The 72,089-nt window shown below is 36.2% G+C and overlaps 2 protein-coding genes and 1 pseudogene across 5 annotated transcripts; all 3 read right to left on the bottom strand.

Annotated features, from left to right (window-relative positions):
- Positions 1-11,891: 11,891 nt before the first annotated feature.
- On the bottom strand, positions 11,892-12,694 carry LOC135154448 (uncharacterized; annotated as a pseudogene).
- A 20,452-nt stretch (positions 12,695-33,146) lies between these two features.
- On the bottom strand, positions 33,147-36,912 carry LOC135154579 (uncharacterized). 2 transcript variants are annotated; one of them, XM_064101303.1, is made up of 2 exons: positions 35,673-35,770; positions 33,147-35,388 (listed from the first exon to the last, which is right to left on the bottom strand). In XM_064101303.1, exon 2 carries the CDS (start codon positions 35,359-35,361, stop codon positions 33,703-33,705), a length of 1,659 nt encoding a protein of 552 aa, XP_063957373.1. In that variant the 5' UTR covers positions 35,362-35,388; positions 35,673-35,770; the 3' UTR covers positions 33,147-33,702. The 2 variants fall into 2 exon arrangements, with proteins under 2 accessions (XP_063957373.1, XP_063957374.1); XM_064101304.1 differs by lacking the exon at positions 35,673-35,770 and adding an exon at positions 35,996-36,912 and having other exon boundaries at positions 33,252-35,388.
- Positions 36,913-41,156: 4,244 nt separating this feature from the next.
- LOC129262754 (peptide chain release factor 1-like, mitochondrial) lies at positions 41,157-64,390 on the bottom strand. Of its 3 annotated transcripts, none has more exons than XM_064101302.1 (9): positions 64,339-64,390; positions 54,689-54,845; positions 52,601-53,238; positions 51,215-51,350; positions 50,053-50,135; positions 48,287-48,470; positions 47,411-47,574; positions 45,851-45,968; positions 41,157-41,959 (listed from the first exon to the last, which is right to left on the bottom strand). In XM_064101302.1, the coding sequence occupies exons 3-9, from the start codon at positions 53,186-53,188 to the stop codon at positions 41,598-41,600; spliced, it is 1,635 nt and encodes a 544-aa protein (XP_063957372.1). In that variant the 5' UTR covers positions 53,189-53,238; positions 54,689-54,845; positions 64,339-64,390; the 3' UTR covers positions 41,157-41,597. The 3 variants fall into 3 exon arrangements, with proteins under 3 accessions (XP_063957372.1, XP_063957370.1, XP_063957371.1); XM_064101300.1 differs by lacking the exon at positions 54,689-54,845 and adding an exon at positions 58,875-58,939 and having other exon boundaries at positions 64,339-64,383; XM_064101301.1 differs by lacking the exon at positions 54,689-54,845 and adding an exon at positions 57,415-57,443 and having other exon boundaries at positions 64,339-64,383.
- Positions 64,391-72,089: the final 7,699 nt, after the last annotated feature.

Raw genomic sequence — 72,089 nt, 5'->3', positions numbered from 1 at the left:
TACGTGACGCGATGATCAAAAAAATTTCCGATTGTTAAATTCTGAATTTTTAGCATTTTGTTTAAATACTAGCAAAATAGCTTTCTTACTAACCTTCTCATACGAGCGAGAAGAAAGAGAGCTGTGATCTTTTTTTTTTTTCCACTTTTGAACTGGGATGGGTAAACAGACATCTAAACATTATTGAAGCGAGCAAAAAACGAAGCTGAAAATTGACATCCTGACCTAAAATTTGGAAAGTTTAGAAGCATTTTTTGTAATCAAGAACCATTGTTGTAGTGCCTTGATGCTCGACCTTGGCCTTCAAGCGCCTTAAGGCCAACTTGTTCAATGCCTTGGCATTGGACTTTCAAGCCTTGGCCTTGAGGATTTTGAGCCATGAAATTTCAAGGCATTTTCAAAGCTTTTTTTTATTTGTACTTTCTATAGACTTTTCTGCATGAAACTTAAATGTTGTATTATTGTGTATGTAAAGCCCCTTTCACAATTGACGTACGACCTGTTTACGACCACCTGCAACAGTTTTTTCTTGTTGTTGCACGATCGATCCCTTGGTGTCTTGCGAGCACTCGCAGTCGTTGTAGACGATCGCACAAACTCGAGGTGGTCGGAGGTGATCGTGACTGGTCGCATCTGAACTTTGAACATGTTCAAAATCCAAACGCGATCAAATACGATTGATTCACTCGCAACAGGTCGTACCATCGGTCGGGCGATCATCGTGTGAGTGTTGTTCAACGTTGTACGACTTGGTGCGAGAGGTGGCACAACTAAGTATAGTCGCATTTAGTCGACTGGAGGTCGTACAACACTTGCACATGTGCTGGAGACCTACAGAGACCAGTCTTGCGACTGGGTGCGATAATATGAGACTGTTGCAAGACCGATCGAAATTACGGCTTACTACATTCCACTACCGTTGCATTCGCATGTATGCGACCGTTCAGCCCCTTTCACAATTGACGTCCGACCAGTTTACGACCGCCTGCAACAGTTTTTTCTTGTTGTTGCACGATCGATCTCTTGGTGTCTTGCGAGCACTCGCAGTCGTTGTAGACGGTCGCACGAACTCGAGGTGGTCGTGGCTGGTCACATCTGAACTTTGAACATGTTCAAAATCCGAACGCGATCAAATACGATCGATTCACTCGCATCAGGCCGTACCCGGGGTCGTACCATCGGTCGGGCGATCATCGTGCAAGTGTTGTTCAACGTTGTACGACTTGGTGCGAGAGGTGGCACAACTAAGTAGTCGCATTTACTTGACTGGAGGTCGTGCAACACTTGCACATGTGCAAGCGACCTACATGTACAGAGACCTGTCTTGCGACTGGTTGCGATAATAATATGGGCCATAAGACTGTTGCAAGACCGATCGCAACGGCTTACAACATTGCACTACCATTTCATTCGTATGTATGCGACCGTTCCACTCGCAATCCCTCGTGCAACACTCGCATGTGATCGCACGAGCACAATAAGACCATATGCGACTTACTCGTGCAATGGGGTTTACTGGTTGTTTTTGTTGTACGACAGCTGTTGCAACTGTGAAAGCCTCTGTGCGATCTTATGAGATGACTAGCGATTGATGCCTGTTGCAGCCTGTCGCACGACCAAAAGGTCGCAAATGGTCGTACGTCAATTGTGAAAGGGGCTTTAGATAACGTTGATGGTGAATATTACCATAATAATAGTACCATTAGGGCCACCTACTTTATTATTATTATTATAATTGTCACCATTTATGATAATAATTTTGATTATGATAACGAAAAATCAAAGTCACCATAACTATAATAAGAATGATAATAATGTTGTACATGATAATAACATTTAATAACTGACCATGACTTTGACAATAATGGTTTTATACTATTAATACTGATATCAAGGATTGTAATCTACAGAGTGTTTTAGCATGGACCCTACTACGGTCCATGGTTTCAGCGATGCATTTTTAATGCGTATTCTTGTCTGAATCAGTTGTCTGTTCAATATGACAGCATATTGAAGGACTGATATCCTCCGCATACCATAAAAGCTACTAAACAAAACTATTGAAATATCTCTGATATTCCGTTCTGAGCCATCCAATATAATTCAATTGTTTTGTACTATTATGATAATACAGAAAAGAATTATTACAAATGCAGATTAGATTCATAATTTCCCTTCATTTTTATCCAGAAGGAATATTTTTAGTCTGAATGATATTAGAACAAAAATGGTAAATTTGATCACAGTTTCGGTAGCTTTTGTCAAATTTAAAAGCCTTGTGTCAATGCCGTGATGAACCAACAAAAAAATGAGGGTGCCAAACATTGTGTATTGAATACAATTTCCAAAAGATAAAAAGGTCATTTAACGGAGTGAAGAAAACAAACAAAAAAGAATACACGTTTAGCTTATTTTGTTTAGATTGAGACAAATATGTGTATAGATAATGATAATTAACACCTCTTCTTTTCCTTTCTTACTTTTTCAAAATTTTATCTTGGTGCTTGAACTTTTGGGGTAGGCCTAGCCCCAGAGCTCTCTCTTTTACATGATATTGAAAAGTTATACAAGAAAGAGAGAGAGAGGGGGAGGGAGAGAGAGAGAGAGGAAAAAGAGCCTGAGGTGTCACAGTTAGATGGTTGCATGGGCAAAATATGTTTGTAACATCATTTTACAATTAACATGTTGGTAGACAATACATCTCTTCTTATTGTGTATATTTTGCTTTGAGTGTAGTGTCTGAGATTAAAAAGACAGAAACAACGTTTACTTGTTTTAGTGAATACGGATTGATAGTGAACTTTATTCTTCTATGGTTCCAAAGAATAACAACGACAAATTTGAAGAAGCTAAAACTTCCAAACATGTTTCTTTGTAATTTCCTGATCACGTGCATAACCATAGGTTTTAATCCGGGTGCGGGGTGCTATATTATCATAGAATGTCATACATCAGCGAGAACGAAAATTATGTCTTGCACCTCATTCGTTTACCACCTGCAAGAGTCACCCTCATTATCTCTACTGACAAATGTTCGAGTCCTAATAAAATCGTCCTTCTCCCCTTATCATACTTATATTATTAAGTTTCTCACCTCTAGCATTTCTAGTGTAAATGTAGTAGCCTACAACAAGATTATGTTTAGATTCGATTTTCTATTGACTAGGAAATTTCTCGTATCCTTAGTGTTAATATAGTAGGCCTATAAATTCATATGAACTGATTTAGGATTATGCAGTATTAGCTTACATGTTCCCAGTTTATCAATACGGAATAATGAAAACAAAATACGGATTAGGGTATTCCTAATTATCAAAACTTACCGATAATTTCAAGTTCACACCCTCTATCTCTGTTCACTGTGTGGATGAATGCAAACAAAATCTACAAGTTCTGAACGTGCAGGTTTACATCCCGTATCAGTCCCTAGAATGAACAACTTTCACTTTCAACTTGAACGTTTATTTGCATATTTCCGTCGATCACTTCCGATGTATATACACAATACTGAATATAGGAACACAAAGGTGTTATAACAGGAAACATTAAAACATAACACAATATGATTAACAACATTATTTTTAACGATGAATTATAATGAGTATATTTTTACATGGTGATTCTCATCATGTTGGTATAGTATGCAAATATCAAATGTTCATTAGGGCGATAGTTCAAAATATTACATGGTCGTTTGGCCAGAAAAGGGGGCAATATTGTCGATTGATATTATCAATTTTGTTTTCCTTCTTTTTTTCTTTTGTTTTTTACATTTTCTACTAGAGTATCTGGTATTTCTCTGTTATGCAATCGATATACATGTATAATATCCTATTGCCCTTCAAAAAAGGGCAATGGGAAACAAAATGAAATTCCTCTCCAATCACATATATTAGGTATCTCGTAAAAAAATGAGAGTCAGTGGTACTAATCGTCGAATCATGAAACTGATTTCACTCAGTTCAAATGCTGCTCCATTTTTTACAATACTGTTTACTATATGATTTCTGCTGTATGATTTTTAATAACCAAGCTTAATTTATTAAGATTTAAATATCAAACATCAGACTTCGTCCATTAACTCCCCATATTTTAAAATCTGTGTAAATTAAAGGAATCCATTGGCTTCAATGAACAACGTAATATTATTGTTTCATGTGGGCTGACGTGATTTAGAAAGGAAGCTTAAAGGGGTACCCCAGGCTTGGATATAATATGATTTGAACAGAAAAGGTAAAATTAGACAAATAAAATACTGACAATGTCATTAAAACCGGATAAGGAATGAAAGACTTGTGATATTTTAAGCACGTGCATTATTCTGATGAGAAAGTTCTCTGCATGTCTTCATGAATATGCAATGAACAAGTTGACGATGTCTATCCGCAATTAGTCTGCTGGGCAAACCCTTCACTCGAGTTAGGCAAAGGGTCTGAATGTGCAGCCTACTTATGCCTTGTGTACTGAAGGCTCTCTTGGAACAGCAAATTTTGTATGTGCTGGTCTTTGCGTGGAGGCACACTTGTTGATCAAAGTTCCAATCTGGGTCTGTGCCTGCAGGCTAATCCGCACTTATTCTTTTTTTATTTTATTTTATGGAAAATTATATTTAGTCAAATTTCGTCCACCAAGAACGGAAAACATGAATTGACTACTGATTAAATGTGTAATATATTTATCATGCAAACATGTCTTTAGATAGTAGAGGAATATGATTTAATCTAATAACTTAATAAAATATGAAGCGGGGGTACTGGGGTGAATGCACAAGCACCCCTCATGATTTTTCAGAGGGTGTTGTGTATGCTTTCACATAGGAAGCACTCCATTGCCATCAAATTGACAAGAAAAACAAATGATTGAAATAGAGAAACATTTGGCAGCAGTAACTTTTATTTATTTATTTATTTTTTTTTTTTTATTTTTTTTTATTTTTTTTTTTTTTATTTATTTATTTATTTATTTATTTATTTATTTGTTTATTTATTTATTTATTTATTTATTATTTTTTTTATTTTTTATTTTTTTTTTTATTATTATTATTTTTTTTTGCTTCTCTTTTTAGTTACTGAAATCCCTTCGGGCATCATCTAGTTAACAATTTTTTTTAACGAATCCCCCAGCACCTGCTATTTGAAAAGTCCTTTCTATGGCACTGGACGTGATATCACCAGCCCATTAAAATACACTAACAGCAGTATTTTGTAATCATATTTTAATGAAAATTTTCAGCATTTTGGTAAGTGAGTATCACTCTATATTATTTTCAGCCTGTGACGGGTAGCTTTGAGCATCTTGATACATGATCACAACACCATGTTTTTACCCTGCTTTTTGCGTTGGCCTTTCTATCTCAACACGAAACCTCCAGCTTATTTGGCATATCTAAGGGATCGGTGCCTCACCAAAAAAAAACCCGACATGATTCCTCCAACGATTTTAATGGAAGACGACATTCTCAGTTTGAAAATATTTCATTTGATCTTCCTTTTGCATAAAAATTTTGACCTGACATGCATGTTTGTAAAGTAACAGTGTATGCTTGCCAATTGGGCAATGGGGGGGGGGGGTATTCCTCAATCTCATCGAATTTATTTCATGAGCTATTTAGTTGCATATTTGCTCTGTGCAAGGAAAAAAGTGAGGAGTGAGGGAGTGCGTCTTTAGCGTATTGACATTACGGAAATCAATCGTTTCATTTCAGCTTCATTGTAGACTGCTAGGACTTCTGATTTCAACTGATTTTATTAATGCCAGAAATCACATCTTCATCAAGTGTTTCAATGTGTGTGTAATGTAGACATGAAAGAGCGCCATCTTTTGACGTAAAATGGATAGACATGAAGGTGGATTCCCGATCGATGATACCCGACTTCAGATCACTGTCACTTTATGGAAGCCATTACTGGGTTGTTTCTAAAGAAGAAGAAATTCACTTTCAATGGGTGATTCAATAAGCAACGTGCGTTGCTCTGTCAGTGCATACATTATTTTGTGTTAGATATACTTGACCCCCCCCCCCCAGCCCCTAGTTAAACAATTACCATATTAAAGCATCTAAACCATATTAGGGAACCAGCAGACATTATAAAGCTCTGCTTTTTATGCAGGTTCCTTCACATTTCACTTTCATTAATTGACATTGCCATAATCTTCTTTATTCTTTATAATTTTATAATTAAATGTATTTCTTGTGTTGTGTTATTATATTTTGATATATTGTTTTGGTGAAGCGTTGAACATAATTTCAATATGACAGTGGCGTAGTTCTTTGAATTTTTAGAAGTAGCACAATGGTCACATTTAAAGGGATGGTCCAGGCTGGATATATTTAAATCTCAATAAAAAGAATAAAATTCAAAAAGCAATATGCTAACAATTTGATCAAAATCGGGAAAAAATAACGAAGTTATTTGAATTTTTAAGATTTGCATTATCATTCCGGTGAAACAGTTCTACTGTTCTAGGCATGTCTTTATGAATATTCATGAGGTAGGCTGATGAAGTCATATCCCCGCCAGTTCTGTTGTATTGTATTATATGAAATTCGATTTATTAAACTTTTTTTACCAAGAGCTAAAACAATTGGATGGCAACTGATCAAGTGCATTAGTTATTTATTGCTGCAACCTATTTTATCGTAATAGAGACACATCATTTGCACATGTATGAAGAAATGAAACGTGTATGATTTCATGTAATAACATAAGAACAAGAAAAGTGGGGATGTGACGTCATCAGCCCACCTAATGAATAATCATGACCATATGCAAATAACTGTTTTCACAAAATATTTAAAATTAGACAAATTAAAATTCAATAACTTCCATATTTGTTATCCGATTTTAATGAAATTTTCAGCATTTGGCTTTGTGGATTTTACTCTATTTAGTTATTATGAACATTTTCAGCCTGGACCATCCCTTTAATATAATTTAATATTATTTAATCGTACAAAATTTCCCAGTGAAGCAAAAAAGTAGCGTTCTGATTGTCCCCCCCCCCCCCCTCTTTCTCTCTCTCTAACTCTTTTCTATGATTTTTTTAAATCTCTTAAATTCATTCGTTCTTGGCAAGCCCCTCAGTTATGTTTCCTTTTACTTAATTTCAACGAAGCCAGATCTATCTATACGGAATTCAAATTCATCCTTTCTTCAATTTTGTTATGAATTTTTATGATTGACATGGTTTGTGATGTATTTCACTGTGTAATGTAATGTTTCTTTGTTTCCTATATAAGAAAGGAAAATACAAATACAAACTCAAATACAAATTCACCCCGTCCCCTTCCCCCCATCTCTCTCTATCATTCCTTGCCTCTCGGTAGTTCTTCTTCTCCTTCTCTCTTTCTCATTCCATCTGTATTCACCTTGTCTCTCCATTTCTCCTTCTCACTCCTCCACTTCTCTCTCTCTCGCTCTTTCTCAGTCTTTATTCTCACTGTCTCTCCATTCTTTTCTCTCCCCTTCTTCTATCTTTCTCTCCCCCCCCCCCCTTCCCCTCCCTCTCATCTTTTCTTTCCCTTTCCTTTCCGTCTCTTTATCCTTTTATTTTCATATATATATTTTTCTCTATATTTTTTCCATCTTTACTTCCCTCGTCTCTCCATTTTTTTAATCTCTCACTCCCCTCCACTTTCCCACCCCTCTCTTTTCCCTTTATCTTCTCATCCCCCCCCCCCCCCCCTTCGTCTGTTACCATCAGTCCTACATGCCCAATAAAATCATTTGTAAATCACAAATATGAACTGCATATAGAGTCGGTTTTTTTACATTTAATTTCGTTTATGCTGACAAAATTATTTGATTATAACTTTACATGATTGTTTGTGCATTAAAATCACCCTCCCCATCACCATGATAATGACCTAAAAAAAACTGCAAAGATTTCGATCAGTTTAAAAATATTAAGCATTTATTCAGATCGGTTGATACTTGGTTTTTAGATAAATAATGTGCATACAACTGATTGGGGATTGGTAAGCTTTTCTCGAAATGTAGTAGATAACCCATAGTGAAGATATAGTTAGATCGGTTGATAATTGGTGTTTTGATCAGTAATTTGTATACAACTATGTCATGTATATATTGCATTGGCAAACCTTTCTCGAAATGTACTAAATACATTAACCCACAGTAAAGAAAGATATTTCCTAACTATTTTCACATGACTATTTTCAGCTCTCAAGTATTTAAGATTAATTTCGTCTTGATTTAAGTCTATACAACAAGCATTGGCTTTTTTTCCTATTCAACAATGTTAGTAATTCACAACAAAGTATAATGAAAATATATTATATCAAAAGCAAACGTATACTTTCTACTCATCCTTCAATATACACTTGAAAATAATAGATATCATGATATACATTATATCATAATAATGTTCATTATGCATGTTATGTACAATAGTTTTCCAAGTTTTATGAAGCGAATTATAATCAGCTGTATATATTAAACATCATATATTGAGCAAAGTCGGTATTTTGTTTGACATTTATTTTCATTTATGCTGACAAAATTTCTTGATTATATAGTACGTGATTATTTGTGTATTAAGAACACCCTCTTCATAACTATGATAATAACTTCAAAATACACCATGTATTTTTGATCAATTTAAAATCTTAGATATTCTTCCGATCGGTTGATAATTAGATCAGCAATTTGTATATCACTATACAGTGCGTCCCACAAAAAACGAAACCGACATTTAGCGATGATTTATCATAACTTAATCATAAATACAATAGACAAATGACCTATCAATGTAAATCTAGGATCTCCTCTTTCATCTGATATTACTGAGATTATGTTTTATTTACACATGAGTGAGCAAAAACAATATGAAGAAAGGATACCAAAAACTCATTTGGCGGGGGGTATCTGAATTTTAAAACGAGAATCACATGCCTAAAAAGTTCAATATCTGCTCTTTTATTTGATACCTTAATCACAAAAAATGGTCAAGAAGTAAAAAAGTTATGTTCCCTCGAACCAATGCTTGTATTTCCATAATTTCATTAAATAAACGTGTTTTCACCGGTTTCCCACAGAAGCTATCGCATAGTTAACAAAAGAATTAATGCATGGCTGATAGTCAACAAAACGGAGTGTCGAGTGATTTTGAACGCTAGCCTGTAAAACCTCTTCATTTTATGAAATTATTGAAATTCAAACCTTATTTCAAATAACCAGAACTTTGTTATTTCTTGACCATTTTCTGTAATTGAGGTATCAAATTAAAGAGCAGATATTGAACTTTTTCAAAATGCGGTTTTCTTTTTTGAGATCCAGATACAGCCCGCCAAATGACTTTTTAGTATCCCCTCTTCAAATTGTTTTTACTCACTCATGCATGAATAAAAAATAATGTAAGTAATTGCAGATAAAAGAGAAGATTCTAAGCTTTACAATGATAGGTCATTTGTCTATTTTATTTGTGATTAAGTTATGATAAATCATCGATAAATTTCGGTTTCGTTTTTTGTGGGACGCACTGTATATTGCATTGGCAAACATTTCTCGAAATTTACTAAATACATTAATACAGAAAGATATTTCCGAACTATTTTCACTTGACTATTTTCAGCTCTCAAGTAGGTAAGAATAATTTCGTCTCGATTTAAGTAATATACATCAACAAACGGTTTTTTTTTCTATTCAATAGTGTTAGTAATTCACAACAAATTATAATGAAAATATATTATTTTAAAAACAAAAAGTATAGTTTCTACTCATCTTGCAATATACACTTGAAATAATAGATACTAACATCATCACATTATACATGTTATATCATAATATAAATGTTCATTATGTACATTAGTTTTCCTAGTTGTATGAAGAAAATTGTAATTAGCTGTATAAGATCAAACAACAAATGTTGAGCAAATAAATAAAAAGTTTGGATTGTCAAGCGTTTCATTTGACATTACCCATAGTAACAGCGCTTCTCAGCCAATCAAAAACAAGAAAAATCGTTAGATCTGACATATCACCGGAAGAAAATGTAGACATATAGCACTATATCCCGTTCCATTTTTAGGAACGAACTTTCAATAACCTATACTATATAGACAATAACGGGCAATTGAATTGATAGTTGAAATAAAGCATAAACCCTAGCTAAACTTAACCTGTACAAAGTTGATTATTGTAAGAATAAATTCGGTTGGATTTTTTTCTTTTGAAAAATGATATACTCCTACCTTAAAACAACACACCCTAGACAATAACGATTTATATACAACTTATTGCAGCAACATGGATATTCGTGTCGTATTACACAGTACAAGGGGGTAATTTAGGGGTTAAAAGAGAGATGGGGGGGGGGGTAGATGTATAAGAATAACCACACAATTTGAATCAATTATGATCAGAAGAATACAACCATTTTCATCTTAAGAATATTCACTTTAGCTAATGCCTCTGGAATAGACTTCCAGTTTACACACTAAACACAATTTAAAATAGAAACGAAATAAACAAATGGATTGAATCGAGTTAAATATTATATTAACATGAAACCACGAACAAAAGCTACATTATGGGCAGATATTTGACAAATTATCTTATTCTGTCTGTTAAACAAAAATAGATTCCTGTTTTATTTATTTACAGCATGGTACGCTAGCCTATCATGTGTTTTTTTTTTTTGACATATGATCTTTATAATGAAATTAATTTGACATAATTTCATGATGTTGATAAACATAACTGAACGTAGTAAGTGCGAACACATCATTACAGAACGTCGACACAAATAACTATTTAAAAAAATATTTCACTTCCATATCATTGTTACTTAAGATTTCCTAGTCAGGTAGCCAATGTGTAAGATGATATTATTCGTGTAGGGAAACAATTAATCAGTAATCTATGTTGAAAATATTAAGCGATATGAGGATAAAGTAAAAGTTGTACAAGCGAAGAGAAATGAACTGATTGAAATAAGTAATATGATGCAATACTTTCAGGAATATGATGAATATACCGTGTGCTAAATATTTTTGAGAAAAATCTCACCTATTTTGTTATACATGACTAGAGAATATTTAATTGGCGAAAAAAAGAATTATACGGGAAACATTATCCCTTTCCCTTTATATTGTCATATGAATGTAGACTAAACAAGAACCCTATTAAACACCATTATTTACGAGATTTTATCTTATTTTAATCTAACGTCATGAGGGGGGGATTGTGTACATTACGAAACTTCAATTAATTTCATACCATTTTGACCCCTTCCCGCTTTTTTTTTTTTTTACCACAGAATAAAAAAAAATGAAATCAACCAGGGTACCATTTCATAAAACCTGGCTATGATAACAACTCCAGTTTGAATATCAAATTTCATTGGATGAGCCAATCAGGAAGCAGAATCGTTATTGTTGTCATGGTAATTGACATTTTAGCAAGAGTTGTTCTCATAGCCAACACTTTTATGAAATAGGGTCCTGATTAATTGATTCGAATCAAATACCTTAAAAGCTATGAGCAATTTTAATCGAGGAATAACCCGATCACTATTAGGAGAATAACATCGAATGAAATTGAACGAAATGTCGTTTGGTAAAATAAATGATCGGGTTCACTTCACAGAAATTAGTTATTAACACGTTCAAAACTGAATTCAGCCAATCTAAAAGACTTTCTACAATAACAATCTGGTTCAAGTAGGCAATTCGTGAACACATTTTGCATTTATTTTGTTCAGGTTTCGAGTAAACTATTCATTTGGATCTGAGTGCATTCATTACAGACCTTAATGTAGACGGAGTGGACATTAGCGACAGTTTTCTATTTGATATGGATTGATACAACATTATACACACCATGGCCATGTGTATATGAATGTAGTACATATAGAGATAGAAGGACGTAAATTGAAATGGAAGTAAAAGTGAAAACAAATCTCTGGTCTATATTTCTCTTACAAATCCGATATGATTCCTTTGATAGTCTAGATGATTTACAAGATTAATGTCTTCTTGTAGAGAAGAAGTTTGTCTCCATCACACCCTACGAAGTTACCAGAAGGAGAAACAAGACAAGGGCTTATGAAGTTAGCGCGACCTGATTCCTCGTATTCCACGATCCTCCTTGCCTGGATGATACCATCACGTGACACCTGATCAACTGCGTAGGTCTTACGTGCTCTATCCCAGTACGCGATGTAGAGTGTGTCTGTCAGTTTGTCAACGCGACACTGTGGGTCGTACCACTCATCACAGTGTATGACAGCCTTCTCTTCTCCTGATCGTGAGATGACAGTGAATTCATTACCACCTGTCTTCACAACGATATCACCTGATGACAAGGCTTGTATATCACCCCTCACCTCCTTACCCTGTATCGTAATAGTGTTTACTATCTTATCATCAGCAGGATTGATGACGTAGATATTAGACTGATTGAACTGACCAGCGATGATCATCCCATCCCTGTCAACATCAACATACACACAATAACTGCCTCCATTCATTGGTATGCTGATGTCTCTAATCACCTTCCATTGCCTGTCATAGAGAGTGATGCATCCATCCAACCTGTCACCCGTGCAATCATCTCTCTCCTTACCACATACTATTACGTTACTGTCTATGGGCGCACATGATGTAATAAACACACATCTCCATCAATGACTTTCTCTGTGTGTTGAGTGTTGATGTTTGTAACATACATGTCATTGTTATCTTCGTCTCGCACACATATCTCATCATCACTGACTAAACCACGCACATACGGGTAATTAACAACCGATGGAATGTGGATTGATTTGACAAGTTCCCATTTACCGATATACCCATCAATTCTACCATAGTATTCTCCACCTACTTCCCTCTCTACAAACTTCACTCTCTCAACTTCACTCTTTATTCGGTCAAGGCAGTCGCTAACATCTTGATGAACATTCAAACTTAAATTTTCATCAATAGATGCAAGTACTTGAGGAGCTTCATTCACCAATGTTTTATCATGTTGGTTTATACGTGTGATGGTGAATTCAATATTCTTTATTGCATCCTGAATCTTATTATTAACATCGCTTATCTTCTCGGAAACTTTTTTGCTGATTTCATCTTTGTCTGATATACATGATGATAGTTTGGCTTCATTGTCTTTGATTATTTTTCGTTCCCGTTCTAGCTCGACCTTTTTAGCTTCTATCCTTTTTTGTCGCTTTTTATTTATGTCTGTTATTTGCTTATCTGCGTCCTTGTTTATCTCATTAATGCATTCTATATTTTCTCTTTCTTTAACTTTTAACTTTAGTAATGTTTTGTCCAATGTCTCCTGGATATCATCATGGATCGTTTGAAAATGCTTACTTGATGAATTTGAAACGGCTCTAATTTTCGATTCAACTACCTTGTGTCTTTGCTTTGTTTCCTCTAACATGGCCCGTTTCTCATTCAGCTTCTTCCTCGTCCCATCTAGCTCACGTTGTTTCTGTTCGTCGTCTTTGGTGGTGCTCGGGCGACCAGAAGACATTTTGACATAGCGTCGCTCTCTTGTTACATCTCTTTCAGGTTGAGACACATAGCAACCTATATCGTAAATAATAGTTTAAAATACATCAATTATGGATGTTTGGTAAAAGCCTATGTTTGTTAATAATAATGATGATTTTACCCATACTGCGCTGCACCCAACCCAGGTTAGGTAATTGGGTACCAGCAGAAGGTAATTTTTCAAAAAGCTGCGAGCACCTAAATCGGTAGTCTAGCTTAAAGGTCAAGTCCACTCCAGAATAATGTGAGTTTGAATAAATAGAGAAAATTAAGACAAGCGTAACGCTAAAAAAACATTTTGTTAGTTATTTGTATTGAGGTGTTTGCACCCACTACGTTCAGTAATGTTTATCGACATCATTAAAGGTCAAGTCCACCCCAGAAAGAAGCTGATTTAAATAAATAAGAAACAATCAAACCTGCATAATGCTGAAAACATCATCAAATTCAAATGTAGAATAAGAAAGTTATTACATTTTAAATTTTTGCTTACTTTCACAAAACAGTGATATGCACAAATCAGTGACATGCTAATGAGATGGTCGATGGTGTCCCTCAGTCACTATTTATTTTATATTCTATTGTTTAAATTATACAATATTTCATTTTTTACAGATTTGACGATAAGGACCAACTTGACTGAACCATATAGTATTAAACAATACTAATTCCAAATTTTCATGGAGGAATTAATTGCTGTTCCACCGGACAAGGAGGAGAAAATTAAAATATTTCATACAATAAAATACAAAAGAAATATTGAGTGGATGACATCATTAGTCTCCTCATTTGCATACCAACGAGGATGTGTATATAACTGTTTGGTGAAATTAAGGGAAACTTTAAAATGTCATATTACTTTCTTATTTTACATTCGATTTTGATGAAATTTTCGATATTTTGCTTGTTTGAATTTTCTCTTTTTATTTAAATCAACTTTTTGTTGGGGTGGACTTGTCCTTTAATTAGCCGACTACAGAAGTTCCTTGAACACCTAACATGCCTAACAAAGATGATAATTATGTGCAATATACAGTGCGTCCTAGAAAAAAAGGAAACCATGAAAAGATACGCTCCGCATCTTTCATTTGAAGCTCATCTCAACGTTCATAGTGCTCGCATGACTGAGTTAGAACAAAGTGGTGCTAGCAAATTTCATTTTGCATGAGCAACTTACGAATTTGAGAGACTCTTTCTGGCTTTTACTGCTATGTATTTTGGAAAATAAGTTCAAAACTTGTATATTCATTTTCATCTTTCATAATTATGAGACCTTGTGCATGAAATATGATTGACGCATTGTCGAAAAAAAAGTTCCATGAAGGACACACACCACTAATGGGATCAGGCAATTTAGGGAATTCCCTTTAGACCCGTAATGGTTGGGAAAAAATCCCGGGGGGGGGGGGGCACTTACATTGACGAGTGGATACCATGCGCGACCAAAAAAACACGTAAAAAGGATGTCCTTTTCACGATAGGGCACGTTACGTACGTAACGTGATAAGGGTGTCAAAAACACAAAAAATAATTTTAAAAGGGTGTCTATTTCGCTAGGAAAATTACGTGTTTAGGGTCGATTTGCGGGAATGATAAAACAAAATTAAAATGTTTTATAAAGGATGTCCATTTTGCCCCAACACTTCGTGTTTAGAGTCCGATTTGCGCGAGGTGTAGAAGGTGGGGTCGTACTAAACCAAATAAGGTAAAGCCGACGACCGAAGGACCCGTAACAATAAAACATTCCTGTACTTGTTTAGGGGTTCATTTCAGGGAATATTTGCCAAGACTATCGTTTTGTTTCCAATACTTGTTAAGGGTAGGGTTTCACACGCCAATACTTGTTAAGGGGTGCATTTTCAGAATATGGAAATTACGTGTTTAGGGTGCTTTTCGAGACCCCATGGTCGCGCATGGTATCCACTCGTGAATGGAAGTGGCCCCCCCGGGGAAAAAATATTCAAATGAAATAAACAATGCCTATCTGAACATTTTTTTTTTCACATGGGCATATAGAGAGGGATTACTACGGGATCTGTTCAGTCCAATGGGAGAGCAGTGATTTGTCAATGCTGGATTTTATGGGACCTTAATTAGTTGCCCAAGAAACCCTGTGAGCACTGTGACTGCAACCAAGTTTGCATGTAGTCTTGGTTTGAGCCCCTGTAGCGCGAAAACATGCTGAAAAACACATTTTCCTATCTTTGGCGTTTGAAGGATATTGGAAGAACAATCTAAATGATGTCCTTATTAAGACTTATTTTTTGGCGATTTTTTCAAATCTCATTTTTAACACATGAGTCTATGGGGAAATAGTTAGTGGTGTGTGTCCTGAAGACATGCGATGCTTGATTTCTCCCTATTGATCATAGGAAAACGAGTATTTCCAACAAGCGACAGAAAACGGGCTACCAGTGAATATTATTGCTGGCTTGAAAGTAATGTTTGAATTCTATTTGTAAAACTTGTAAAAATATGCTTCATATGACAAGACCAGGTAGGGGCGGTGGAATATTGGATAGGGCGGGGTTACTCATTTAAAGGAAAACACGAAAATGATTTCTCCCCTTCAATTGTAAAAAAGGTGATGTACGCGTACCCTTTTCTGCTGCGCCCCTCCCCGTTCAAACATATTCTGCCGCCCATGTGATATGGGCTCCCCTCCCCCGCTTCCGCGGCCACTGAATAAAGGGGTTTCCTTCACCGACCTATTTTTAAGATTGTTTCCTTTTTTGTTGGGGGAAAAGAAAGTGCTTGTTTTTTCAACGATCCATTGAATAGTAAGAAATCAAGCATGTTTCAATGCAACATTTTTTCTTGACTATGGCTTGCGTCATTCATATTTTTAACGCATAAGGTCTTGTATGAAAGAGGGGGAAAAAATTCATACTCAAGGTATAAAATTTGTTTTCCGAATAGATAGCAGTAAAAACCAGCAAAACTCACTCAAAAAACATAACTTTACGTGCGAATGGAAATTTGGTAGCACGACGTTTCATTGTTCTAACTCAGTCATGCGTGCATTAGGAACGTTTAGACGGGTCTCAAATGAAAAAAAAAAAAGTATATTTTTTCCATTCATGTACACTTTATGAAGTAAATTTATGATCATGATATAGGAGAACAAATCACTGAGCTATAACATTTTCCCTTTTTCTAGTATGCACTATATCATTCCTATATCCTAAATCCTATTTATTTATTATCATCATGTTGGTGATGATTTGAGGAGGGCGGGGTCGAATTCTTTTACATCGCTGTGTATTTTGCTACGGATGGTTGAGTGTAGTGCATAGATGTAGACTATTTAGAGTAAAACTACCCATATATAACCACAATGTGCCAAATAATATACCTTTGGTAGGGACAATAAATCTGTCAATCACCTGTGACATTCTCCTTTTCTTCTCTCTCCATCCGGATGTTCGTATTAATACTTTTCCTTAGTCTTTCTTCAAGGTCGCGATCATCAATACTCGCTCCTGTCAAAGCCTTCAGTTTAGGAGTAAGAGAAGATTCTGGAACGTCACAACGGATAGGAATAACCCGGCCTTCTAATCCTTTTCCTGTCGTTCTTGGAAGCGACTGAATCGCCATCTCTATTGTCATAAGCTGTTGAAGGTTGTCTGTTTTACAGTCATCTTTCGTGATCAAACATACCATGTGGGAGCATTTCAAGAGAGCATTTTCGATGCTTTGCGTCACTAGTTCACCCAACTTATGATCAAAACAAGATGTCATTTTCCATCTATTGGAATGAATACAATCTTTCATTTTACGAAAATAGTCTGTATCTTTAGACGATGCCCAGAGATAAATGTCGTAGAATTCATGTCGAGAGAGGGCGGTGTTCGTTGAAGGGTCATCACCGTTCGGTTTCCTGCGCACTCCAGTAAGATCCATGGTGTCTAAAATACAAAAAATACGTCACATTTATACAGTTCTATATACAGATCCGAATGAATGATTACCTATTATAAGATATATGATAAAACATTTTCGTCTTCTTCAACAGTTTAATTACATCTAATCATCCAATTATATTACATCAATATCAACTGTATATTCATTTGAATTTACAATCTCAATTAATTTCGAGAATTTTTTTTTATTAATATTGTGAAAAATTAACAAATAATGACAACTCGAATCTCGAAAATAATCTGTGCATATTTACTTGAACACTGGACATTAAACATCCATAAATTCTTTAACATTTCTCTTTCATGTCGCCTCTTTGGAACTGCCGGGGGCCACTTCCATTGACGAGTGGATACCATGCGCGACCATGGGGTCCCGAAAAGCACCCTAAACAAGCTGAGTATTTTTCATATTCTGAAAATGCACCCCTTAACAAGTATTGGCATGTGAAACCCTCCCTTTAACAAGTAGTGGAAGCAAAACGATACCCTTGCCAAGTATTCCCTGAATTGAAACCCTAAACAACGAGTACAGCGATATGTTGGACATCGGTTTTACCTACATCATTTGGTTTAGTTATTAGTACGACCCCACCTTCCACGTCTCAAGCCAATCGAACTCTAAACACGTAGTGTTGACTGTCGGGTCAAAAAGTACATCGTTTAAATTTTTTGTCTTTTTACCGCCGCAAATTTGACACTAAACACGTAGCTTTCCTAGCGAATTTGATACCTTTTTTCATTATTCAAGTGTTTTTGACACCCTTATTACATTACGTACCTGATGTGCCCTATCTTGAAAAGGATATCCTTTTTACGTGTTTGTTGTCTTGGTCGTGCATGGTATCCACTCATCAATGTAAATGGACATCTTGGTTGCTTCTATCAAAGTAAACAATAATGATCGGCTAGAGTGTTTGATGAGTGAAATTTGATTCCAGCATGAAGTAATATGTAGTACTAGTGTCGAAATGATGTAGTAAATGATATCAGAAGAGAATAAATGAATTGTATTACAATATGTAACGTCGCCCCCCCCCCCTCCTTCCATGAATGTCCATTGTTCTGATTACCCGTCCCCCACCCCGGGAGTTATTACTTGTGAGTGAGAATATAATGGTTCGGTAATTGTACGTCTACAGAACACGGGGGCGGATCCAGCCTTCGCCAATAGGGGGGGGGGGGCGGAATTTTTTCAGCCATATTTCCCACGGTCGGCCTTTCGAACATGATTTTTGTTTGTTTCTTTGAAAGGTGTAGTCCTAGTAGTTACTTCTTAGCTTTATTCTTATAAATAAACATAATTGTATAATATCATAATCCTTATTTATCAAATGTGAGCGCGGAGCGCCAGCAAATTTTTTTGAAATGTTATATTTTTTTTCTTAAAATTTGAACATTCTAGGCAATGTTTGGTATCCTGAAAAAGATGTGTTTGTAACTACATAATTATAACGAACGCGAAGCACGAGCAGAAATTTTTGATACACGATTTGAACTGATCGAAAAGGCAGGCCTACCTACTGCTTATAGTTAGCCATGAAGACGTTACATTACAAGCCCTTTTTGTAACTTAAACATAATAGATATATAACCAAACAACTGATGCGAGCGCGAAGCGCGAGCAGTAAATTTCGAGATTTAGACCTAGAAACGAGACACTCTATTCATGTTTTGGAAATCATGAACAGGGTGAGTAATTGGGGATCTTCCTTAAATCAATAATGCGAGCGCGAAGCGTGAGCTGACAATTTTTGACATTTCTACATAAACAATGGGTAATGTTACTCAATATTTGTAAGGGTGAACAGTACAGCTATATAAAAAAAAAAATCGATGCGATCGCGAAGCGCGATCGGAAAAATTCGAGATTTAGACCTAAAAACGGGACACTCTATTCATGTTTTGCAAATCATGAAAATTATGAGTCATAGGGGATCTTTCCTACATTAGTAATGCGATCACAAAGCGCGAGCAGATGCGCGTTCGTGTTTCAGATTTAATTCTAGAATCAAGGCATTCTAAATACATCTTTTATCATGAAAATCAAAGGGAGTGCGAAGAGCGAGCTTAAAATATTTGATATTTCTATCTAAAAAGGTATCAATTTCAGCTCTATATTTCAAGCACTTTGGAAGAAAATTGTGAGGTGGTTGTGGATCGCACTTAAGAAAGAGCTGATATTTTGCATAACGAAGGAAAGAGTTTTGTTCCAAAAGGAGCTAAATCCACTTTGGGTATTTTTCTGTAAATCAAGGTTTTTAATTCACATTTCCCTCAGCCACTGTTGTTTTATTTTGGTAGTACTATCATGTTATATGAATTAAATCATGATTTAAAAATCTAGCATTCAGTATTGATTCTTAAAGTTTTATTGAAATCTAATTTTTCATGGATTTACATCTTTTAGGAACAAAACCTTGGTAAAATGTAATTTTTTGCAAATTTTAAATATTGGAAATTGATCACAAAACACATAAATATGGCTTGGAGAATGGATTTCACATCATTTATTATGTTTACCCGTTGGAAATTAAAAAATAAAAAATATGACATTTTGTCCTCTTTTCTAAGGACGGCAACTTTTTCGATATCTAATTCCAAAATGAGCTAAATCCAAAATTGCCATAAAAATTGAAAAATCTGTTATTTTCAGCAAAATTTGCACTGATAGTGTAAACTTCTATCCACAACATTTACTGTACCTACAAAATTGAATGCATAACTTTATTTAAAATATGAAAAATAACCAATTTTAAATTACCACATAATGGATTTAGCCCCTTTTTGGAATCAAGCTCTTCAAATAAGAAAAGGGAAAACCTGGCAAATCGGAGACATTTTCTGTTACTCGATCGAAATTTAAAATCAATAAATATATCGCAACGCCTTGAGCAGGGACCTGGGAACGATTTTTTCAGTGGGGGTGCTGAAATCTCTCCTCAAAAGTGGGGGGACAGACACCATTGAGTTTTCCATAATTACACACATACACCCTCACACACACACACACACACACATATATATACATATATATGACAGTCACTTCTTAGCTTTCTTCTTGTAAAAAAAACATGAATATATAATTAGATAATTCGAGCGCGAAGCGCGAGCTATTTTTTGTGGAAATTTCATGTATTTTGTCCTGAAAATCGAACATTTTGAGCAATGTTTGTGGTCCAAGATGTGTATGTAACAAATAATAATTGTGAGCAGATATTTTTATATACGCTCTGGTCTGATCGAAAGGGACGTGTTATAAGGACTGTTTGCAGTTACCCATGAAGACGATACATATATCAACAATCAAATAATGCGAGCGCGAAGCGCGAGCTGAAAAATTTGACATTCCGACCTAAATACTGGACATTCTAAGCACGTTTTGTAATTATGTACATGATAGGTATATAACTATACAATTGATGCGAGCGCAAAGCGCGAGCGGAAACAAAATTGAGATTTCAGACCAAAAAAACCCCGAGAGATTCTAAGCACTTTTCTAATCATGATGAGGATAGGTATAAAACTACACAATTGCTGCGAGCGCGAAGCGCGGGCGGAAATAAAGATGAGATTTCAAACCTAAAAACGAGACATCTTTGAACTTTTCTAATCATGAACAGGAGGTATATAACTATACAATTGATGCGAGCGCAAAGCGCGAGCGGAAACAAAATTTAGATTTCAGACCTGAAAACGGGACATTCTATTCATGTTTTGTAAATCAAGAAAATGATGGGTAATTGGATATATTCTTAAATTTAAAAAAAATAATGTGAGCGCGAAGCGCGAGCAGAAAATTTTTGATATTCTGATCTGAAACTCCACACTGAATGTAAAATGGTTTGAACAGATAAAGAAACCTCAGACGAACATAATAATAAAGATTTGATCAAAATCAGACAAGGAATCTCACAGTTATTGCATTTCAAAGATTAGTATTATTCCAGTGAAACAGTTTTAGACATGTCTTCATTAATATTCAATGAGCAAAATGATGATGTCATATCCCCACTTGTTCTATTGTATTTCATTATGTAAAATTAGGTTTATTATCAATATTTTCCTTTCAAGAACCAAAACAGTTGAATTGACAACTGATTTAGTCCATTAGATATTCTTTGCTGCAACTTATTTCATTATAAGGGAGACATATCATTCACTCTGGTATGAAAAAAATGAAACAATTTTGATTCCATGTAGTAATACAAGAAACAGGATAATGGGGATGTGACAGCATCAGTCCACCTATTAAATATTCATGACGACATGCATATCACCATTTTCATAAAATATTGCCAAACTTTAGAATTAAATAATTTAACTAATAGTTATCAGATTTTGATAAAATTTATTTATTTTGATAAAATGTATTTGATATAAATATTTTCAGCCCGGAGTACCCCCCCCCCCCAATCAATCTGCATATCTGAATAAACATGCGTGCGCGTGTTAAGAGTTAGACCTAGTATCTGGGCATTCTAAACACATTTTTTATTATAAAAATCAATAATGCGAGCGCGAAGCGCGAGCAGAAAATATTTGATATTCCGATCAGATAGAGGGTGAATTTAAACACTATTTCAAGTAATATGTCGAAAAATTCTAAAGGGGGGGGGGTATATTTTACAAAACGTCGTTCATTTTCATTACATTTCTGTCATTTATCATACCTACCACTAGATTTCCAGGAGGTGCGCTGCTAATTGAAAATAACACACGCAGCACCCCCAAATTTTGGGGGTGCTTCACCCCAGCACCCCCGCTTCCCAGCCCCCAGAGGCATGGGGCAGGGCGAAAAAGACTGTGAAATTTGATTTCTATTGTTTGACTTGTAATTTTTGTGTACAAAACACGGGCGGTCGGGCGCGCGCACACTTGATTCGACATAAAACCTGGAAGTTTAAGTCCAACCACACCCATGTCCCTCCCTGCTATCGAAGAGTGTTTATGGTTACCACGTATTGTGCGCGACCACGTCTGTATCGGAGTGCTGCCCCGCTGGAGTTTGATTGAGTCGCGTTATAGGAGGGATGTTATTGGAATATGTGAAAGACTATGGAAATGATTTGCGATTGTCGGATGTGATAATTATGTACATTATAACATATTTTAAAAAATACAGGGGGAACCTGATTTCGTGGGGGTGCTGCCTATGGAAATTAATACACGCAGCACCCCTAGGATAATTTCTGGGGGTGCTTCAGCACCCCCAGCACCCCCGCTTCCCAGGTCCCTGGCCTTGAGCACATAATCAATGTGGATTTGGCGCTTTAGAAATACTCTCTATTATTATTATTATTATTATTATTATTATTATTATTATTATTATTATTATTATTATTATTATTATTATTCCTGTAAACAGGATCAAGTCCGTTTTTTTTTCTTGAATAACTTTGCTCTAACAAAAAGCACCAAGTAATTTCAAGTGCAACTAGGAACTTTACACTACTAATGTCCGAGAGTCTTTCTTATCAATCTGGTTGTACCCAAGATAGCTGCCTTCTGAATGTCGTACATCCGAAGGTGAGGAGAGATCTTGGTTATGCAGGCTTCCATTCCCTTCTTCACCATTCCTGAGTGACCAATGATGACTGGTGTGACCTCTGCTTTCACGTTCCACATCCTCTCGATCTCAATCCTTAGGTCTTGATACTTGAGCCGTTTGTCTCTTTCCTTTACAGCAATGTTGATATCATGGGGAACAGAGACCTCAATGATATTTACTACGTTGTTGTCTCTGACGATGATGTCCGGCTTGTTGCAGTTGATGGTTCTATCCGTTAGTATGCCACAGTTCCAATATATGGTGCTGTTATTGATCGTGGTGATCGTTTGTGGCTGATGTTCCCAAGCGTGATCACAAGTCATTTTACCGCGATCCTTCAGTAGTTGCCAATGGATAAGTTTGGCAATATTGTCATGTCTTGTGATGTACTCAGTTCCAGCAAGAGTCGAACATGCTGATACCAAATGCATGATTGTTTCGGTTATTATTATTATTATTATTATTATTATTATTATTATTATTATTATTATTATTATTATTATTATTATTATTATTATTATTATTATTATTATTATTATTATTATGTTCATTCCCACTACTTTCTACATGTTCTATTGGGTTAGTGCTAAAAATATTCAAGCCCACGCTTTGCGCTCACAGTGTATGTTTAATGAAATATTGCTGTCATATTTGCGCTTACATGATGTGCTTAAAATAACATTATGTCAGGCCCACTTTCCCCAAATATGAGAAATAGAATAGCCCGTTTATGATTATCATCATTACAGTATTTATTTATTATTATTATTATTTTTTTGTTGTTATTTTTTTTATTATCATTATTATTATTATTATTATTATTATTATTATTATTATTATTATTATTATTATTATTATTATTATTATTATTACTACTATCATAGTCATCATTATTATTGTCATTATGCTTGCTGTTATCATTAGAGAAGAAAAGAAAGAAAATCTCCAGCCTATAAAAGCAGATAACAACAACATCAATAAATTACCACACTGATAATACCAAAAATACCATTGTAAGCATTAAAAAAATCTTTGAAAAAAGCAAAGGAGAGCGCCTCTGGCAGTCTCGCCTGATTTCAATATAGCAGCAGTGCTGATTTAGAAATTTACAAAAAAAAAACAACAACAATCAAATAATAATATAATGTTACGTTCACTGGCCATATTTGACATTTGACCTTGATCCTTTGACCTAAGACTTATAAAAGATGATTAGTGATACTGAACTAGATTCATAAACTTTTAAAGTTATGATGGCAATTCAACAGTTACCCCTTACACAGTCAAAATTCATTGACCCTAAATGACCTTTGACCCATGTCATGTAGCCTGGAACTCGCAGGGGATGTTTAGTGATACTTGATTTCCCTTATGTCAAAATAACATGAACTACATATGTCCATATACTTTTTAAGTTATTATGACATTTCAAAACCTTAGCGACTCTCCGGCCGCCGCGGCGCCGTCAAAAAGCGGCGTCTTAAGCCTCGCTCTGCTATGCAGGCGAGGCAAAATGGCCTTGAAACTTTTCCCTAGACTAAATTACATTTTCCTCTTTATTATTTTCTTACTTAAAGGAAAAAGTTCATCTGCAAGATTAACTTGACATGCTTTCTTCAGTCTTCAAATTATCTCTCTATTTAGCAATTTCTTGACCTTAACGCCGATTCCGGAGCATTTGAAGAGTTCCATACCAAGTAATTTTTATGTTTTGTGATTTAGTTGATGTGTAACATCCAAACTTTTTTCCCCAAACTGTGTATGACTCTTTTAGCACACTCTAAAAACACTGAGTAAAATTCTACCCAATATTGAGTAAAAAGGAAACATGCATGTTTGCTGGGTATTTTTTTCACCCCCTATTGGGCTATTTCAATCTTTTTAACCAACCAGCATGCATGTTCCCAATTAACCCAATATTGTGTAAACCTTTTTTAGAGTGCAACTTAGATCAAGAGTTCATCGAAATCCTCCATGTCCTCAGCTCAATCTGGGAATCCTGGGGAAGAAACAAATTAAAACCAACCAGTGAAAACCAATCGAGACTGACCAGAGTTAAGCATGGCCGTACATGCATGGCTTAGATTGTTGAAGCATTACAAGCATTACAAAGTATAGTTTGGGGGATGGAGGGGGGGGGGGGTTCGCGACCCCCTGATGCCCCCTCTAAATTCTTCAGCAAGAAATTTACCCGCACTGTGCTGCACTCGATCGACCAAGGTGAAGTTAATGGTACTGACAATGAAATAAAAAAAAATCCTGGTTTCTGTAGTGGTAGTGAGTAGATTGCCGGTCTAAGGTCGAAATGATATAAGAGGGGGCACTAGGGTTCCGTGGACCCCCCCCCACCTACACGCATCCTCGTTTGCCAAAAGCAAAACTATACTTTGTAATACTTCAATATTCTAAGTTCCTAGATCTAGTTGACGCCCCCCCCCCCCACCCCGTTATTCTTATTACATACACATTAGCACATTAAAGAAATCGAAACATTTCAACTCACTTTCAACTCTTGTTCTCTGACAGATCGGAATATCCTATATTTTCAGCTTGCGCTTCGCGCTCGCATTCATACTTATGATAGAAAATGGACTTAAAATGCCAAGATTCTAAGTCTAAAGCTAGAGCACGCGCAAGCATGTATACTGAAATACGCAGCTTGTTTTTTGATCTTCAAAACGGGCTTAAAATATCAAGTTTCAGATCAGAATATCAGAAATTTTCTTCGTGCTAGGATTATGTGTGTAGGAAGATACCCAATTGCCCAGTTTTCGCGCTCGCAAAAATTATTAAGTAACATACGCATTTTGTTTAAGATAAGAAACATTGCCCACTATGTTCAGGAGAAAATACATGAAATAAAAAAATGTAGCTCGAGCTTCGCGCGTGCACTATATAAATAGGGCTTATGGGGTCATAATGTATGTTGTTTAAAAAAAAATGAATAAGCAAAAGTGACTGTTAGGACTACCCATTCAAAGAAACAAACAAATATCGATATTGTGCGGCTGATCATTAAAATATTGTTGAAAAAAAAATCGGGCCCCACTATGAGCAAAAGCTTAATCCGCACCTGAATTATGGTGTAATGAAACCAGTTTGTAAGAACGCGCCCAAGCAAGGTCTGTATACAGGGATTTACTGTTGCCTAGATGTTAGCATACTGCCATGACAACTTTGCATATTTGTCCAAAAAAATGAGTTGCAAAGACGATTAAGAGTTGCATTTCAGTAATATATTGAGTAAAATAGCTGACATTCTGGGTCAATTATTGAATTGAATATAGGCCTAGACCCGTAATAAGAGTGGCAACCAATGGCATTCCTCGGAGCTCACCCGTTCCCTCCCTGGTTGCCATCCAAACTATGTAGGCCTGCATCATGTGCATTGTAATGTTTCAATTGTTCCTAGAAATTAAAAGAAGAGCCAAAAGATACATGTATAAGTGGCATCTCTCCTGACTTGACACCCATCCACCCTCAGTCTCATGTATTAGCAGATTCAATAAATCGAAAAAGAACTCACTTGAAAATTCTTGTTCTCTGAAGGCGAGTGTCGCTGAACGATCTGTGATTTTTTTTAACTACTCAAACGGGTATAGACAATCACGGTATATGCACTGACAAGGTAATATGATTATGTATGTTTGCATTATCATTCATGGTAAATTATTAGCTATGCAATATCTTTATAGTGTTATCTATTATATGACGATTTCGATAATTAGCGACGATGTCATCCAAATATATGATAAGCTGTACTGTATAGGTCGTTTTAAAGGTTGATTTCAATGTTGTAATATGGTACTCCAGAGGGAGTAGAGAAAGTTAATCTAGAGTAAAAAGAAAAATGAAATAATAGAAAGAGATTTTATTTATTTCAAATTTTTATGCAGAGTAGCCTGTTCAGCTTTATACAAACAAATATGCAAAATTACACAATATATACAATATATACAATTAAATCTCACCGAGACGCGATTGGATTGCAGACAAAGATAGAGCGATTGAGATAGGGTAGATTGCGAAGAGAGAATGAGAAATTTAAGCAAAAACGAAAATAGAAGAGGGATAGAAAGATGAATGAAATGGCGCATTGTGCATGTTGTGCTAGGAATGATCATTTGCTTATCTTTAGAAAATAATATTTGCAAGTTCGCGTTAATTCCAAGAGCGGTACTTTGTTGTTGTTGTTATTGTTTTATAATTGTGTTCTTTCTTAGGCATATTATTTTCTGCTTTATTTATGTTCATTGCTTAGTTCCCTTGTTCGTATTAATTTAATAAAAATGAAGAAGTCTGCTCCAGAGGTATTAGCAGTAGACTATCATGACTATTCGCGCACCAACGAGGAACAATTTAAAACGATCATCATTGAGCAAGGGATACATTTATGTGGTGTTTTATTATTTCTGAACATTGACTGGGTTACTTGGAAATATTGTTACGTGCAATTATACAGTATAGTAACTTAATATTTACAAGATCAGTTTTATCACCATGATGACTGCTGTGCATGGTTTGTTTGTTCATAGTGAAACGTTGGACTCATTTATGAAGATTCAACAAGATAGTAGATATAATATCTATTCACAAATATCTATTCACATTGATTTCATGTGTACGTGCATCTTTCCACAACAAACGAAAGAGAGGAAGATATTAAAAGAAAAATAATTTTAGATGGTGAGCAGTGGCGTTGTGAGAAAAAAAAATCATTAGCGGATTTGCATATCACAACGGATGGGGAAGTCATTTTTATGTCGTGTGCGAACTAAACGAACTAGCGAAAATCTATAGCTTATTAAATGGAACTTTAATTCAGCGATAGATCTTTGACATGATTCCGAAAAATATTATATCCCACTTTTCCCCATTTATTTTACATTCCTTTCTTCTGTTTCTTTTCCCCATTACCTTTTTTATTTCGTTCTCTTTATTTGGTAGGGGGCAGTGCCCCCCCCCCCCCCTGGCGATAGACTGGGCGCTTGTGGCGGGAAGTAAGATTTTAAACAGGTCAGGTAGTGAAATGGTAGAAATAAACCTTTAGATAAATAATACTAAGAGGGAGAGACCAAGGGGAGTCGATTAATGTATATTGCTGTACACATGCGTGACCCCCCCCCCCAAAAAAAAAAAAAAACAACGCGGTTAAAGGGGTGTTTTTTCCAGTTTTGGACGCGGGCCGCGTTTGTACTTATTTAATGTATCCAAACGCCGATTTCAGAAAAAGGGTAGTTTTGAAAGACGGTCAATGGTTAATTGCGGGGTCAAACGTATATATATTTAAGTTGTTTTTTTTACTCAAGCGTTTCCCCGAGGCTTCTTCTGGCGACAACTTGTTTAGGGTCGTGTAAATGAAGCCCGCGAAAAAAAACTTTTTGAGATGTTATTTTGCACACAGATAAAACTCTTTTAGGGAGCGTTTGGAAATAATTTTGTCACGCAAGTGTACAGCCATACATTTGACTGCCCAGCAACTCCCTCCCCACACTTCCTTTGTGGGAATGAGAGAGAGCGGGCGCAAGGGGGATATTGAGAGTATAAATGAAATAATTTTGGGGGTTATTTTGTTTTCTTTTTCATCATTATGCTCTAATCATCTGCTAATCCTTGAAGCTTGTTTAAATGAAATTCCAGATTTGTTTCTTTTTTTCAATCTTTTAAAATATTCATCATAATGTTATCGGATAACCGTAAAGAGATTTATTTGATTGGTAATTGGCATTAACCTTAATGAATCTTTTTTTCAGCTTTCATGATCAAATTGTGTCTAACACTTCGCTTTCTCCTATAGAATTATAATACAGATACAAAAAGTATGTAAATTTTTAGATTATTTGAAATTAAGGTTAACTTTTCCTTTTAGTTCAATGAAGACTGTCAATGGCATCTGACTTCAATTGAAGTAATATCCTTAACCATATCTTCATCTAGTGCTTCAATGTGCGTGATATGGAGGATTTAGAGAGTGCCATCTGTCGACGTAGAATGACTGAACGTGAAAGGGTTTTCCCAAATATTTACCATATCAATTTAGTAAAAAGAAAAGGCGTCATTTCATGCCTAACATCTGTTTTACCAATCAGAAATACAACATGTCATAGTGTTAAAGGGGAAGTTCACCCTGACAAAATGTTTATTGTAAAAATAGCAGAAAAAATAATAAAAAATATTGCCGAAGGTTTGAGAAAAATTCATCAAATAATTCAAAAGTTATTAAAATTTCAATTATTTGATCTGTGACGTCATATGCGAGCAGCATTCCTACATAGCGAATGGTAAAAAATCAATGAAATGTCATTTTCTCAGAAAATTGAAAATGGTTTTCACTGTACCTTTTGTATATCAATAGACAAATCATTTCACACCCGATCATGAATAGAAAACAAAATTAAGTCATCAGGAACCATACAAAATGTGAAATTCATGCTTTTCATATTACATAACACATGGGGCAGCTGCTCGTTTATGACGTCACAAATCTAAAACTATGAACTCTAATAACTTTCTTAATCTTTAACGGATTTTCCTCAAACCTTCACCAATTTTACAACAAAGTTTTTTTCAGGGTGAACTTCCCCTTTAACAATCCCTGGGAACACCAAAAGCCAATTTACTTCCCTCCTCCCCCCCCCCCCCTCCCTCTTGATTGCTTTCGCTTCCTCCCCTTCACTATCCTCTCTTCTCCCTCCTTTTCAAAATCGTATGTAAAATAAGAAAGTTATGATATTTTAAAGTTTCGCTTGGTTTCACAATTAACAGTTATATGCACATCCTGGTCGCTATGCAAATGAGGAAAACTGACGACATCATTTACTCACAATTCCCTTTGTATTTTATTATATGAAATATGAAATATTCAATTTTTTTCCTATTGTTAACTGAAACTACAATAATTCCTCCGTGAACATACGCTTTTAGCATTATCACTGAATGGTTCAGTCAAATTGGTCCAGATTGTGAAATTTGTAAATAATGAAATATTATATAATTAAATGAATAAAAGACAAAATAAATAGTGAGTGAGGGACAATCATCGACTGTCTCATTTGCATGTCAATGAGTTGTGCATATCACTTTTTTTGAAAAAGAAGCGAAACTTTAAAATGTCATAACTTATTTTACATCCGATGTTGATGAAATTTTCAGCGTTATGATACATGTAGTTTGATTTCTCTCTATTTATTCAATTAAACATTTTCTTGTGGAGGACTTGACTTGTCAATACAAATACAAATTTCATCCCAACTCCAGCTCTCTCTACCTTTATTGTCTTTTATCGCCCTTGTCTCTCCATATTTCTTTCACTCCTCTTCTTTCTCCCCCTCTCTCTTTCATTTCTTCCGTTCATTATTCCCCTTGTCTCTACATCTCTTTCTCACTCCTCCGCTTTTCTCTCCCTCTCTTTCCAAGTATTTATTTGCATTGTCTACCCATTTTTGTCTACCCCCTTCTCTCCCTTCTCTCCCCCCCCACCCTCTCTCTCTCTCACTCCCCACTTTTTTCCCCACTCCCTCCCCCTTCTTCTGTTAACATCGTTCTATATCATTTCCAACTGTTACTATTTGCCCTACATAATTATGTAGATTAAAAAATGTACTGCATATGAAGCCTTTTTTTTTGTTTTACATTAATTTTTAATTCATTAACGCTGACAAAAATACTTGATTATAAAATTACTTGATTATTTGTGCATTAAAACACACTCCTCATTACCATGATTATGACCTAAAAATACACACTGCAAAGATTCCAATCAATGTAAAATATTTCATTCAGAACGGTTTATAATAGTTGTTGAGATCAGGAATGTGCATACTACTGGTTATGGTTTGGCAAACCTTTCTCGAAATGTACTACGTGTAAATACCGCAGCCCATAGTAAATATATTTCTTTTCTTATTTCTACACGACTATTATAGCTCTCAAGTAGATGAGAATAATTTCGTCTTGATTAAAGTCTACACATCCCAAAACATTGGCCTTTTTAACTATTCAACAGTGCCAGTAATTCACAACAAGTATAATGAACATATTTTATTTTATAACAAAAAACTAAACGTATACTCCCCACTCATCTCACTATATACACATGATAAACTTGCAAATAACAGATCATGATCAGAGTAAATCATCACATTGTATCATAATAGAAATGTTCATTATGTACATTCATTTTCCTAGTTTATAAAGCGAATTGTAATCAGGTGTATAAGAGCAATAATACTGAGCAAATCAATCAAAGCTGGGATTTTCAGGTGTTTCGACGGATAGTTAACATAGTAACAACGCTTCTCAGCCAATCAAAATCAATAAAAGTCGTAAGATCTGGCTAATTTACAGGAGAAATTCATTTATAGAACTCTGTCCCGCTCTCTCTTTGGGAGCGATTTTTAAAATAAGCAATGATATAGACAATAACAAGCTATTGCATTGATACTTTAGATAAAACATAAACCCTATATACCTAAACTCAAGTGTACAAAGTTGATTATTGTATAAATTTGGTAGGAATCTTTTGTATAAATGACACATTTCTACATTAACACAACACACCTTAGACAATACCGATTTATATACAACGCACTGGAGCAACATATGCCATATACAGTACAAACTGTTTACAAACTAAACGCAGTATTAAATGAAAATGAAATAAAGAATATAAATGAATTTAATATAATACCGCCTCCTTAATATGAAACCACGAACATAAGCTATGATATGTACAGTTATTTGTCATATTATCTAACTCTGTCTGTTACACAACAAATACATGCATATCCCTTTTTTTATTTATTTACAGCATGGCACGTTCGACTACCAGATGTTTATATGTCCATGGGATCTTTATGATGAAATTAATTTGACATTAATTAACGATGTCGATAAACGTTACTGAACGTAAAGGGCGTCAACACATTATTACAGTCGTTAACAAAAAAACAACTAAAAAATCTTTCAACAATCCAAAGACTTCCTACTTGAGATTCCATAGCCAGGTAGTAAGTGTAATATGAAATAATAGGTTAAACACATGGTAAAATATATCTTAATTAATCTTTGTTGAAAATATTAAAAGGTGTACAGACTTTTGAAAGTAAATGAACTATTTGAAATAAGCGATATGATGTAATACTTTCATGAATATGATAAATATGGAGCGTGCTGAATCATTTTGAGATTGGCGTCACCGGTTTCTACAAAATGAGAATATTCAATTGGTGTAAAGAGAATTATGGGGGGAAACATATTCATATCTGTCTATCTTCATCATATCCATTGTGATATGTATGTTGACTGAGCAAGGATTCCATTACACAAAATGAGTTTTTCTCTTATTTTCTGTTAACATTCATGAGAGGTATTACGTACACTAAAAAACTATAATGATAATAATAATAGTCCGCTTTTATATAGCTCTTAATACATTTGAACGACGTGTCATTCCCGCTCATAAATTCATGCATCCTCGATTCCCTAATAAAATAAATGCTCAGCGCCAGCTGAAATATGATTCATAACTGAATATTTCATTTGATACTACTAATAATGATAACAATCCGCTTTTATATAACGCTTAATTCATCGAAAAGGTGTGTCTGAGCAATTTACAGATATACTACTACCCCGGTCATCGCATTCAATCAGTCATTCCCGCACACAATGTGAGCACATCATCCACACCCTGGGGAGTATTCCAGTCAGTTGCCGGTGAGGCGCACACATTACTGGACAAGCTGCAATGACTTTCACATCCTAAGTATGGGTACCCATTTATCACCTGGGTCGAGAGTGCATGGCAAAGTGTGGATTAACACCTTGCCAAAGGACGCCAGGCCTCGTTGGGATTCGATCACACGACCCTTTGTTTACAAGGTGATAGTCAGAAACACTATACCACGGTTCCTACACTTTCTTGTACTTCACAGCACTTTTCCCCTCTCCTTTTAATACAATCTTATATTACTTCACCTTTTTTGCAACAGAATATAAAACGAAATCAACCTGATGGATAGATTGGATTTAAAGACCCAATGAAGTTAAAAGCAAATTTAATCCCGGGGTAAAATGATCACTGTTAGCATTAAAAAGGAATAACATTGAACGAAATAGCGTTTGGTAAATGATCGGGTTCAGCTAACACAAGTTAGTAATGAACTCGTCATGTGCTGGGTTCAGCCATTCCCATAGACCTTCTACCTGGATTAAAGTAGGCAATTGGCTAACCATTTTTTCTTTATTATTTTTTTTTTTTAATTTAATTACGAGTACAATTATACATTTCAATAAAAATATAAATCTAGACGGCTAAATATTAATCACTGCGTTTTGTAAGACACAAGAAAATATTTGCGATCAATTGCAAATTTCATATGCAAATTTAGCAATTGATAGATCAATTTTAACCAAAGCAAATCATTTCATATTTGTTTATAACATAAGCTGACCAACAATCAATTGCAAATTTTCAATGAAATGCACGACTTTCAATTAATTTTGAAAACAAAAATTGACCTGCAATCGATGGCAAGTTTATTACAACACTCCAATACGTTGCACCTGTATATTGATACAACATTCACACCGTCAACACGCGCATTATGAATGTATTCATGTTGGGGGACGTGAATTAAAATGAAAGTAAAATTTGAAATAAGTATATCGTTTATATTAATTTTTAATCATTCATTGAAATACTTGATGATTTACAAAATGAATGTCTTCTTGTAAAGATGAAGTTTGTCCCCATCACATCCTACAAGGTTACCAGAAGGAGTAACAAGACAAGGGCTGACCCAGTCAGAGCGATCTGATTTCACGTATTCCACGATCCTCCTTGCCTGGATGATACCATCACGTGACACCTGATCAACTGCGATGGTATTACGCGCTGTAACCCAGTACACGATGTAGAGTGTGTCTGTCAGTTTGTCAACGAGACACTCTGACCACCAGTTCCACTCATCACAGTGTATGACAGCCTTCTCTTCTCCTGATCGTGAGATGACAGTGTATTCATTATCACCTGTCTTCACAACGATATCACCTGATGACAAGTCTTGTATCCCACCCACCACCCTCTTACCCTGCATCGTAATAGTCTTTACTATCTTATCATTAGCAGGATTGATGACGTAGATATTAGACTGATTCCTCTGAGCAGCGATGATCATCCCATCCCTGTCAACATCAACATCCACACTACTACCGTATCCATTCCTTGGTATGCTGATGTCTCTAATCACCTTCCATTGTCTGTCATAGAGAGTGATGCATCCATCCAACCTGTCACCCGACGTAACACCCCTTCTCTCCTTACCACATACTATTACGTTACTGTCTATGGGCGCACATGATGTAATCAACACACCTCCATCAATGACTTTCTCTGTGTGTTGAGTGTTGATGTTTGTAATATACATGCCATTGTTATCTACGTATTGCACACATATCTCATCATCACTGACTAAACCAAGCACCCACGGGTTATTAACAACCGATGGAATGTGGATTGTCTTGACAAGTTCCCATTTACCAATATACCCATCAATTCTACCATAGTATTCTCCACCTACTTCCCCCTCTACAAATTTCACTCTCTCAACTTCATTCTGTATTCGGTCAAGACAGTCGCTATCATCTTGATGAACATTCAAACTTAAATTTTCATCAATAGATGCAAGTACTTGAGGAGCTTCATTCACCAATGTTTCATCATGTTGGTTTATACGTGTGATGGTTGATTCAATGTTCTTCATAGTGTTTATTACAAGCTGATTCTTATTATTAAGATCTTTGATCTTCTTAGAAACGACTTCGCTGATTTTCTTTGCATCTGATAGAAGTTTTGCTTCTTTGTCTTTGATGATTTGTCGCTCATTTTCTCTCTCGGTGTTGCAATCTTTGATCCGTTTTTCTCTCTTCTCATTTACTAGTCTTATTTCCTCATCTGCCTCCTCGTTAATAACCCTAATCATCCTGTTCTCCTTTTCTCCAACAGATTTGATCTTGTCGTGATATGATGCTTGAATGTTGTTGTTAATTGTCCGAAGATGAGTACTTCCAGACGTTGATGTACTCTTTATTTTCGTGTTGAGGGCTTCCATTTGTTTCTGAAGTTCCTGTATCTTTGGCCGTTTTTCATCCAGCTGTCTCCTCCTTTCGAAGATGACATCCTCGATGTCGTCTAGCTCACATGGTTTCTGATTGTGATCTTTGGTAGCGCATGGATGACATATAGGAATTTTGTGTTTCTTACAGTAAAATTTGATTGGCTCACCATGCTTGTCACATGACCATTTCATGTCATGACCTTTTCTTGGTCGGAGTTGAACTTGGTTTCCTTCTGGAAATCTTGACGCCATAATGTAATGTCTGAAGATCGTTAAATTCTGGATGATAGAGGAAAAAATGCAAGAGATGTGAGATGGATAAAAAGCTTCAGAAGAAATGAAATTAAAATAAACTTCAATGGCAAGAAATAAGTTATGTACCTTACCCATGCACCTTCTCATACATGTCAACATTAATGCAAAAGATAAACTTGATAATGAAAAAAAAACTACTTTAGCTAATGTACCTTGTGTTTCAGCATAACATAATCATCTCCCATCCCATTATAATTACAAATTACTATTTTAAGATGTATCATTTGAAAATTTAGAAGTTACATTACCTGTTCACAATTATTTAAAATCTGAATGTGTACACCTAGACTTCAAATGAAAAAATGCAGAATCAGATTCAGATCCCAATTTGCCAGAAACAGAATATGACTGTATATGACAATTTTAACAACACTTATAGCTCTCCTTATCTGATCAGAGAAATGTTAATATTTGTTTTTATGATATAATGCTGGTGAGCAAATAGCATTCGTATCAGAATATCAAATAAACTACTAAATATGAATAGTGATACTTTGGACCACATTAGGCGCCAATAGGAGGTAGGGAGGGGATATCAGGTGCAGAATTACTCCTGTTTTTTTTTACTTACCACTTAGTCCCTCCAGTGTAGTGCATTTATAGGCAACAAGCTATCATTATCTGTGACTGCTTTAACCTCCAACAGATTGGTATAAAGATATGGGTCAACTCTAAGTCTTTGAAGAAAGTCCGTTGCCAGGGATGCTTGGGACAGCCTCGAGCTTTTCCTTCTTCCATTAGGTTACCAGGATATTGCATTTTTAAGAACATATACTTCTTGAGACATGTTTTGCAAGTCTCCTCCTCTCTGTTAGTCTAAGAGGTTTATCATTTAACTGCATATAATTTTATTCTTGTAATTTTTCAATATTTATGATTTTCAGGTAGGGAAAGAAATAAAGAAATTAAAGGGGGAGTAAGGAAATGGAATACAGAAGGAGAAGGAGGAGGAGAAGAAAAAGAAGAAGAAGAGGGAGGAGGAGAAGGAAGGAAAGAAAGAACAAAAGAAATAAATAAAGAGAGAGAGAGAGAAAGAAAGAAAGAAACGGACTAGAAGGTAGGTTTAAACTAGATATATTATTCATTAAAGGAGAATGAAACCTTTGGAACACGATAGCTTGTGTGAAAACAGAAAAATCAAAGAAACAGATCAACGAAAGTTTGAGAAAAATCGGACAAATAATGTGAAAGTTATGAGCATTGGAATACTGCGATCACTAATGCTATGGAGATCCTCAAATTGGTAATGCGACAAAGATGTGTGATGTCACTTGTGAACAACTCTCCCCATTACTTTAGTATATATTTCACTTAAATTGCCTCTTTTATCACATCTATCAGTAGATCATGTGTTCTTTTTATAAAGGAGGGCATGTAATACAGATTTTTAAAGAATACATCATGGATAAAGAGTTTGTATCACCACAAGAAAAAGCAGAAAGAGACATTTTGAGGGTATATTATAGTCCATCAAAGGGAAAGTTGTTCACATGTGACATCACACATCCTTGTCGCATGGCCAATGGGCGGATCTCCATAGCATTAGTGATTGCAATATTCAAATGCTCATAACTTTCTCATTATTTGTCCAATTTTTCTCAAACTTTCTTTGTTCTTATTCTTTGATTTTTCTGTTTCGACACAAGCCTACTTATTCCAAAGGTTTCATTCCCCTTTAAAGAGAAAGAATTGTCACTCATTTTGCCCCACCCCTCTCAAGATATCTTATTTGCTACGACTGGTGATCCTTTATTGTGGTAAATGGTATATTCATTGGAGATGGTTTAGCGCGTAAGAAAGGATCACCAGTTGTTCTTAACGTAGCTCTTAACTTACAAACAGCTTTATGAAACGGCCCCCTGGTGTATATTCAATTTATGATAGCGATGAATCAACAAAAGAGCTATTCCATAGTGTATGTATGTCCAACCTCTTCATTATGTGAAGGCCTCTTAAAATGAGTTATCTCTGTTTTACCATGTTTACATAAGCTATGAATCATATTAAAGATCAAAAGCTAATACTGACAGATAAATCAAAGCGCCATCGAATGAACTGCTGTGATCTGAAAAAGCAAACATTTTTGTACAAATTATTAACAAGAGGAACGCCCCCCTGACAGGTCTCGCCTGCATTACACGATTCAATCAAGAATCAACGTTGACTTGGTGACACTGAAAAGAAGACAATTATTAATTTGAACAAGTGAATTAGTTGCTGATATTAAGAAAGCAGATATGTGCAGTTATTTCAATTTTGATCTTTATTTTTTATTTACAATATAGGCCTATGTACAGTCTTTTACTACACGTAAGATATGTGAACTGAGAGGTGTGCCAATTTATTTTGGTGAAAGGGGGGGGTGTGATGATACATCCACCGTGGGGATATATGCATCATAACCCCCCCCCCCCTTCCATTGGGCAGTCTTCATGACCATCCAAACAGCCAAGTTGTTTTAAATTCAATAGTTTGAAGGTTAATTATAATACATCCACAGTGGGGATGTATGCATGTAGTCAGCAGACTCTATCTGAAAATTTTAACAGCACTTATAACTGTCATTATCTGATCTGTTTCAGAGCAAATTTAATATTTGTTTTTATGATATCAGAATATCAGATAAACTATTAAATGTGAATAGTGATACTTTGGACCACATTAGGCGCCAATAGGAGGTAGGGAGGGGATATCAGATGCAGAAATACTCCTATTATTTTTACTTACCACTTAGTCCCTCCTGTGTAGTGCATTTATAGTCAACAATCTATCATTATCTGTGACCGCTTTAACCTCCAACAGATTGGTATAAAGATATGGGTCAACTCTAAGTCTTTGAAGAAAGTCCGTCGCCAGGGGTGCTTGGGACAGCCTCGAGCTTTTCCTTCTTCCATTACCGGTAGGTTACCAGGATATTGCATTTTTAAGAACATAATAATTCTTGAGACATGTTTTGCAAGTCTCCTCCTCCTCTCTGTTAGTCTAAGAGGTTTATCATTTAACTGCATATAATTTTATTCTTGTAATTTTTCAATATTTATGATTTTCAGGTAGGGAAATAAATAAATAAATTAAAGGGGGAGTAAGGAAATGGAATACAGAAGAAGGAGGAGGATGAGAAGAAGGAGGAGGAGGAGAAGAAAAAGAAGTAGAAGAGGGAGGAGGAGGAGAAGGAAGGAAAGAAAGAAAGAAAGAAAGAAAGAAAGAAAGAAAGAAAGAAAGAAAGAAAGAAAGAAAGAAAGAAAGAAAGAAAGAAAGAAAGAAAGAAGAAGAAAAAGAAGAAGAAGGAGGAGGAAGGAAGGAAGGAAGGAGGAAGAAATAAAGAAAGAATCAAAGAAAGAAAGAAAGAGCTATTCCATAGTGTATGTATGTCCAACCTCTTCATTATGTGAAGGCCTCTTGAAATTAGTTATCTCTGTTTTACCATGTTTACATTAGCTATGAATCATATTAAAGATCAAAAGCTAATACTGACAGATAAATCAAATTGCCATCGCATGAACTGTTGTGATCTGAAAAAGCAAACATTTTTGTACAAATAATTAATAAGAGGAACGCCCCCCTGACAGGTCTCGCCTGCATTACACGATTCAATCAAGAATCAACGTTGACTTGGTGACACTGAAAAGAAGACAATCATTAATTTGAACAAGTCAAACAAGTGAATTAGTTGCTGATATTCAAACAAAAAATATGTGCAATCATTTCAATTTGGATGAAACAAACTTTTGATCTTTATTTTTATTTACAATATAGGCCTATGTAAAGTCTTTTACTTCACGTGAGAAATGTGAACTAAGAGGAGTGCCAAATTTTGATGCTGATATGTAGCGAGGGGGAGGGGGGGGGGGTATGATGATACATCCACCATGGGGGTGTATGCATCATAACCCCCCCCCCTCCATTGGGCAGTCTTCAAGACCATCCAAACAGCCAAGTCATTTCGGATTTAATAGTTTGAAGGTGTCACGTGACGTGACTTTTTAATTATGTATTTATTGCTACTTGAGATACCAAATAAAGAAATATAAACAAGGTGTGTAAAGTTAAAGAAGATTTAATATTTAAATCTCTTTTCAATCATTTCTCTGATTTCGGTTTGTTTCAGAAAATAAACATTCATGATATATATGGATATGGAAATGATCACAAATAATATAACTTAACTTTGGCAGAATCATCATCCGTCTGGCGTTGCTCCACTTGGCCCCCGATAGTCGGTCCCCTGGGCTCCGCAGATGGCGATGCCCCTCAGATAGGACTTCGACGATTACGGATGAGATCGAGCCCCGGATATTGACATGAATAGCATGTCGATGGAGAACCGGGCGGCAGCTGGGCTCGTAGTCTCGTCACCGACGTGGACTCTCTCAGATAACCTTTACTGCCTAAACGGAGATCTATGGTCTGTATTAGCTTTAGGTGGTTCTTATCTCCCTGATAAACTAAAATCAATTGCCTATTATACCATATCTATCGTAACTAGGAAAGCACTCATAAAAATGTTAAGAATAGATGAGTGCATAAAGCATATGAAGTAAAATATTCCTGTTACAAAAGAGAACTTCTTGTGCATTAAAGACTGATATTTCCAACACTTGTATAAAATATGGCATCCACCTGACTGGGATTTAATTAATATTCCTAACACATGTACAAACCATAACCGGGGTCGAAATATTTCCAACACATGAACTATCTTTAACCCTAAAAAGACTGGGCCATTTCGACGACTAAGAAGACTGAGGGGGGGGGGGCTGATTCAGCCCCCCTTATGATCTCGGCCGTCAATCACGCTATCGCAACGAAAATTGGCACGCGCGTTACCCGTGGCATAATCTATAAAACTATGAGATCAAATTCTGAGAAAAATCTCATTGCTAAATAATTAGGCTAATTTATGCGTAAAATCAACTGTTTGCTCTAATTAACTAAATACTGACCCTAAAATGCTAAATATTGTTTCACAGACTCTTTATAGGAATCTGATCAAATTTATTGTAAAAAAATCAACATCACATTTATTTCGTATATATTTTATTGTATTCTAAATTTCTTATGTATTTCTTTGTTTTTCGACTTTTAGTTTTTTATTGTTACCATAGACAAGATGAAATTAATTGATTTTAAGCAGTAAAAGGAAAAATAATGATACATTCATGAATTTTGGCTCAAAATACTATTTCCATTGGATTTGTACACAAATTCATGTTTTCGAGAAATTTTGTGTCTGCATGCACTTACAAAATGTTGCCTAATTTTGGAACCACGTACCCGGGGGTTGCAATTTTGGTGTCAAAAGTTGCGCGAGACTTGAAAGTAAAAAATTCAGCGAACGACGCGGTCAGAAAAATTTGTGCGGCAGATTTATCCCAAAAATGTCAAGGAGGGCCCCCTAGTCTTATTAGGGCTAAGTCAGAACATATGTCTAATCAAAGGAATTAAATCTATTAAATTTTTTCCCTGACAGAAGGTTAATGATGATAAACAGGTTTCAACTGGATTCATTTGGCGCACAATCTGTTTGGTTTCTTTTTTTAATTCCTTCTTTCAAATCATAAGAGACCAATTCTTTTGTACCGCAAGAAAATTCCTAGAAATTTCATGTACAAATAAAAAGAATAATTGATTCTAAAATCGATCTAATAATTTTGTGATTATAATAATGTTTGAGACGAAATAGATGAAAATAATGTATAAAACAAGGAATCAAAGAAAAACTACAGAGAATATTCATTTTGAAGATGCTTTAATTTCAAGTAAATTTGTTCAATATAGGACAACTACAAAAAGTAAGTTGCCCACAATGCACATTTAAAATAACAAGTAAAATGTCTTGTTTTCAACAGCCAGGCAATATCAGCACATCCAGTAAAAAGGGTATAAAATTTCATGGAAAGGGTATAAGCTTCACATTTTCATTACAATACAACATTTGAGACATCATTTAGTTTAGGGAATAAATATATATTTGTTTAGGGTACTGTAAGATGGGCAAATCAATAGAGAAATTCTGGGGAAGTCTGTATACCATTAGGTCTACCTGCTAGTAACAGTGACCCCTCCCCCTTCCAACTCCTCGCCTTCCATACAACTAACCATCATCTCACCTAACAGTTCAGATCCTAGTAGATACTCCATTGATACTATGAGTGATCTGATGGTCCGTGATCCTATCTTGAGTTCTCTTTGCTCATATCATAAACTTCTAGGATTCTTTCTTGTATATTCTGACACTCCTCGCCTTCCATACAACTAACCATCATTTCATCTAAGTGTTCAGATCCTAGTAGATACTCCATTACTCCATGGATACTACGACTGATCCGATGGTCCGTGATCCTATCTTGCTGGTAATTATAAGTACGAATCTTTTCAGAGCGCCCTCTTGTGCCCACCTGTGAACGACGCATCGATCTTTCAGAATTGGTCTGGTCTTCAAGGATCCGGTTGTAGATTCGAGTCTGTAGCATCGTCATGGCAATCGAACGATTCTTGTGTTGGGAACGCTCTTGTTGACTTTCAGCCGAGATACCTTATTCAAGATCAAAACAAAATTGAACTAAATAGGCATAAGAAAGAAGTAAAATATATATCTTTTGTCAAAGACTTGTTGAAGATGCTGCAACTTGAATTTGATTGCTTATATGCTCAATTGTTCACATCTACTTCTCTCACCTAGTTTTTGATTGTTTGTTTGGTTTTTTTACTTTCCATATTAAAATCACAAATAAAATAAGTGAAAATCAAAACAATTTTTTCAATGAAGGGTAGCCCATTTCAGTGATATTTACAAAATATACCTGTCCTTCCATTTGATCCTAAAAAAAAAATAACTTAAAAAGAAGTAAGATTGAAAATTAAAACAAGACATAAGATGCAAAACAATAATTAACATAGCATTGAACAAAAAAAAAGCAAACCTGACAAACCCGAGACAAAATAATGTATAATGCACCAAATATTCAAGATTCATAAAGATAACTTCTAATGTTTGATATAAAGGACTGTATCGTTAAAAAAATATTGATAACATGGGATGGTGGTCATGTGTTTCATCAGACCTTTCTTTTATAATAATAATAATATATGTGATTTGTAATGCGCCGAATCCACTCGGCAGAGTGCACAAGGCGCAGTGAAAGAAAGAAAGAGAAAAAGTACAAATATAATAGTAATAGATTCAGGAACAATTAAGAGTAAGAATCATTGAATAGACGAGTCTTAAGGTAACGTTTAAATGTGTCAATAGAAGTGCATTCTCGGATTACCAGGGGAAGATCATTCCAGAGAACAGGGCCAGCGTGAGCAAAAGCCCGAACCCCCATGTCTTAACGGATTTGGGAATAACTAGGGAACCAGAGTTAGATGAACGTAGGGACCTGACAGGAGTGTATTTGCTGATTAGATTGAAATTGTACTGTGGAGCAGAGCCGTTAATTGCATGGAATGCAAGAAGAAGGATTTTGAAGATGATGCGATCGTTGACCATTAACCAATGTAGAGATTTCAGAATGGGTGTGATATGAACATGTTTTTTGGATAGGGTAACCGTTCATGTTGAGGGTGTTTTGATGAATCAATGATCAAGAATTATTAATTTAGGTTTTTACTTTTTAGAGCAAATTTCAAGAATTATTAAATTGAAATTTAATGCATGAGTGAACATGAAATACAATTTTTCACTTTTTCAAGTGGATCTCAGCAATGTGTTCATGGAAGTCAGAATAGGGATGGGTCTTAGGTGGGGGAAGTAGGTTGACGGGATATGGGTCAACAGAACACTTAACCCCCCCCCCCCCTCTCTACCCCTTTCACCCCTCCTAAGAGGCTAGCATTTGCTAGGGTAAGCAGGAATTAGCCTTCCAGTTTTTTTAGAGGTGAGTCCTTTGGAACTTGCAAAGTTAAGGGTGTTATGCTAAATTACTGATGAATTGAGATCAGTTTTGGTTTCTTAAGCAAATTTAATGAGTTACTAAATTGAAATGTAATGCATGAGTAAACAGGAATTGTAATTTTAGTGTAGCATTTTTAGTTTATTATGTGGATCTTAGCAAGTGTGCTTGTGAGAGTCAGAGTAATGTGATGGTACCTGTTACATGCAAGGGGATGAGAGAGGGTAAGACTGGGTTAAAGGGGCATTCTTCTTTGTGTTCTCTTACTCACGCCCGCCCTCCACCCCCTTTCTTTCTCCTGGATGGTATTTAAAACTTAAATGCCAAGTGACTTATGGTTGATGGGTCTTTCTTTTCCATTGAATGATTATTAAGAACTTGACTAATGATGATGATTTATGAAAAGATTTATTGAAAAAGCTGAATGTTTGAATGATAATTAATTGAAAAAGATGAATATTTGATTGATCACATTGACTGAGTTGATTTACTAACAGATTGTTGATTAAATGATTGATAGGTAAAAGTTGATGACCTAATTTTCAGAATTTATTATCAAATTTACAGTCCACTCTGCACTTAATGCGTACATGTAATAGCAATCAGCTTCCATCTCAACAGGAGGGGTGGGACGGACCTGTAGGAGGGAGGCTAAACGTTCTGTTGACCCTTTTCGCATCAGCTTACTTCACCCATTGAAGTCGTTTCTTACCCCCATTCTCCGGACTCCAATAAACACACTGCTGAGACCCACATTGTAAAGTTAAAATGCTGCACTAAAGATTTGCAATTCACGCTCACTCATGCATGGAATTTCAATTTGATAATTCATGAAATTTTCTCTAACAATTTAAATTGATAATGAATGACCATTAATTCATCCCAACACCCTCAAGTTTGCAAGTTCCAAGGGACTCGCCTCTCAAAAACTGAAAGAAACCGAGAGGCTAATTCCTGCCCACCCTAATTTTCATACCCTTTGTTTAAGTGGCTAGTGCTCACTCAAGCATGAATAGTTTTCCAACATTTTGATGTCATTTGAAAGATGACTTTATTGGCTTTCCATATATATAAGTATTTCCCCCAAAGTTATATACTTTTTATTTGGCAGCTATTTCAAAAGTGTATAGTTTTTTTTGGGACGCACCGTAGTCTTAGGGCAGAAAACCCCCACATGTATATACATGTATAATACCTGTCTGTAGTAGATACAGAGATGCCAAGCGTTCCGGATTCGCCGTATTTGTTCCGATTTTATTCCTCCAATTACGGTGTTACGGCAACAATAAAAAGGTTACGGAAAAAACAATTACAATACATGTGTATTGTGTATTGCTTTGCTGTGCATGTGTATATATCCGTGTATTGTGTATTGTGCATGAATATATGCGTGTATTGTGTATACATGTATCGTGCATACAGCGTGTGTGTGGCCAACGGTAAACCAACGGGAGTTTCTCTACTATAATTTATAAACGCGCGCACTGCCTACTACGTTCATTGAGTTATGCTTTTATCAAGGCTTTCTGATTAGAATTATCGATATCCTGGCCAATCAATGCGAGCGACAAGTTCCGAACGCACGCACATAGACAAGCACAAATCAGCGGCACGAATCGCGGTATAATAGCGACTGGTAAATACGACTGTAAAGATGATGACGTCATCCAAGATGGCAACTTACGATGACCAACGAAGGATTCGAGGATGACTAAGTTTTGATCATCATTTGAAAGGAATTAGCGGTAACTGCGGTCTAAGGTACGATGTTTCTGAATTTTATATATTTTCTCGTAAGTTTGGATGTAATTATTTTTTCATAATGTGACATTTGATGTACCAAAAACGATCCGAAAATCGGGTTTCCGCCGAATGTTAGATCTAACGTTACTGCTGCATGCTGATACGGAACTCAGGGAGCTCCGGCCCGAAAAGCGGGCCGGAGCTCCTTGGGTTACGTACGTATCAGCTAGCTGATACGTTGTCTTAATGTACGGGCCAACAACTCTTCAGTCTATGTATTGGTGAGTGGAGCCAACGCGGTTCAGCTGAACAACCAAAATACAGAGACTGAAGCTTTTGGTCTAGCGTTCTATGAGAAACACACAACTAACTACCGTCAGTTTTTCAAACCTAATTGACTTCAAAGTCATCGATCACAACAAGGTAAGAAGCCACTTGGTCCTCCCCCCCCCCCCCTCCCCTAAATTTGAGGTGGGGGCAGACCCCCCCCCTCCTATTTTTTTTTTTTTTTTTTTTTTTTTTTTTTTTTTTTTGCTTGTCCAATTTTTTACCTGTTACATGTGTCCATCCCAAAATTAAAGGTGGACCCCCCTAATTTTTTTTTTCTTGGACACTGTCCCGGCCCGCGATGAGTTTCAGTATTTTTGGAGGACACCTAGTGGCATCCCTGTATAAACGATGCTACTTCGCGGGATGTTCCTGAGAAACTCCCATTTGTTCCTGACAAATATGGTAAATATTCCTGACAACCATCCCTTTAGGTTGGCATCTCTGTAGATATATAATACCTGTTGGTACATGAGTGATTCTAACAGCACTGTCCGTTGTATTCACATGCTGACCTCCTGCTCCGCTAGCTTTCTTTGTTTCAATCCTCAGATCTTTAGGGTCCAGTTTCAGATCAATCTAAGTAAAAAGAGTAAAAATTCAGAATGAAAGGAATACAAAATTTTACGCCCAAAACAGAAATTAGAACAGTTTATTATTTATAGTAATCCAAACATCCATTTTATGTATATTCAGGCCATGCAACAGGAATATGAAACTAATACTAGTACCTCAGTCAGATTTGCTCTACGGCAGCCGTACGGCGAGTCGAAAACAGCCGTTTTATTCATTTTTATTCACACCACCTATGTAGCTGGTAAAAAACAAATGTTAAAAAGGCTATTCTTTACTTGCCGTATGGCTGCCGTAGAGCAAATGTGACCAAGGTATTAGAGTTTTAGTTTTATTTTCAAGTCATGGCTGGTATTTTATACTTCATAGAATTAGCCAATAACTATTCTAAGCTGCACAGATATATACTGTAGCTAACAAGGGGAGAGGCAAACTAATGCTATGACAGTGATGCCACAATACTTCCTAGAATTTCATGAAGATTTGTTTTACTAGAGAGTGCTACAGCTTCAAATGCAATATAACTAAATCTTTTAACCAATAAGACAAACAATAGTGAGGTGGGTATTAAGCAAACACAAAATGATTTCAGAGTGTTCTAAAAAGTTTTCAAAACATTTTGAAGCTATTTTACCAACATTCTCAAATATTTTTTGTTTGTGGAAAGTTGCACCTGTTTAGGCTGTGGTAGTACCACTATAGACATGGTGCTTGTTAGGTTGCATCTCCTTAGATTTTGGCAGTAATGCTATAGATATAATACTAGTATAAATACACCCTTGGTTTTTTACCTCTTTGGGTTGTGGTAGTACCGCTATAGACATGGTGCTTGTATGTATACGCCTTTGGTTTATACCTCTTTGGGTTGTGGTAGTACCGCTATTGACATGGTAATAGTATGTACACGCCTTTGGTTTATACCTATTTGGGTTGTGGTAGTACCGCTATTGACATGGTAATAGTATGTATACGCCCTTGGTTTATATCTCTTTGGGTTGTGGTAGTACCGCTATTGACATGGTACTTGTATGTTTACGCCTTTGGTTTATACCTATTTGGGTTGTGGTAGTACCGCTATAGACATGGTACTAGTATGTATACGCCCTTGGTTTATATCTCTTTAGGTTGTGGTAGTACCGCTATTGACATGGTACTAGTATGTATACGCCTTTGGTTTATATCTCTTTAGGTTGTGGTAGTACCGCTATTGACATGGTACTTGTATGTTTACGCCTTTGGTTTATACCTCTTTGGGTTGTGGTAGTACCGCTACTGACATGGTACTAGTACATGTATGTATACGCCTTTGGTTTATACCTATTTGGGTTGTGGTAGTACCGCTATTGACATGGTACTTGTTTATATACGCCCTTGTTTTTGTACCTCTTTATGTCGTGGTAGTACCGCTACAGACATGGAAATAGTATGTATACGCCCTTGGTTTATACCTCTTTAGGTTGTGGAAGTACCGCTATTGACATGGTGCTTGTATGTATACGCCCTTGTCTCTCTGTCTTTGGTACCCTCTGAACACGATGGACGCCGGCCTCCTGTCTTAGAAGACGATAAGCTTGATCACCAGTGATACTAACGGTAGCATGCCTTAATCCACCTAGGAAAAAAATTGAAGTAACTGATTTATCTATTTTTTTAGACAGGGTGGTCTCTTCGGTAATAGAAACTGTTTTATCCAGATAAACTGATTTGAAAAGATCAGGCATTGATAGATGAATAGATAGATACATGTCGATAAATGGTATTAATTTAAATTCTCCACATTAGTTAACAAACTGAAATGAATGGGAATTACACAACTACAAAAACAAGTATACATTTCATTGTAAATTACTCTTTACGGTACAATGTTTAAACATATCCTGTATACTGTATACCATTGATCTTAGGTATAATTAAAACTTCCAAGACTACATTCGTACATTCTTGCATATTGCCAGGATCAAGAGATAAATGGAGAAAGGAAAGGGGATCAAAAGAAAAAGAAGTACCTGTAAATATAAAAGAACACTTCTGATTGGTTCCTGGTTAGTATGTTGAACAAAATGCGCATGTAACATTGGTCTTGATTAGTCAGTCCATTTAGCGATTTAGTTTGCAATCAGTCAATTGGTTTTGAAAGATTTGAACACGCTTTGCAATATGATACCCGAGGAAAATATCAAGGACAGAAAAGAGCTATCGTCTCAGAGTCAACAAAATAACATACCATGATGATCATGCTACTCATACATAACAAAGACTCCTTTATCACAGGGGAGCGTTTCATCAACATTTTTCCAGTTCCAAACAATACAACTTTTACTAACCTATATCTGAGGTAAAGTACTCGAGGATTGTAAAGGACCAACGTCTGTAATATGCATATCGTTGATACATGTCAAACATATCAGAGGCAAACAGCATAGCTTCTTGACCTCCCACACCTGCTGAAAACTCCATTATGACATCATTATCATCAGTCTCTTCGGATGACATTAGAAGGTCAACCAACTATAGAGGAAAGACAAAAGAAATGAGATGGAATGGACTGTCACACAAACCTTATAGTTTGATCATACACTGGGGCCCCGTTGCATAAAAAGTATTATGATATCTTTGTCATCCAATGGTAACTACCATGGTAACAACGACCAACAGCCAATCAAAATCAAGGATTACCTGCAATTTACCATTGGATGGTAACAATGTTGTGTATACAATTATTGATGCAACTATAATTTATTCAAAGTAATGTTGTGCATGAACAGTTAAGATATTCAGGTCACCACCTGGTTATTTACTGCATACATTGTAATCTTACATGTTTAATTTGAGCTATTGAATTGCACTATCGTGCTTGAGTGAAGCCACACCTAAATGTACAACATTGAATCAGACATTAAACTGGACTCAGAGAGTCAAGACTGAATCTCATTATATATGTTGTCTACATTGGCTCTTATGTTATTTCAACAACACTACAAACTTTTATGCAACGGAGCCCAGATTTGCTAGCTTGATCGCTGGTCAAATGCTCATGATCTTATTTATGGCTTGATTATGCAGTGACACGACATTTGCTCCTGCGACAATTGCTCCGGGATTAATTTTATCTCAGATGTAGGGTTATGGTTGCAATGGGGTTATACATGTATGTTAGGGTTAGGGTATAGTGTTAAACTTAGGGTTGAAGATGGTCAATCGATTAGTATGTGGAATTTAGAGCAGAGCCATTCTCATCAGAGCAAATGGCATAGCGCAGAGTATACAATAGATTTGCTGGCTTGATTGCTGTTATAATGATCACAACATATATGCAATAGAGCATGAAAGTCGGTCCAAGTTCAATTGAAAGATTTGCGTTACAGCATCTAGGGCACTTTTTTCACTTTTAATGGATCAGACAAGATTAAATGCTAGGGCCTGTTTCATAAAGAGTTACAACTGTTGTAACTTTACCATAATGGCAACTACCATGATAACATAGCTCAGCAGCAAATCAAAGTCAAGGTAACCATAGTAGTTGCCATAATGGCAAAGTTACAACACTTGTAACTCTTTATGAAACTGGCCCACGTCTGTGGTGCAAACCCTTCACTCCAATGCCTTGCGTACTGTTGGCCCTCTCCCTTGAAACAGCATTTGAGTTGTATGACAATAAGAATAATTACATAAAATGATAATTAGCATCTGCCAAATCAGGTCAGAATTATATCATGAAAATTTATATTGTATCAAAGCAAAAAGTATGTTTGACCATAATCCACAATAGGAATTGCTGAAAAATTATCCTAATGGACTATTTTCATCCCATATAAATTCATGTCAATAATTTCACTTCGAAACAAAGGAAAATATTTACTTATTTCACGTTTTATTGAACAATCAGTAAAAAAAATGGAGGGTAATTCAATTCAGTTAAAGAACTGCTTTACAACTCAATAGAAGGCAATTTTGAACTTTACATAATTATTCATTACGTAATGAATGGTTTAAGAGCAGCCAGAAATAAACATCACTTCTTTTAAAATAGCTCATCATAAAAACAATGGCTAAGATAAAAATGAGCCTATTGAGATTTTCTTGGTCTTACCTCTTGTGATACATCTTCAATCCTATCCTGAAGTTGATCCTTCTCAGACAGAGCTAGATCCTGCATCTCTTTATCATGACCATCTAATGATTAACAGAATAAACTCAAGGTTCACTCAAGCATGAGATGTGCATATAATGCAATCTCAATAGGCGGTGCTGCACAAGCCAGAGTTTCCTTAATCTCAAGATTTTAGCCCAATCGGCCCTCTTCGTGATTAATCTTGAGATTCAAGAAACCCCGTGTCCACTATCCCAAGAAGAGCGATTCTTGCTCGAGCGAGGCATCGACTCATTATGGTATGACGCCATGAATAAATAATCCCGAGTGCGTCTGCACCGGCAAATTAGCGGGATAATTCGGAAAATAGCGCACTATTTTGCAAATAATCCAAAGTTGACTTGGGATTGCAATATCGAGATTAATCCAGCGAGATTGCGTCTCCATTACAAATAATTTCGAGATTTTTCAGATCGGGATAATTTACCGGATCAGAAATCGCGCACTAATTTGAAAACTCGGGCTGGTGCAGACGGCCCTATTGAAACTTCCAATCAGTCAGGAGAAAATGGTCGCAAAGAACAGCAGTGCCCCATTGCATAAAAGTTACTTTTATGGTATTTGCCAACTCGTCCACTCACCACATGGTCTTTCATTTAGTCTAATGCCATTCCATCCATCAACATTTCGTCAAACAACCATTTGGTCCATTAAACAAAAATAGTCCAATCATCACTTCACCTAATCACCATTTCATCTATGACCATTTCGTCTCATAACCAGTTGGTCTAGTATCCATATTACTTTCATTCACTTTGCACAATTTAACACTTAGTCCAATTAGACCAAATGGTATATGGCTATTGGACCAACTGGTTATTAGACAGAATGGCATTAGACTATTAAAATGAAAGTAGACCATTTGGTGAGTGGACTAACTGATGGTAGACCAAACGATAGTAGACGAGTTTGCAATTTGACGATTGGAAATAAGCTGTCATGGATACGTGTACTGCAGGAGGATATGAACACTTGCATTCCACAGAAGCATTGACTAAAATCACTGTTAGTTTTAGCTATCAGAATGCCAGCTGATATCACAAATTTATCCTTATTTTTCATATTTTTCTAAAATCACATTTAAATCATGACCACTACTTACCTTGGATAAGATGCTGAATTTCATTGTTCTCTTCTTCCATTGAAATCAGCTCGGTCCATTTCTCAAGGATCTCACCAAGCTCCATCATGGATCCCCTGAGCTCCTTCTGTTTAGAGTCTGACAACGGCTCCCCGCCCTATTAAAACAAACAAAACAATAAAAGGGAAAATATAACTGCTGTATCTTATATCTATAATAAGTAATAGTAATAATGTTTTATTTACCCAGGGTAGCCACTTCAGTTAGGAAACTGCTCTACCAGTGGGCCCTACATAACATGATAATGTTATTATTACCCTTCTCCAATCTAAATTCTGCGCCTAACAAGAAGGCAGAAGGTCACATTTTTTGTAAGTCTTTGGTATGACTCGATCGGGGATTGAACGACCTCCCGTTCATGAGGCGTGCACTCTACCACTACCGGTGGCTCAGTGTAGTTTCTTATGTGTAGTATTTTTCATGTACATCTACCACTTTCAATTTTAGGATTTTGTTGGGGGTAGCAATTATGAAAGGAATCTCCTCCTTTCTGCTAACCCCGAGACTCTCATTATGTTTATACCTTGTGTTTTGTCATTCTATATCTTATATTCATCTCCCTTTATGTTCTACTTCTATAATATTATAATGTGTTTTTATTATAAGTGTTGAATATATATTTGAATTTGAATTTAAACATGGCTCAGCAGCCAATCACAATCAAGGTTTCTACGGATATTGCAATAATAATTACAACTCTTTATGAAACGGGTCACGGTCCCGTTTCATTCAAACTTGTTGTAATAACAAACTTTACTATCAGCCAATCAGATTAAAGGATTTCAGTAGCTTTTTACTGTCAGTGCAGATTTGTTATCATAGCAAGTTACAAAAAAATGAAGCCCCCCCCCCCTCCCTCTTTCCTTTTTCTCTTTTGGTCTCATTTCCTGTTCCTTCAGTATATGTATTTATAATAATTTTTTGTATGAATTTGTGTATTGTATTTGAACATTTACTTTGTTTTCTCCATATTATTGTTATGATCTGTTTGTAAACAGTCACATATTTCCGTCTTTAAACTGCTTGCGAGTGTATTTTGATAAATTTCATTGCAATAAAATTCAATTATTTAATGAGATGTTAGATTGCTCTCTATATACTACTGAAGGAAAGAGAATGGCATTTAAACTAAACTGTTTAAAATCTGATGTACATGTACAGTGTAACATATTTTCTCTGGTTAATTGTGAAGATATTGCGTGATGTACAGAAGTGCATGGCATGCAGTACATGTACATGTATTATATCGTAGCAAGGCTTTTAATTTATTTTTCATGCATTCTGTAGAAATGTGGTCATTTAGCAAAGCAAAGAATTAAAATTCTTTTTCTTAACAGGAACAACTACCTGTAGTCTCTCTGAAATAGCCTGGTGCTCATTTCTCAGATGATCCATGTAGCATCTGAACTGTGGGCTCTTAGGTGAGAGGGGATCACCGGTCTCATTTCCAACAGCACTGGATCCATACCTTTGAACTCTGCAACATGTGAAGGCACTAGTGACTGCAGACTGGTTATATCTTCTCTTGCGGCAAACATTCAGTACAGAATATGAAGCTATTGTTGAGAAATGATGATGTACCGGTCTATTCAACATCTGTCTACTATCCTTGAATCTCCTTGGACCGACACATATGCAATTAACTTGGTTCATCTGACATAGCAATGACGAGCTTTGTTTCAAATTCCTGCAAAGAGCTCTTTGGAGTTTACAAATGTCTGACTCTGATCTACGTTGTGATAATGCTGACAGATTCTGTTTAAAAACTCTGCCATTATGCAAAACATTAGCCTCTCCTCCATGTGTTTTTAGACTAGGAAAGTGAAACACACTATGCCTTGCTGTATGCGAGTGACTGTGACATGCTGCAAACACCTGTAGTTGAAGTCTACAAGATGAAACAAGTCTTGTTGTTCTTTGCATCATGCTATTCATCGTCTGCAAACAATACTCCTTCGAGTAAATCTTCGATACACATCCTTCTTCTGAGGAAAGGTGGGAAGAAAGAATAAAAAAAAGATTATTAACTCTTTGCCTGCATTGTTCAACTAGTCACAGAGAGCAGACAGCCAAGTTAGATTCAAGCCACATTCTATTTACAATACAAACCGAGTTCATTTAGTCTATTGTTCATACACAAATACACAATATTAGTGATGAGTGCATCGCAAAGCTTTTCTTTACACTAAACCAAACAAAAGCTTAAGTGAGCTGAATTAGCAGTGTCCATGCTAAACCCATCTAAAGGTTGCACTTGGAATAAATGTGGCGCAGGAGGGATTCTGTCAGTGGCGGGCAAAGAGTTAAAATAATATTGTGTCATCTATCTAGAGTATGATAATGAATGATACACTTTGCTTGTAAATGTTTTGTCAATGACATCTCTCTCTCTCTCTTTCTTTCTTAGGTGATCCCTCCACTCTTTTGGAGATCATGGTGACTGTAAAATGAGGATAGTAAATCTCTGTTCTTTACAAGAGTGACTCTTCAAGACAGACAATCTCGTAAGGGGGAAGTGATTTCCGCCGAAAATATCGCTGCCGAGATCGCACATGTTCGATCTATCACAAGAAAAACTGGAATGGCCACCATGGGAGTTCCCCACGGCGGGAAATTTGACACTCTTCCTAATATGGCACTCTCCCAAACATCGAACACATCTGCCGACTGAATGGGAAATGCGTGCTGTTGAAGCGTGCGCGCTCGTTTTCACAACAAAAACGCTTATTACATGACGTCATCCAGCCATTGCCTTTCGGAGCGTCGCATGAATATGCACAACATAAATTGCAGAGTCTTGATAATTTTCGATCAATAGGCCTACACTGGAGTGATCCGATCACGAACCAAGCAAGAGCATTTAACCGTGTATATAATGTGACCGGATATCATTACCGCTATCGATACTTCCGAACGCGGTCCAAAGTAATTATTTTGGCGACCACGAAGTCATGACATGATTGACCAATCAGCGGTGTCCAAATCGCTGTGCGGAAATGGTCTAGTAGCACTCACACCAGAGATGCCAACCTCCAAAAAGCAAAAACAGTATTCTGAGAGGAAAAAAACAGTATTTTGATTTTAAAAAAAAGTATTTTGTAAAATATAACGAAGCGAAACGACCGAGCCGGGGAGAGGGGGTGTCCCTCTCCCACAGTAAGGAGATTTTTCAACTTTGGGGTTCAGAATCCTGCATGGTGCATTCTCTGGTAAGGTGATTCCATTTCTAACAAAACACATAAATCAAACCAGAAAAAAAATGAAACCGGCACAAGCGAATAAAATTTATATGTCTTAAAAAGATGCAATAAAAACAAATATCTAACCATAGAACCTTACAGCAGGCACTGTCGATTGTAAAGTGTAGAAAAATGGTCAGGATTTATCAATCATACCACACACTGCTTTTAACAGACTAAACACATGTAGGCTTACAAAGTTACAGTGGAGTTCCAGTTCATGCATGATGCTTGACTCACTGCCATACTGCTTTTAACAGGCTAAATACAGTTGAGTTCCAGACAGGAGATTGTGTTCAATCTAAAAATTAGCCATCAATGTTTCAGCTCTGATCGTCGAGTAGTCCCCTCTTCTGAAGAAATAATGTTTTGATTAGTTTCACGACTTTGTGCGAGGTTGAGGTGTTTTTTGTGGTAAGTTGGAACGTTTGCGATAGTCTTGTTCAAGGTGGATTTTTTTCAGTAACCATAATAGAGTTGAATATTTTATGGGGTACATTTGAAGCCCTTAGATATATGCTTCAAGCTGATATATATTGTTTCTCGAATAAAATCTGTTTTGATTTTACAGCCATTTTTGTCAAAAATGTTCCAATTAACCCCGGTCTCCCCTATAGTCCCGACTATGGACAATTTGCCACAGAGCTGGTAAGTAAATAATTTCCGTTTATTTCTTAGAGCTACCATATTTTTTCAATTCAATTTTTTTATGACATTAATATTCAACATATGTATTATGGAAATACACATGATTTTTTTTTATTCAATGATTATATTTTTTATATTTTTGTTTTGGTCCAATTAATATTAATAAAGTTAAGACAAGTGTCTGATTATTTTGGGCACTTCTCACGCCCGGCCTCAGACTTTCAACACCTCCTTATTATGAGTGGAATCGCTGTAGATCTTTAAATCTCTCGTTTATTCCCCTTTTCACTCTAGTCATGAAGTAGGCTAATTCCCATTTCACTTTCTATGACTATGTCTCCAGGGGCCCGTTTCTCAACACCTAGCAACACCTAGACAAGTTAGTCATATCTTTATCCACCAACCACGAAGTTAGTTCCAATCTTACTAAACCCGTTTCACGAAAGGCTTCCAAACTAGCCTCCCTTGATATCGATACTATCGGTAAAAAGAGCAGACGAGACTTAGCCTTAGTCACAAAATAGCATAATTTTTAAAAAGCAAAAATATGATAAAACTGCAATTATTGTGATGAATTTGGAAATACATCTAATCAAAGTATTAGAAGAGGAAAAATATGTACCATGCATACTTGAACCATCATTGGAGCATGTTATTGCTGAGAAAATGAAATTACGGATAATTAATTTCATGACTATAAAAAAATCACATGTGGACGTTGAGATGGGTACCCCCGGGATTGTAAATTTTAATAGTTTACGGAAGTAAACCACAATGGTTTTCTTTGTGAAATAATGATAATTATAGGTTTATCTATGGTTCCAATCATCATCAAAATATAGTCTAACATAATTTTTTTTAATCTTTAGATACCAAAACACACGATTTGATAAATTCTTTGCATAAATTAGAGACAGGATTTATCAAAATGTCAGTAAGGGTCTGAAAACAACGAATACGAGTCCAGTTATGGATGACCTGACGTGGTAGAATCTTTATCGATTCAATTATTTTACTATTTCAAAATGAATGGTTTTGTTGCGTTTTACCAACCATTTTTATAGCTTCTGTGCATTACAATTATTATTGAATGAGCTGTCACACCTGTTTTGCAATGTAATTTCAACTTCTATGATTGATTACGTAAGATTGTAATTTTCAAATTTCGAGGCACTTTTGCATGTCATAGTTTACCCACGTGATGCCACTACGTCATTTAAGAAAGAAGTTATGACAGGTTCGGAGGTGTCATACTCCACCCATGGGAACATTACCGCCGCCGTGCACAGGATAACCACTGGCACGGCACTTGCAATAAGTTTATGGCTATTTGGTTAAAATTAGAAATTGATACCTATTTAAAATGAGATAAGCTTTGGATATGAAACTTACCAAACGATATGAAGCCAATTTCATTTCCTCTCTGTCTTTCTGGTACTTTATATTGATGATTTTTCTTGATGTCGAAGCAGGCATGGAGCTAATTCGCTGGTTTTCTCTATACGCACAGAGAGGGCGCGCGATATTATTTAATAAACTTGCTTGTTTACGTCGTTTACGTCAGATCAGCTGTACTGCTGGTTGCGTTCTAGGCGCTCCGCAATTTTTTTCGCTGTTCAGCGTTATTTTATGATGTAGCGCCATCAGCGATTATACGTGAGATGCAACCTGTTGATTTTTTTGGTACAATTTCCTATTATGCGCCGACGACTTGAATCTAGACTCTAAATCTAAATTCGCATTTCGATTGTTGTTTGCGTAATTTCCACCTCAGTATTAAGGATCTGATGGAGTGTCTTGGCTGAGATTTGGAGGTAAGCGTTTAAAATCCCTTTTTATAAATACGTTCGAGCACATTTTTTAAATTAAATTAAATGATAAGATTTAGATGAATAAATTTAGTATATTGTGTAGTCAGATTTTGGCGTGTTTCATTCTCTCACATTCGTGTGATGAATGAAAACGTCAAAATTCATTATGAAATGACATGCGTTGTGCGAGGTTAGTACAACTAACCTCGCATGCTTGTGTGAGTGGTCATACTCCACTCACACTATTGCGAGGTTAGTATATTCTATACGAACCTCGCACAACTATCGTGTTTTTGTAGTGGATTTTAGAGTTGTCGTTAACATCCCTTCAAAACGTGAATGATGTTAGCCGAAACCCATTCCGCTACTCACCAGGGCTTTTTATGGTATAAAGCATTCCATTTTCAATTTTTAACATATTTTTTTAATTTAAAAGGACACAAAAAAGAGCAAAATCGCTTACCTCCGCCTGGAAAGTGGCTTCGCACGTCTCTTCCACGGAAATAAAAAGGAGGTCGTTGGTGGCGCTAATACAGTTCACAACCTTAATTCAGCTGTGTGGTTTTTTTTTAACTAGATTCATGATTCATTGTATGCGCAATTCAAATAATTGTTTGATAAAATAGAGACCCCAATGAATGCAATAACTTAAAAAACATACTTTTTTATTATTTTTGCTGACGATAATACTTTTTGGAACATATTCAAAACAATGACAAATTAAACAAAAAATATAGAAAATTCTATGTACCTTGAACAAAGCCCCGCAAGTGCTACTGTTCGTTTGTCAATTAACGTTCCACCAAAGTCTTTACAGTTAAAAGATTGAACACTTTGCCGACTTGGCGTAACGCTTTGCATCGATTTACGTGTAAGATAATTTTTGTAGTGTCTTTGATATGAAGATAAATCACGCGCCCTCTTTCGCTCATTAGACGAAAAATTTGAGAGCTAGAAAGGTGACTTTCGTATTTTGTCAACGTGAAGAAAAAACAACGCTTAAAGTTAAATGACGCATTTTGAGGGATATTCATCAAATTATGAGGAATTGACTTCACATCGTTTGGTAAGTTTCGTAGGAGGACTTCATTCTGTAAGTCCTCGTATTCATTTTTCGGAAAATAACGTTATTTGTTGAATGCGCCGTGCCTTCAAACATACTTTTGCGTGTACCACCAAAAAACCTGAAACTTTCGCCCCCGAGATTTCTACTTTCTTATACTTTCTTTTTCGATACGGACGCTTGCGTCGCGTAACGTTGGGGAAGAACAATAGAAAACAAGATGGCGGCGTAAACATCTGGCAAGTCTCTTCCGTCTATTCATGATATTTTCCTCATTTTTTTTGATGAATTCTTGTCTAGAAATAAAATCCATAGCGTAGAAATGTCGGAAATGAAGTTGTATCCCATGTACATGATTTAGGGCTAGATCTTTTAGTTTTTAAATTTTATTACTTTTAGTTTTAATTTTAGAAAGAAAGTAGAAATCTCGGGGGCGAAAGTTTCAGGTTTTTTGGCACTTGTTCACTGCAACCACCTTGCCTGTGGGGAATCTACAGGTTGGACTATGGCATGCCAATGCTGTACAGAGCACACACTTTAAAAAATGATTAAAATATCACTTTTGTGACCAAAATTACTAATTTCCATACAGTTGCTATTTATTTTTCATTAGTAACTTGGGAATAATTTTTGTATTCACTAGAGCGCTCAAAAACTTGAATTTTTGGCATATTTTGTGTACGCCCTCTATTGGTGGAAAATAATATGGCAAGAAAATATTCATTTTTTAATCTCTATTTTTAATTAAGAAAAAATAATTTAAAGAATCAAATTTACTTAAGGGCCAAGTTATATGACGAAGGCATAATCGTGATATAGTCCCCAAATCCAAAAGTGGGGATTATTAGAATCACACCTACCAGAACGCATGAAAATCACTTCCTTTCTCCAGAACACAGTCTACGTCTCCAACTCTCGCACAACTCTGTGGCAAAATGATAACACACACAAATGAAACACATTGTATATAAACACTAGGGTTCTCTCCCTATTATATACTCGTGATACAGTCCCCACTCAACGGGAAATCAAGCTTGATTTTCACGGCGGTGGGGACAGTTTCAACAGTATAGTATACTCGTGATCCAGTCCCCACGCTATGGGCTTCACGGTTCACTTTGCACGCAGTGGGGACAGTTTCAACAGTATAGTATACTCGTGATCCAGTCCCCACGCTATGGGATACACAGTTCGTTTGGCACGCAGTGGGGATAGCTCCAACAGTATATTATACTCGTGATACCGTCCCCTCACAACATAAAATCGTGCTCGTTCAACAAGGGGATGGGGACAGTTTCCCGATGCATTGTGACAAGGATAAAACATTTTAGGGTATGGCTGCGGAAGTTGAGGGAGGGGGGGGGGGACTTCAGCCCCTACCTTTTTCCAAAACATTGTGAATAATTCTGAACTAAAATCCTATAGAAATGCCTTCATATAGCATAAAAGTGCAAAGTATAAATTGTAATATAAGTTCATAGTCTTTTTTTCCAGACCCGGTTGTTTAAAAAATTATAATATAAGTTCAAAGTCTTTTTTTCCAGACCCGGTTAATTCAAAATTATAATATAAGTCCAAAGTCTTTTTTTCCAGACCCGGTTGTTTAAAAAATTATAATATAAGCTCAAAGTCTTTTTTTCCAGACCCGGTTAATTACAAATTATAATATAAGTCCAAAGTCTTTTTTTTCCAGACCCGGTTGTTTCAAAAATTATCATATAAGTCCAAACTAAGATACCATAATGATATTCCAGTGGAATAAAAATTAAAAATCGAATTTAAAGAAGGAAAGAAATAGAGGAGAAAGAAAGAAGGGGAAAAAGGAAGAAATTACAACAATGCGGGGGGAAAGCACAAGGGCTCCAACAGCAAACTCGGAGTGGGGATTGGTGCAAGAATGAATGAATTAAGAATGACACGAAAATAGTCAACCACAAAACAATAAAGGAATCAATACAAATATGTGACGGAAATGAAAAGGTGCAACAATAATGATAATGATGAGGTAATTTTATAATAAAGAATAACAATATTTATAATAGTGATAATTATGATTATGATAATAAGGTTAATAATAATAATAACAATGGTAATAATAATAAAAAATAAGAATAATCATTGTTATAGGAAATAATAAAAGAATAATAATAGTAAAGCGAAATTATCATAATAATAAGTAAAAATAAATGACAGTAAGAAAAAAAGAACAATAATAATGATGATAATAATTATGACAATAATACCAAACGTTATGAGTCTACAGCGATTTTATTTGAAGGAATTACGTGAAATACAAGAAACGGAATGGATGGAAGGGGCATATTTTCAATGATAAAGAATATCTATACTAATATCATTATTTTGATAATAATAACAACAACAATAATAATAATAATAATGATAATATAATATTACCAATAATGATGATGATGATGGCAATAATACAGGGGCCGCGGAACGGTTTTCAAAATGGGGGGGGGGGGCTGACCATGCAAAAAAAATCATAATCCTATGGTCACATTTTTACGTTTATGTTTTGGAAAAAGGTGGGGGCTAAAGTCCCCCCCCCCCCCTTCGCGGCCCCTGTAATATCCAAAGGTGCTTTTTCCTTGTCACATTGCATTGGGAAACTCCCCCCCCCCCAGCTTCCGCAACCATACCCAAAGGTGTTTTTTTCCTTGTCACATTGCATCGGGAAACTGTCCCCATCCCCTTGTTGAACGAGCACGATTTTATGTTGTGAGGGGACGGTATCACGAGTATAATATACTGTTGGAGCTATCCCCACTGCGTGCCAAACGAACTGTGTATCCCATAGCGTGGGGACTGGATCACGAGTATACTATACTGTTGAAACTGTCCCCACTGCGTGCAAAGTGAACCGTGTATCCCATAGCGTGGGGACTGGATCACGAGTATACTATACTGTTGAAACTGTCCCCACCGCCGTGAAAATCAAGCTTGATTTCCCGTTGAGTGGGGACTGTATCACGAGTATATAATAGGGAGAGAACCCTAGTGTTTATATACAATGTGTTTCATTTGTGTGTGTTATCATTTTGCCACAGAGTTGTGCGAGAGTTGGAGACGTAGACCACTCCTAGTACCAATGAGGTCCAAACATTAACATGTATGGACCTCATAGGCGACATTACCCAAATTATGGGTTGGACAATGCTGTTCTGATTTCCATCCCAAGACTTTGGTAAATGTACACCTTAATACAAGTTAGAGTTATCCGATATACCTTTCATTCGGACGGCAAACCTTTATTTAGTTGTAAAAATAGTTGAAATTAAAATCGATTATTGTTAAACTTACATTTCAGGCCCTTTTTGTTGATTTTCGGTGAGCGTTCCACACAGCTGCGACGAGTGATCAACTCCGAAGTGATACGCGTACTGGTCAGCTGATCGGTCAGGTGATCGGTTGGTTATCTTTTTGTCAGACGTTCATAATTTATGTTAAGCGTATCAATCTTCAGTATCTTGATTTCAAAGCATCAGTATTGCAGAGAAAAGTCATTATTGATTGGAATCAGTGGCGGGGGGGGGGGGGGAGGGGGGGGGGTTGGGGTGAGCATTTCTGCCCGTTCCCCCTTTTGAGATTTATAGTAAACATTTTGGAATTAAATATGTTATTAATACTAGTTATGTGCCCCCCCCCCCCCTCATGAGAATCACGTACAGCATTATTTGTAATGGGGATATTTCGTTCATATTCTTTTCTCTTTTTGGCCTTTTTTTTTAATTGCCAAATTCAAAATTTTACTGGGAACAAATTAACAATATGACTTTCTATACATCACTTTTAGGGACAAACTTTTTTTTATGGGGGTGGGGGTTGGGGGCTTGCCAAATATAATCAATGGTGGAAAAAATGACCTTCTTTTTAGTGACAACTTTATAAAAAAAATTGTCAAATCTTACGCGAGACAAAATGACCTTCGATCATTGCTTTAGTTAAAACCTTTTTTTTTTTTTTTTTTTTTTTTTGGGGGGGGGGGGTTGCCAAATATCACGTGGACAAAATGACTTTCCATTTTCTTATTTTTGTGGGGGGGGGGGGGGGCTTGCCGAATATTACGCAGACAAAATGACTTTCATTTTGAGTGACCATTTTTTTTTAACTTGTCAAACTTTACGCGAGACAATATAATGACCGGTTTTTTTTTTTTAGTAAGAACCTTTTTTGGGAGTTGTCAAATTTTACTTGAGAAAATTCACCCCGCCCCCCCCCCCCCCTACTTAATTTGGAAAATCTTGGATGCGCCTCTATATAGTTTGAATCATAATGAAGATTAAGATCATGCGTATATATAGCTTACATCCACGGCAGAGGCGTAAACCGCCGGGGGCATGCAGGCTGGCCCTTGATCCCCGGTCCAGTGGATTTCACCAAAAAAAAAACGGGATAAGAGAAAAGGAATGAAGGAAGGAAAAGAAAGAAAGAAAGAAAGAAAGAAAGAAAGACAGAAAGAGAAAGGGAAGAGAAATAAAAGGCCATAAAAAAGCAAAAGGAAAGAAAAATGCATGCGAGAATAATTCCGAATGTTATGTCAAAATCTATTGCAAAATTGATATTTGTAATAAAAGTGACAAAGGTTTTGCTCGCTCGCCTCTTCATCTGGTAGGCGCGTAGCTAGGGGCGGTGCCCCCCGAAAAGGTCCCTCCCCCCAAAAAAAAATAAGGAGGGAATAGAGAAAATAAAAAGCGAAATGAGAAAAGGGGGATGTATATAACTTAGTTTATAATTGTTTTTCCTTTTTTGGGGGGGAAGGGGTCAAAACATTAACGTTATGTTTTTCTATAAAATAAATAGGTCTAATTGCTAAATATCCAGAGTTATCGACACCACTTGCTGATATTGCACTGGGGGTACACGATGGAAGGGTTAGGCCTAGGGGCCCCCGAAAGTTCTACAACCAAGATAAAAAAGAAATGAAGGGAATTAATGAAAAGAAAAGGAAAAGTGTAAGTTAAGATATCTATCTCAAATTTAGATTTGCACGAAAAGTTTTTTTCTTGCTTGCTTCACTCGCTTGGAACATATAAAGCAACTTTATTCCCACGCGCCATGTATGCCTACATTGGCCCTCTTTCTTTCTTTTATTTTATTTTTTTTTTACTCATCACGCTACCGTACTGCCACACACGGGTTTGCCCTAATGATCGTGGACAATCATAAAAAATATCATTTTCATACCATGTGACTGGGAAATTTTTGGCTCCACCCCCCCCCCCCCCCCCCCCCCTCTCGATCCCTGTATCGATTTTGACTTGATAGGGGCCTATACCTGATGGAATTTGCTTCATTCAATATAAAATCATAACGGATAGAACGCCTTGAATACAGGCCAAACAGCCTAACGACATTGCCGTGTCACGTGACAACCAGTATTAAACGAGAATGTGCACAACCCTATGGCGACAAAATTTGCCGCAAAAGTTGAGCAAGTTCTGGACAAAAAGGCTTCAATACCCCAAGAAAAGACCAGGCGAGTACTATTTATACATTTTTTCAATTTAGTAATATCTAGAGTCTAATTTAAGAACAAATTTCGTCATGGAGCTCCATGGTAAGATCTAGTAATTTAAGTCCAACATTTAATTCGCGTGCACTCACTTTTTTAACACAGGAATTAATAGCCTTGGTGCTTAGAGTGACGTAGACTGTGTTCTGGAGAAAGGAAGTGATTTTCATGCGTTCTGGTAGGTGTGATTCTAATAATCCCCACTTCTGGATTTGGGGACTATATCACGATTATGCCATGACGAATAGGTGTAATGGAAACTGTCAGTGTAAAAAAATCAAGCATTTGTCCCAAAGAAAAAAAGAGAAAATAAGCCAAACATTGCCATCCTTATTTTGCCACACATGGACTCATGGAGATATAACTGAGAACAAGGTTAGCCTAGCCCTAGTATCATAACCTTGTTCATTGAATGAATGGTTTTTTGGTGGTACACGCAAAAGAATAGGAAGGAAGACCTGGCTTCGTATGAGAGTAACCTTACTTTAGTAAATGATTTTTACTCTCTAGAAGCCTCCTGGCTAGCCTAGACTGCTAGAGTGCCCTGCTCCATCTCCACTATTCTTAATTTGTTACAAGTTAACTTACACAAATATGAATATGTGGGACCTATCATATCAACGACCAAGGCCTTACCTTAATCCATTTAACTGTAATTTACTCAGTACCTTAATAATGTTGGACTTTGAATTTTAAATAGGAGAATTTAAGCCCCCTTTTCCCTTCTTCAAATTCAAGCATTCAATATTTTCTCGAAGTCAAATGCTAAAATGTGAGAAAATGTTACTGACCAGGCTAAGGCAGAACTTTTCGTCGCTCCGTGGCTCATCTCTAGCGACCAATAAGTACCTTGATTAAAGGGAAAACGTCACTCTGACGACGGAAAGTTTGTTGTAAAAAAAATTGTGGTGAAGGTTAAGGGAAAAATCCATCGATGGATTTTTCCATCCAACGCTTCTTTTTCAAAATGCACACGTTTTCTCTGTAACCCTTCATGCATTCAACCCTGACGACCTCGACGGTGAATTATCGACATCAACTTAATTTTGCAGTAGCTATATATATACCTGCCGATCTCCGGACAGCGGAGGAACTGAAACGAGCGAGGGGGGAGATGAAAAAAAAGTTATTGTGGCTTCATTATATTAGCAGCTGTTTCATATGAAATATAATTTAAAATGCATAAATTTAATCATTTTTAATGGTTCGTGATGACCTAAATATATACATGCATATATTTTCTTTTTCTTTCAGGAGCGGTTGTGAAAGGGTGACATTGAAATACTGAAAGTATATTCAAATTAAAGAATAATCTTTTGAGATTTTTTTTAAATAAGCTGCTTGTATGTGAAGTGATAAATGAAAAAATAAACTTCTTATATCTGTTGCATTTTCCTCAAACCTTAAAGAATATATATTTTATTTTCCCCGTTTTTTTACATTAAAACTTTTGCAAGCTAGGGTAACCTAGCTTCAGGCTTAGGGCCTATACAATTTGGCAGCAAAAAAGGATAATGATAATAATAGCGATAATGATAATGATAATGATAATGATAATGATAATGATAATGATAATGATAACAATGATAATAATATTAATGATAATAATATTGATAATAGTGATAATAATAATAATGATTATAATAATATCAATAATAGTGATAATAATGATAATGATATTAATGATAATGAAATCAATATTAGTGAAAATAATGATAATAATATTCATGAGAATTTTCAATCTGGATAAACTTTAAAGCTTAATAAAGTAACTGAGAATGAATGAAGGACTTGAACCCATGTTGCAATTTTCTTTTTGCGTGTTTTGGGGGTAATATTTATTTATTCAAGTTTTATTTAACATAGTCGATAAAAACAGAAGAGGCCCGGCTAGTCCGGTTCAGTTTTTTTTTTAACCTGCTTTACAATGTAGCCCTCCACGATTAAAAGAACATAAACTGTAAATATAAAGAACAGAATTATGGTAAATGAATGAATAACAGAAAATTAGTAATAACAGAATAACATAACATAATTAAAAACTGAAGAAAAAAAACATAAAGCGCGGCCGCAAGTGATATTACCCCCACCCCTCCCTCTCAAACTTGGCAAGGTTGTAAAGTTGGAGCATCTTAGTTATTTACAGGCAATGCATTCTATCGAATATAAAACCTCTACATGTGCAACTAAAAACATCGATTTCAATGAAACTGTGGAACATATCCTCAAAAATCTTACATTCGGGCCAGGAACTTTACTTGCACCGTGTACATTCACTTTTAATGTATATAAGTGAAATTTAAAATTACTTCACCATGTCACCTCGCACTGATACACAGAATGTTTTCATCCGGGGATAGCTTTGAAACTGCTGAAAGGGATTACTCATGCAAGGTTCAAGGTTCAAGGAAGTTTAGCTAAGTCGCGCTTGCATTGTTCATTGAGATACGTTTTTTTTAAGGCCATGCTTAAAATGTCCAGGTTTTCAAGACATAAATAAAACTTTCAATTGATAGATTTGAAATGGAATAAAAAGTAAGCAAACTTATTTCACTTGTCTTTTTTTTACTTGATTCCATATCGTATAGGCTTGTGTAACTATTAATGATGATTAAGGATCAGGGGTGCATGGATCCATGCAATTTTATCCAAAGGGCACCCTCCCGGGGGACACACTCCTGTTTCACAAATTATAGTTTTGCTTCTCAAGGGGGGGGGGGGGGCATGGGCCGGTTATGCCCCCATCATGGATCCGCCAGTGGCAAGGCTGATACCCGGGGGGGGGGGGGCACTTCCATTGACGAGTGGATACCATGCGCGACCATGGGGTCTCGAAAAGCACCCTAAACACGTAATTTCCATATTCTGAAAATGCACCCCTTAACAAGTATTAGCGTGTGAAACCCTACCCTTAAAAAGTATTGAAAACAAAACGATACTCTTGGCAAATATTCCCTGAAATGAACCCCTAAACAAGTACAGGAATATTTTATTGTTAAAGTATACATCCAAAGAAAATTCACGAAAGTGATGATTATAGACAAATTATATATGAATGGAAAGGTCTTGTCTTTTTATACACAAATATGTCACTAAAAAGTCTTATTGATGTCGTGGAAATGCAAGAAATGAAATTATTAGAGACCTTGTCAGCCCCCAGCCGCCCCCAGACAGACAATCACGCGATCAAAAACAGTCGAGAATAATGACGTCACATGATCGACTCACTCAGCTCTCTGTGCAAGCCAGCAGTACACTGATAGCTGAGATCACCTTCCTGGTCTCTATTTTTCTTCGAATTTACCGTTTTCTTCATGTATTGTGATATCCGAATTCTGTTTTCGACAACTTCAGACTATAAGGGAACCAGAACTGTGTTATTTTGCCCGTTTTTTATTGAATTGTGAACTGGAAAGATCGATTTTGTCCACTCGACAGGGGCGGATCCAGCTTTTTATAAAGGGGGGGGTTGGGGTGGTATGCGAGGGAGCGTAGCGACCGAGTCCAAGCGAGCGGAGCGAGCGAGGGGGGAGGGTGTGGGAGGGGGTGTCCCCCCTCCCACAGTAGGGAAAATTTTTGAAAATCTGTGTGTGAAAATAAAATTACAAGTTTAAAAAAAAAAAAAAGATTTAAAAAAATGGTCCCCGGATTTTTTTTTTGGGGGGGTTGCAACCCCCCAACCCCCCCTCTAGATCCGCTTCTGCTCGACAGTCTTCGTTGTGTTGCTCTACTAACTATTGAAAAACTCCAAGCTGCACGGTCCCATTCACTTGCTGCCGATGCATGTTGCAGGTTACGCTGTTTGATCCAGTCAAAAGTCAAGGTAAGCATGTTTGGAAACTGTACTTGTTCTGACGATGCATTCAGGTCAGATGACAGATACAGATCTGATATAAGTTTAGAATCATGCATTTTGGCATAGCTACTATTAAAAAGTCTTTATTTTAGAAATAATGTTTTTGCACAATTCCAGCAGATTTTTTCTTCAGATTTCTAAAACTGGTCAGGACTCAGGCAGGCGATTAAATCATTTAGGAGCACTGGTATGGACCATGGCTGAAAATCTGCTGTTTCAGAGGAATGTTTAAGTTTTTATTATACACATAATTATATCACCATGATGCCGATGTCATGAAGCCAGACAAATTTTCAGCAGTGATTACCCTGATTCCTGGCCAAAATCACTCACACGTATTGCGAGGTTAGTATTAGTATACTAACCTCGCACCACGAACCGCGTTTGGCAGTGGATTTCTAACTAGTGGGTCGCGCGTGCTGGGATCTCACTTCTTGGGTCCACAACACACGACTTCTATGGCTTGAATTTTCTGTGCGCGGCGGCATGTAATGAGCCCTTGGGTGGGCCAAAATTAGAGTCTGGTGTTTCTTTCTGATTAGAGTGTTGCTGCATATATGTATGCGTAATGCCTTCAACAATGAAGATAAATGCAATCTTTGTAATGACACAGAGACTCAGAGAGCACCGTACCTCAAGTGATGTTCGTGTAGTCTCCACTTCACTACTGCTACAGCCTACACTACGCTACACACCTATATACCCGGGTAGGTGTGGCGTACATATACGGTAGTGTAGCGGTAGTGAAGTGGAGTGGGGCCTACACAAACATCACTTGAGGTAGAGCACCAGTGTTCTGAGTGGAACTTTTCAGGTGTCTAAACCTACTATCATTTGTTGTTGACCGGGAATTACATGCCACCGCACGTCATCAATCATCACGATAATTAAATTCATACTTTGATTTGATTATTTAAACTATTTCTTTTTTCTCTCTTCTACACGTACACAAATCTGCACACTTGATGACTCTGGTGACTTCTGGTCTCTGCTTGCTACCTCAATCTGGGAGATTCCATCATGTCCTTTTACTATGATTTGGATATAGCCATTTTTTCTTCACTCTTTCCAGGACCTACGGTTTGCAAGTTGTGGACTGATAATGATACAAAAGAATTTTTTTCTTTATCAATCTTGGAAACAATTTTGAGCACAGTTTTGGAGAGAACTAAGAAATTTGACTTGGACAGGAATACAGCTTGTCAAAAATAATGACACACAATTTAAAACGAAAGAACAATTTTAATGTTACTAGGGCATTTTGCGAGAAATGTTATACTCAATCACACGTCCCAAATCAAGGGTAAGTCCTTTGATTAAACATGTAGTTGAATTGCGATTGCAACTCGACCTTATTACGCTTGAATTTGAATTTAAGACTTACGCTTGATTTGCAATTGAACATAAGTTTCTTGCAGTGCCCCATAATTATGTTTTGTTATCAGATATTCAACGTGCTGATTTTTCTCGAAAGGTATAATATATTTGTCCTTTTAAACGGTATTTGAATATGGGTACGCCTTTTATTTGTTTTCCACAATATTTATTGCATGTATGAACAGAAGTGAAATATTTATTGTGAAGCACTGTGAATGTTGTGTGCTGTTGTGTGATGGTTCATCATTTTTGTTATAAGACTGAAAGCCTGGTGGATGTGAGGAAGTGGCCTGGATGAAAGAAAAGTGAACATGTGTCCAATTACTGATTTGCATATTCTAAGACAATTTTGTTTCTGGATAAATTTTGCTATGCATTCCCTACATTAAGAGTAAAGGAGAAGTCCACGCAATCAAAAATTCATTTGAATTTAAAGAAAAATAACAAGATATTGCAGGAAATTTCATAAAAACTTTGATTCAAATTTATATAATTACTATGTTAACAGTTCCGTAAATATAACCTATTGTGATCAGATGAAGAGTTTCCTATCGTCAAATCTGCAAAGAATAAAAAACAAAATGCCACAAAAAATAGAAACGAATGTGATGCGAGTGACAACTCTAATTTGCATATCATTGTTTTGTGTATATGACCGTTTTGAGTAAAAACAACAAGGGAAATTACTCTATTCAAATAACTTTTAGTTGATGTGGACTTGACTTTTAACTCTACCCCTCCCATCCTAAATAGAGTAGAAATAATCTAATCAAGAACTTGAAAATCAAAAGCAGCAATTAAGAAGCAAGATTTGATAAATACAGGTCTGAATAGAATTTCACAAGAAAATAAAAAGAGAAAAAAAGATGGGTAGGGACGGGGAAGGAATAAAAAAAATACCCAGAAAAAAAATTCCGAGTTTCGAACCAGGGTCCTACAAAAACGCATTTGGCCACAGACCATTGCCCTATTGAATAGGCATTTTTAAGATATATGAAATAAAGTCCGCTCGCCGCTGTTGCCTAATAATGCTTCGGCAATTCAACTGCAATTTCAGTCATTTCGCGATGGATATTGCCGTGTTTTTTGTGATTCCTGACTTTGCTACTTAATGAAATTTCATAATTTTTGTTCAGTCATAAAGAAGAATGTCTATGCTTTATATTGATTATAATATTAATGTGACGCAAGTGTGATTTCTACGTGAAAATATGCTTTGTTTATTCACATATATTTCTTGAAAAAAAAAATTGTAAGCTAAATATCGGTTACCAAAATTCGTTAAATGTGCACTTTTTTTCACTGTTCAGTAAATTCAAACTTTTATCTATATAACAAGACCAATCTTAAGAGGAATAAACAATTCTAAGAGCAAAAAACGCTGATTGGAAAGATCGTCTCCAATGGGCTGCTGTCAGCTCAGCTGCTCACTGCTCATTGTGTGACGTCACTCAGCTGGAGCTCGCAAGAGGACCGGTGGAAGGCAGAAATATTTGCATGAAAATAAATCATTTTTGAGAGCTGATTTCTGCAAACTCTGATCACTATTTTGAAAAGTGAAGTTATATATCTGATTAGTAATACTTCCCCTTTACAATGATGACCACATAAAGTCATTATAAAATACCTTTGATTCTTCGGGTGTATACTTTAAGGGTCCTTCGGTCGTCGGCTTTACCTTATTTGGTTTAGTACGACCCCAAGCTTCTACACCTCGCGCAAATCGGACTCTAAACACGAAGTGTTGGGGCAAAATGGACATACTTTATAAAACATTGTAATTTTGTTTTATCATTCCCGCAAAGTCGACCCTAAACACGTAATTTTTCTAGCGAAATAGACACCCTTTTTTCATTATTTTTGTGTTTTTGACACCCTTATCACGTTACGTACGTTACGTAACGTGCCCTATCTCGAAAACGACATCCTTTAAGCAAGGTTTCCACTTTGGCGAGTTGGAGTTGCGAGTCATACGCGAGCTGCGCGAGCTCTAACTCGCCTTAAAGCAAGGTTTCCACTTTGGCGAGTTAACATCGCGAGTTATGGCGAGTTATAGCGAGTTGCCAAAATGAGGCACTCGCGATAACTCGCATAAAGCTCACCATGAAACTCGGGATAACTCGCGACAACTCGGCAGAGCTCGGCGGAGCTCGTTCAAGCTCGGGACAACTCTCCTTGAAGTCGTGAGCTGTTTCAAAATTTTTGAACATGTTCAAAAATTTTGCTAACTCGCTGTAACTCGTGCTGAACTCACCTAAACTCGTTATATACTCGCAGCACTCGCAATAACTCGTAAGAAGCTCGAGATAAACTCACAATAACTCGTAATAACTCGCCACATCTGAGTATACGCGAGTGCGTTCCGAGTTTTCAAGAGCGATATACGAGCATTGCGATCGTTTTACGAGTCAAATGGAGGTGCCCACGAGATTAGCGCGACTTTAGATCGAGCACCCCGAGTTACAGCGAGTTTCGTATGAGTTTATTCCGAGTGCGTTGCAATAGCTCAGAGGCATGCCAGCTGAATGATAAATGTCCAGTGATCTATATTTTCCCCACATATAAACCCCTCAAAAAAAGTTTGAAATCTGAGTTTGGCCATTAATTTCTCCCAACTCCAAAATTTACACATTGCATATTTGACATCATTTAAAAGGTCATTCAATTTTCTTTACAATGATACCATGCTTGTTATGATCATGCCATCACGAAAAGAGCAGGATTCAAAAGTGTTGGATAAAGTCTGAATTGAAAAGCTGCAAAACGAGCAAAAAAGTTTGGAAATCTGAGTTTGGCCATTAATTTATCCCGACTCCGAATTTTACACAATGCATATTTGATATCTTTCAAAAGATCATTTGATTCTCTTTTAAATGATCCCATGCTTGTTATGATCATGACATCAAAAAAGAACAAAATTAATAAGTGTTGGATGAGGTCTCAAGTAAAAAGCTGCAAAACGAGCATAAGTAATCATGAAGGGTCAATACAGAACATGATGTTTTTGTCTGTGTCAATAAAGATGAAAATCCATTCAAATCAAACCCCTGCTTTTTCATTTCATAATGTTTTGTTGTGGTTTATGTTTGTTTGTTGTGTGTTTGCTTGTGCAGAGGTGTGTTTGATTCCATTTGAATGTTGATATTAAGGTGCATGAAAACAATTGCTGAGAATCTCACTCATCATCATGGAAGAAAAGAACAGTGACTTTCAATATTGTGTCATTTTGCAAATTTTGAATTTTGACCTTGCCCCGCATTTCAAGGCACTGCACCTCCATGTGAGCCATAATCATATCATGTAGGGTAT

Source organism: Lytechinus pictus, chromosome 6, assembly GCF_037042905.1.
Source record: "Lytechinus pictus isolate F3 Inbred chromosome 6, Lp3.0, whole genome shotgun sequence".
Classification (NCBI taxonomy): Eukaryota; Metazoa; Echinodermata; class Echinoidea; order Temnopleuroida; family Toxopneustidae; genus Lytechinus; species Lytechinus pictus.
The sequence above is the reverse complement of the archived record's forward strand: the minus strand, read 5'-3'. Positions and strand labels throughout refer to the sequence as shown.

Excerpts from the sequence above, each read along its gene's own strand:
- LOC129262754 (XM_064101300.1), bottom strand. Across the intron at positions 51,351-52,600 it reads CTATTTCAGAGAGACTACAG|GGCGGGGAGCCGTTGTCAGA; the intron begins GTAGTTGTTCCT and ends TTGTTTTAATAG. Across the intron at positions 41,960-45,850 it reads AATCACTCATGTACCAACAG|GTATCTCGGCTGAAAGTCAA; the intron begins GTATTATATATC and ends ATCTTGAATAAG.
- LOC135154579 (XM_064101304.1), bottom strand. The coding sequence starts at position 35,361 with ATGGCGTCAAGATTTCCAGAAGGAAACCAAGTTCAACTCCGACCAAGA.